Below are 72,089 nucleotides of genomic sequence, written 5' to 3' on the forward strand. Positions count from 1 at the left end.
GTAACACATACTACAAAGGAGATGCTTTACCCTTCAGTTATCAACCACGATACTCAGGCAGCTCAAAGATTCTGGAGCAGAAATCTTCAAGTATTGACAAAAAAGAGGGAGAGCTCTTTGGGAGATGAAGTTTGCTGATTTTTCTCAGTGTTCTTCAAATTGAGGGGAAAAAAAGGGAGAAACTACAGGCTACTCAGAGAACAGAGGATTCCAGAAAAGTTCTTGATCTTAATGCAGAAAACAAGCTCCCATTAGTCCAAAGAAGCCAATTCACTTCATTCTATCATTGCATCTATTTTTTGATTAAACAAAAATAAAGCTCAGAATTCCACAAGGCACTGCACACACTATGTAAACAGGTATGCCTCACTCTAGCCCCAGCCTCTGTCTGCTGAAGACTATCACAGCAGAAATCAGGCTCTTGTGGCTTTCACAGATTACCTCTTTCTGAGGCTGAAACGTATAAAGAGCCACATGACACCCAATGATGTCATCTCTAAAGCAGGTCACAGTTGCCGCTGTATGTAGATGAAGTTCTTCTAGTGAAGTGTTTGGCATAGTGATTTTCTTGAAAATCTACTTGCATTAAATAGTGTGGTCTTCTATCAATATACTTAACCCTATCAATACAGTGCCATGAAGAGAAAATCAATTTATTCCTCACAGGTAAAGAAGGGGTTTCCCCTCACGGAGCTCTAAAGGGAACTAGAGGAACTGTAGAGACAGACAGAAACTTCTAAAACGTCTCTCAGAATTTTTAGCATTTAAAAAAATCATTATTTTTTAATGCCAATCTATGAAGATTGCAAAATAAAAATTAAGGCAACTGTCTTCAACTCCAGACAACATTTTATTTGATGTAATTTAAGAATGTTTCATAGACAAAAAATTTTACTAACACCTATCTCTGAAAGGATTTGAGTATGTTTTCAAATGTTGGTAGGAAATTTCTTTTACTCATTATTTCTAGATGTTTTTCAGCTCTGAATACAATAACAAAAGTTTAACTATACTATAGGTAATTTTTACATGTAACTAGTAATAAATAGTATACAAAGATATTTTAAAGAATGTATAATAATGAGAATTATCCATTTCCGTTCTGTGTAGTGTATTTTTCTCTTTCTTAACATGTAGTCACACACCATAACTTGGGATTTTCAGTCATAGTTGACTTTCTTGTCAGCTAATAGTTAAATCATCTAATCTCTCTTCATACAAACTAAAAATCCTCATAGTCAAAGTGAAGATTAAATTGAAACTCATCTAATCAGTGCCTATCGACTGTACCCTCTTTTAATAAAAACCAAACTGGATCAAACAACAGAAACCTTCCTTGGTGAGCACAGTACTTATATTTTTGAGAAAGAAAAGAACTATAAATTCTAGGAAAACAGAATTATCAACACAATCAGTGCCACTGGGAAAATTCTATTAAAACAATAATGGGTGTTTTGGTATCAGACCCAGGGAAAATTTGCTTAAGCACCTCCTCAAGGCACATGATTTACAATACAAAAATATCGAGATGCAAATTAGAAAAAATATTGATCACCTGGGTGATCATGTCTGTTTCTTAAATAAAGTGGAATTTGTTTGCAATTTCTATAACTCACAGTTTTCTATTCTTTACGATAATAAGGATTACCTAAGACATTAAAAAAAAATACAGAATTCCCAGATATTCTAATTCAAAAGATCTACTATGGTTCTGGAATCTGTGTTTTTTTTTTTAAAGCTTTCAAAGTAATTCTTATGCAGAAAACACTGCAATAATGAATATATTACAAAGTATACAATCATATAAAAATCAAGATAAGTACAAAAATATATATGATATTTATCATAATAAAAGGCCAAATTGTTGCTACATGAAGCGTGCAATGTTGGAGGTTCCCTTCTTCCTGTCTCCTCAGATTTCCATGAGGAAGAAACTTCCTAAATGCTCCCAGACTCTGATTTCCACCCTTTAATCCACTCCAGGAAGGTAGAAGGAGTTATCTTAACTGCAGGATTAGGCAAAGGCACTGGCAACCCAACATCATTCTCCCTCCATTTTTTAATGGGCTCCACCTCCCTGCACAAGATCTGTGGGTGAGGCTGGCAGTATCTCGTGCTTCCTGTGATTGATAAGACTCCTTAAATCCAAAGCTTAGTAGTAGAAAGCTCAATGGCTACAAGTTCGAATTCCACCCTCAAATCCAGCTTTGACAGGAAATAAAGCTGAGATTTTTATATCCCTCTGCCTAAATCTCTGGCCTTTCAAAATAAGTTTCCAAATCAAGAACAGAAAAGGAGTTATTTACTGATTCCCTAAAACCCCATCTTCCAACACTGTTATGTCGTTGACTAGACTTGGTCTTTTTGTTTAAACCCTGCTAGCCAGTTAATGTAACAAGTTTTATATGTGAACTAACTTAGTAAAATTTGCATAATACAGCTCTATAATAGAGACCTATAAAAAGGAGATGTCATGTGTAAAAATTTCATTAGAAACTTTCAAAATGCACTGTTCAATTCATTTTAATTTTATAATTGAGCCACTTAGAAGCTCCAGCTCTTGGCACTTTTCTTCAACAGCTACTAACTCTAGAATAGTATTCCCCAAAGTGTTCCATGGATCAGTAGTCCAATAAGATGTGACTCTTAATTAGTTTCCTGGTCAAAGAAGTTTAGGAAACATGAAAACAGTGATCCCCATCTTGCAAATTCAAAATGTGTATTAGCTTAGTAAGGCTCTAAGAAGTCCTGAAGTAAATAAATTAGCTTATTTCACCCTTCCCCCAATTAACATCTATCAATACCCTATGAGACTAGTATTCCAGGTTCCACATTTTGGGAACTTCTGCTCTAGAAGATGTTTCAGCAGTCAGATTTTTGTTACTAATAATACCTAAACATCTATATAATTAATCAATGAAATGTTATCGAGGATGTCCTCTAAGTTGGCAGTACATCTGTTACAAGAATTGCCAACCATGACTGGGGAATTATGTAAATTCTGCAAGGGCAGAGGTTGTGTGTATTTGGGTGATCATTTTATCTGCAGGGCTTGACAAAGGGCCAGCACACAGCAGGCACTCAGTATTTGCTGAATGAGTGAACAAATGATGTTGACCTAATCCAAGGATGGGAATAACTCCCCTCCCCACCCAAGAAGTCTTATTTACAAAAAGAACATCCTAAAGAGTCTTAGGCCAATGAGCTTTCCAGGAAAAAAAAGGAATACAGTAGTAGATCTCACTCCAGTTCCACCACATCCAATTTCTCCTTGGATCCTAAAGCATCTTTCATACTCATTCGAAGAGTGAAACGCTGATTTGTAATGATGAAACTAGATTTTATAACAGAAGGTGCAACTGGGTCTAAACTAGGGATTCAACACTTTATCTCACCTAAGCTGTAGAATAAGGACAGGATCTAGGTGAGGACAAATGCTGAGACTGGACTTAAGGAAAACTGCAAAGTGAGCAAATTCTTTTTCAACCCTCTTTGCGTAAAGTGAGGTACTTAGTGCCTAGATTTTTGCATCTGAATTCCTAGGTTAATGACTTTGAGACTGCTTAGGAGGATTTATTATATTACTGTGGATGAATGAGTTAGTTATCAAATAGGGAATTGTCAATTTTGTATATAATTTTAAACTCAGGAGATGTTCAATGTTAGCAGTCGCTAAAAAAAATTTTTTTTAATCCTCAAACCTAAACAACATGCTCATTTTTAAACCTATCAAGAAAAATGTCCTCAAATCATTAAGTCAAAAGGATGATTTGGAAAAAGGAATCAATATTATCAACCAACATTCAAATATGTAAAGAGGAGAGCGCTTGTGGTATAAAGATATTATTTTTTGCTGGAGAGGGTGGAGAAGAGGGAAAATGTAATTTTCCTACACTGTTGGTGGGAATGTAAATTGGTGCAACCACTAAGGAAAACAGTATGGAGGTTCCTCAAAAAACTAAAAATAGAGTTGCCATATGATTCTGCAATTCCACTCCTGGGCATATATCCGGAGAACACTGTAATTCGAAAAGATACATGCACCCCAATGTTCATAGCAGCACTATTAACAATAGCCAAGACATGGAAACAAACTAAATGTCCATCTAAAGATAACTGGATAAAGAAGATGTGGTACGATATACAATGGACTATTCCTCAGCCATAAAAAAAGAATGAAATAATGCCATTTGCAGCAACATGGATGGACCTAGAGATTATCATACTAAGTTTAGTAAGTCCGAAAGAGAAAGATAAATACCATATTATATCACTTATATGTGGAATCTAAAAGATGACACGAACTTATCTACGAAACAGAAACAGACTCACAAACATAAAGAGCAGACTTGTGGCTGCCAAGGGAGACGGGGTGGGAGAGAGATGGACTGGGAGTTTGGGATTAGCAGATGCAAACTATTATATATAGAATGGATAAACAGCAAGGTCCTACTGTATAGCACAGGGAACTATATTCAATATCCTGTGATAAGCCATAATGGAAAAGAATATGAAAAGGAATATATACATGTATAACTGAATAACTTTGCTGTACAGTAGAAATTAACACAACATTGTAAACCAACTATACTTCAATAAAATCAATTTTTCAAAAAACAGGATATTATTTTGTACAATTCCATTTTATTCAAACTGTAATATATGGTTATGTATTATATAATTTCTAAAACTTTGGAAAAGAAAACATTTGTTCTCTAAGACCCTGGTTTGAAGAAAAGAGAAATGTATTTACCTCCATGTAAATACCAAGAAGTCTTCTCTTTTTACATATGATTACTATATTCTCTGAACCAAAATTTGGGACAAATAGATTGGCAAAAAAATTGTGCAATTTCAGGGTCTGAAAGGCTAGATGTTAGATAGAGCTTGGGTGCTGAAACATTAGAACTCATGGGACCTAAATTTATAACAGCTGGGCATAATACTGTAACTTGTCCCTGACCTGGAAAATCTAGGTTATTAAATTATTAAGTAGTACAAGGCTTACATTCTCTATAATTTTGCAGCTCTCAGGATTGTACTGGGGGGTGGTCCCAGGAAATCCTCTTTTAGGGCTTGAGTTTCCTCCCAAAACATGTACGACTTTGGAAGAAGACTTTCTCCCTTTAACCACTAAATTTTTCCCAATGTATTTAAAGCCTGGAGGTTGTAAATCTCAAAAAGGGCAATAGAACTTGAGGATAATTAAGCATGTTGAATATAGGCGCACCTGCTGTGTCTGGCAGGAAGGAACGGTCCTGGCTTTTGGTGGTGTACTTGGGGAGGTGTGGTAGGTCACCTGGCTGCCCGCTGTTGGCTACCCAGCTACTCTCACTAAAAGCCAGGACTACTCCAGCAACTCCATAAATATGAGGGCTCCATGGCTTCTCTCCAGGACAATTGGCGTAACAGGGTCTTGAGCTGGCCCAGACCACCGCTCCTGAACCTGCCCAAGAATTATAAGAATTACAGAAACAGCTCAAGGATTACAAGAACTGTAATTCTTCCTGACCAGGAGTGAAACAAGGCTTTGCACTGACCGGCCTGAGAGGTGTAACTCTGTTCTCCCCGACATGCTGGAGATGGGATGGATCCTCCCATCTCTTTTTCCTCAGGTCTGAAGTGAGGAGAATAATCTAGGCTTTCTTCTACTATGTATGTGGGTGTGGTCTCTCAGAAGAGGCTGACTCATTTAGAGGCAAAAGTACTTGCACCTGACTTAACCTTTCGACCTTGAAAATTAGTTTTTAAAGGAGCAACACTAAAATAAATGCTTAATTTATTACTTTTGTAAGTACAGCTCCAATCTCAGAACATACACATGTATACATATATACTCCGAACATATGTATACATTTATATATATATATATATATATATATATATACACACACACATATATTCTAGGACACAATTTGATCCTCATAGATTCATTCGGTGAATCAGAAAAAGGCTCTGTGCATCCCTGGCCTCCTCAGCGCAAATCCAGGTAAAATTTTCACCTCTGCTCTTCACAAGTTTTCCAGTGTTTTGAACACATGGAGTGTTTTCAAGAGCAGATTCAGAATCGACTAACATTTACTGAGAGACTTCGGGGTCCCAGGCTCTGTGCTGTTTTACGTATGTAGTGCCATTTAATCTTCACAGCAATAACAATCCACCTCTGAGGTGGGTATTATTTTCAGTTTGCAGATGAAGAAGGGCCTCTCAAGGGATACATCTTAGACTCACAAAAAGTGACAGGTTTTAAGTCAGGTCCTCTTACCAAGCCAGGGCCTCATTCCATGAGCCACGCTGCCCCCTACAGGCCAGACCATAATAGTATGGGAACCAACGGGAAAAGTGGGCGTGGCAAGGAAAGAAGGCCCAGGCATGTGGAATCAATTCAAACCAAGGACTAAGAATGTCCCCAAACAATCCAGAGATTTTTCTGGATTTATCTGCAGGGATATGCTAATGATTTTTTAAAAAGTATAAACCTAATGGTTTACAACAGACCATGCTATACTTTCTTTCCATGACATCTTATTAAACCAATTACAGGTTTCTTGAAGCTGGGAACTAAAACAGTAAGTATGTGGTCACATGAAATTGATTAATAAAAAACACAAAGCATTTTCCAGTGTTGTCCTCTATTCAATAACTAATATTTTTATGGTTAAAAAAAGTTATTCTTTGCTTCTCACTTTGATACCCATAAGCTCCATTTCTTAATAACAGTTGCTATTCAAAATTGCTATTTCTAAAACAAATTTTTCCGTTACCACATGACACACTGTGGTATAAGCGCACTTGATATGCAAATTGCTAACAAAACTTAATATTATCTTCCCTCCTGTTGCTCTTTAATTTGGCATTGAGCAGCTGAGGTTTGAGGTTTTAATCAAAGAGCACTGAATGAGGCAATTTATAAAATCAAATGAGGATTCTTTTTTCAATTATTCCATTCACTGTTTATACCTACTAAATTGTAAAATAGTCTTAGAAATGCATCAATACATTGGTTATCTCTTTCACTGCTTGACCATATCTAAATGCAAGCTTACTTTCAAGTGGTACAATATAGTAGAATAGTGACCCATACAGGCTCCGGCCCAAACAGTAACCCAGGGCAAGTTCTCTTTAACTCTCATTTTCATCATCTGTAAAATGGAGATAATAATAGTACCTCCTTCATATGGTCATAGAGAGGATTAAACGAAATAATCCATGGAAAACATTAGCGAAGTGCCTGCCACATAACAAGTGCTCAGCTCTTATTAAGATGAATTTGAGAGCTCATACTGAAACATTACTGTTGCTATTTATTTCACGGCAAAAATATTCTAAGAACTACATTAACTATTATGCTTGGCCAAAAGAGAACAGAAGCATGCACAAACATCATTCTCATCTCAGCACAGGGACTCCCCCAGATCAGGTTGCTGGCTTCTCATGCAGCACATGCCTGGGGCAGACAGCTAGGACGAGCAGTAATTGCAGTTATTATAGGCATGGGGGCGGGTGGAGCAGCTGGCAAGGCCCACGGGTTACGCAAGGGCAGACTGGCCTCCAACTGAGGCTGTGTCAGAGGTTAGTAGAGGGTTAGGACGAGACAGGCAGCTGATCAGATTCGAGAAGACAGACAATGGTTTAGGGCAGCAACCATGATAGATCAAGCCCAGAGAAAGAGGGCTGAGGTTCAACAAGCTGGAGGGGATCTAGTAGAAGTCAGGGGCCTGGAGAATTGCCCAGGGATACACCTTACTGAGAGCATTTGACTTGAACTGAAGGCTTTTAACCCTGAATTTCCAAAGGACTTTCTGATTATTAGAGGAAGCTCATCTCTTTATGACAGGCTTAGCCAAGGTGAGCTGGGGGTCATCCTTATCCCCTCCATAAACTTGAGGTCTGCTCATCTACTCATCACTGGGTCTGGCAGGCCAGTCAGGGTAGAGCAGAGTCACTCTCCTTTCATGGGGCTGCGACCAATGAAAGATGTAAGAATGAATCTTCTTGAAAGGCCTCAGCAAAGGGATAATCATGGGAGATAAAAACAACCTTAGCTAGTTACACCAGCTCCAAACAACTAAGCATTAAGTTTTAAACAATTATGGCTTGGGTATTTTACCTGCCGGACAAATGAGAGGCTTGGGAATGTCCCAACATCTTGTACTTTCATATTTTATTTTGTACATTTAGTGTCACACCACTGCCATCATCAATACCAAAGTTGTTCTTATAATTAATAACCTTATTAGAATTCTGGGCAGGGTCTGCTTGCTTCCTGAAGCTAATTCCAGTAATGTTTTTTGAAATCCTGTTTTGATTCTCACTGTTTGTAGGCGATCAGGAGTGAGCCAGACTTCCACACATGGAATAGGCTCATTTTTGTCCCACGAGCACAGAGATAAAGCATGATGACGTGGTGGTGGAGCAGGGTGCCACTCCCAGTTCAGTCTGACACACCTTATGGGAAACCAGATTGCTGGGGACACTTGAGCGAGGAAATCTCCTCCATCAAGAAACCTCAGGGAACCTGGAGGCTAGGCTAAATTAAATAAGGTAAAACTGTTAGCAAAGCTGTGCAATGATAAACATAAACGTGATGACCCATGAGGGGGAAGAACATGCATTTATGCACAAAAACACCTGAGGTGCTAGAATCATAGCCGTGTGGCAGCATAAATATAAAGCAAAGATAGATTCTTCCAGAATTTCAATAAGCCAAAAGGAATAACCGCCCTAAAGCAACACTGAAACGGTTAGATATCACTAGACAGTTGATATTGTCCAGAATTAGGGCTGAGAAAGTACAAAGGCAGTAGTAAACCCAAACCTTCAACTCACGGGCACAGTGATTTCTGATACTCAATTTCCATCATTCAAATCCAGTCTTCAGAGTCATTTAATTTGTACCTTCTACTGACATTCACAGCGAGGGCATCCTAGACACTCAATTTTCACATTCTTTTTCACTCACAAATCACAAGTTAAATACAAACTTTACTAAACTCAGACATTTTCCAAAGTGGTTCGTGAGCGCCCTCTAGTGATAGTGAGGCCAGTTAAGACAACTCATTGCCCCCCAAAATTGTCTCTATAAAGTGCAGATTCACTAAGGATTCAATTTCTGCTGTCAGCTAAAAATACATCTTCTGCCGTTGTTATTGGCACAGCCATAAGCTGAACTTACTGCTCTCTCTTTAGAATCCACAACTAGGTAAAGCCATGAATTAAAGAATATGCAACACAATCATCTGAAAACATTTCAAAGTAACCTTTGCTTGATCCCAATGTGAACGCATTATTTTGGCTGTTGGGAAGCCTTTTTCACAACCGAATAAACGTGATTACAAAGTAGTCAAGGAAGATTTTTTTTTTTAAATAATATACTTGTATAGTTCATTTCTCTTCCTAACTTCTTTCAGTGCTCCAGTGACAATGGCAACCGATGACAATGGCTAAATCCACACAAATCTGCATTACAATTCCCTGATCATTTATTTCCTAACACATTTGGTGTTTTTTTTTTTTTTTTTTTGAAAAGTAAAGGCTTCCATCAGATTCTTTCATTCCTCAGCCCTGTACTCCAGAGTTCTTAAACTGGTGGACCTGGGACAATTGTGGTCTGCACATATGGTCTATTTACATTTAAAATTTCTTACTGGTTGCCAAAATTTAAAAATCTGGATTTCTGGCATCTTATGAAGAAAGAAAATGACCTTTGGCAACATCTTTTCTGCTTCCCCACCTGGCAACATACTTGCAGGAGCCGAGAGGGGCTACGCCTTTAGGTGATGCCTTGGTTCAGTGAGCCAGTCACAACTCAACCCCCATCAGTCACATGGGTTACTTACCTGGCCCCAAAAGCCTTTGAGATGCAACCCCTGAATTCGTGACCCCTTTCAATTCTTCCTGTGAAGGTTCTCTTTAAAATCCTTATAATCAAGCTAAAAATCCTTATAACCAAGCTAATCTTCTATCCTGTTCTCACCACAAAACGCTACTGACACAGACTAAAAGGAACACGCTATTATAAAGAAAAGTAAAAAGATATTCTCCGTAATCGAGGACTGCCAACACGCAAACTAGCAGTTTAGGTTGATTTCAAACGCAATCGATTCCCTCAGACTTGATTAAGTTCACTGTGCATTTATGAATCATGTCTTTGTTTTGAGAGGACAAAACCCTCACCATGGGCTCATGCATAGCAGACAAGCAACTTGTAGGTCTATCACAAACCACCTGCTCACATCCCAAGATTTCTTTCTTGGAACCAAAGCCCTGAAGACCAGGTGACTGGCCAACCAAGTCATGAAAAGGAGACATGCACTCACAGGTGTGCTGCTGTCCGAGAAGGTGTTCATGCTGACGGAGGTACTCAGCTTGTCTGAGGACACGGAAGGTGGGGATGGGCTCCTCTTCTCCAGGGGGTCCTGCCGCTGCAGGTACTCGCGCCACACTCGCTGAATGCTGCCAAAAAACAAACAAACAAAAAAGAGCGCACACACCGTCACTCCCCAGCCACACACTCGGCAAAGCACAAGGAGTCTGAAGGAATTGGCTATGGGGACAGGGAAACTGACACACCTAGAACGTGACAAGGGAAATCAGAAGACCTGGACTGTCTATGCTACTGGTTCGACTTTTACAGACTTGCCTGAGCTCAGTCTCCAAGAATCAACTTAGTCAGAAAAAGTCATCCATCAAAGTGAAACTAGTTTGCACACGTAAATGTACATGCTTTGATTTATGGGACACAAAATCTTTCAACTTCTCATCCTTTTTTCAAATGAGAATAATAAATAAGCTGACGTATCACTTATTCATTCACTCAATACATAATTGTTGAAGGACCATTCTGTGCCAGGGTCAGCACTTTTGCTCTGGACAGAGGCTACAGGGCCGCTCTAGGGGGTGCCATTCACAAAGACCTCAAGGTGAGGGGCGTTCTGTGATGTTAGACAGTGTAGTCTGTGTGGCCAAATGCAGTGGCCCTCTCCGGGCACGCGTCAGGTAAAAGCCCTACGGTCATGGATTTTACATACTGTGGAAGGAAACTGGTGTTGTATGATAAATAAACAAAGAAATGGACAGAGAAGACAAAATATTTGAAAGTATTATGTACTATTCAGAAAATTAAAGTAACCCTCGATTAGGTGGCTTCTTGAGATTTCACCCAAGGAAGCTCTTCATTTCCTGTGATTATTATCCCAAAAGTGTCATCTTCTGATTTGGATAATAGAAACCTCTTCTTTGTGAAAGCTAAGTGATTTCTTTTTCCATTTGAACTAGCTTATAATCTTTAAGATTAAGATCTAGATTTCCACATGTAATCAGGGAACAGGATTCGATTTTCTCCTGGGGGTTAGCCCGACATGAAGACCAACTGTCAGTATTCAGCTTTCTAGAATAGTTTTAAATGGTTTCACTGATTCTATCACCATCTCTTTTTTGACTTCTGGAAGCATCTGATCTTCTATAATTCTTCCACATACAACCAAAGTCACTAAAGGTGTTTCTGTATAAACAAACTGATTTATTATCATTTGGCTAGAACGGTTCAAAGACCATCAGTTCTCAACAGTCAGAGGATATAAAGAACACGTTAATGCTACCACATTATTGAATTTGTATGTGTTCCCTAATTTATTAAGGCTCTGTGAGTTATAATGCTCAAGGAAAAGTCCAGAAGCTACAGTGAAACAACCTTGGGATCAGAGGCCAATCTCCCTGAAACTATGAACCTTCAGCTTCTGGGGCCCTTACTGAAAGGCCAGAAGCTTCTTGCCTTGGGTCATATGTGGTCACTATTTTCTTATGCAATGTCTGCTCAAAATGCACCCTTATTCATTTATTTTCCTTTGGTTTAAAGATTTTAAACAGAATCTCAGAGAGGGTCCTGTAAGATTATGTGCCTGAATTTGGTAATCCCGTTGTTTCTTCTGGGATCCATTTTATTAAGGGAGTATCACATTTTGGCCAGCTGATTTCCACACCATCCAAAGTGCTTGAAGCGTTGAGCAACTCCCAGAGCCCTGCTGACAAGTTCTGCCACTTTACAGCACCTAAAGCCTGTAAACCTGCGCATAAGGGCTTAAAAACGTGTGACATTTTTAAAGTAATTTAAAAAATAGAAAATACTGACAACCCATAAGACACCCACAAGTTTATAGGACTTCAGGTATTCCTCTTCCAACCCCCCCTTTTTAAATTCCTTGATTATTCAGAAAATATAGAAAGAAAATGAAGTAGGCATTTGAGACATTACAATTTAGCTTGTTGAACACCAGGGGGCAGCGTGACACCTTTAAAAAACAACGATGCTGGGCAAAACCCAGGTGAGGTCTGCAAAGAATTTAAAGCATCCCCTTCCCCATCCTAGTTCTATGGAATCTGGAAAGTGACATATCAGTTTTCCTTAAGTCAGAGATTAAAAAGACAATATTCTTTCCTTCCAAGTAGATGGATATCCTCTTCTTGTTTTAATTGACAAGAAAATGTGATAATATTAAATACGTTTAAAATGTGTATTAAAATCATCTAAGCCCACTCGCTGCCTTAATACAGAAGCTATTTTAATTTTTGGATATTTACCTTACTATCCTTGTCTACATATATGAAAACAATTTTACTTAGTTGAAAGCATACTACATTTCATTTTTTTTTTAAATATTGGGATCAAAAAAGAGAGGCCAGTCGTGTCATACAAGGCTATTACTCTAAATTGCTACATTGTTTATTTTAATGGTGGAGCCATGCTACTCTCTGAATCATAGAAAAGTGTTTACATTACACAGGAACTCCCCTTTGATGACACTGATGTGATGTTCATAGGTTAAATTAGTCTAATATTAGCTCTCGGAATACCATCTCTAAATGCTATTTTACTGTACTAGGGAACTGAAACAAAACGTAGAAGCATTTGTCCTTCGGTCAAAGGGAATCATTTCTCATCTTCTCATCCTAGCTTTACCACAATTCCTACTCACCAGCCTCCCTTACGGCTGCAGAGTAAACCCTGAGCACCAACTACCTTGACATTTTTACTTCTGAAACTAAGCAGTGCCATCAATATAATGCTTTTAAAAGCTGGTCGCAGTAAGGGAGCACATTTTGTGTGTTCCTGCATTTTGAATTATAAATAAGGTATAGAAGTTTACTTCAAAAGAGATGATAGGGGCGCTTCCGGGAAGATGGCGGAGGAGCAGGACGTGGAGATCGCCTTCCTCCCCACAGATACACCAGAAACACATCTACACGTGGAACAACTCCTACAGAACACCTACTGAACGCTGGCAGAAGACCTCAGACCTCCCTAAAGGCAAGAAACCCCTCATGTACCTGGGTAGGGCAAAAGAAAAAACAGAGACAAAAGGTTAGAGGCAGGACCCGCACCAGTGGGAGGGAGCGGTGAAGGAGGAAAGATCTCCACATACTAGGAAGCCCCTTCGCGGGCGGAGACTGCGGGTGGCTGAGGGGGAAAGCTTCGGAGCCGCGGAGGAGAGCGCAGCCACAGGGGTGCGGAGGGCAAAGCGGAGAGATTCCCTCACAGAGGATCGGTGCCGACCGGCACTCACCGGCTCGAGAGGCTTTTCTGCTCCCCCGCCGGGGCGGGCGGGGCTGGGAGTTGAGGTTCGGGCTTCGGTCGGAGCGCCGGGAGAGGACTGGGGTTGGCGGCGTGAACACAGCCTGCAGGGCGGTGGTGCGCCACGGCTGGCCGGGAGGGAGTCCGGGGAAGAGTCTGGACCTGCCGAAGAGGCAAGAGACTTTTTCTTCCCTCTTTGTTTCCTGGTGCGCGAGGAGAGGAGATTAAGCGCGCTGTTTAAAGGAGCTCCAGAGACGGGTGCGAGCCGCGGCTAAAAGCGCGGACCCCAGAGACGGGCATGAGACGCTAACGCTGCTGCTGCCGCCACCAAGAAGCCTGTGTGCGAGCACAGGTCACTGTCCACACCCCCATTCCGGAGAGCCTGTGCAGCCCGCCACGGCCAGGGTCCCGGGATCCACAGACAACTTCCTCAGGAAAACGCACAGCGCGTCTCACGCTGTTGCAACGTCACGCCGGCCTCTGCCGCTGCAGGCCCGCCCCGCACTCCGTGCCCCTCCCTCCCCCGTGCCTGAGTGAGCCAGAGCCCCCGAATCAGCTGCTCCTTTAACCCCATCCTGTCTGAGCGAAGAACAGACGCCCTCCTGCGACCTACACGCAGAGGCGGGGCCAAAAACAAAGCTGAGCCCCTGGGAGCTGTGAGAACAAAGAAGAGAAAGGGAAATCTCTCCCAGCAGCCTCAGGAGCAGTGGATTAAAGCTCCACAATCAACTTGATGTACCTGCATCTGTGGAATACCTGAATAGACAACGAATCATCCCAAATTGAGGAGCCGTGTGGATGAAAGCCTCTTCGTGCTGCAGACAGGAGTCAGTGCTGTGCCTCTGAGGTGGGAGAGCCAACTTCAGGACACTGGTCCACTAGAGACCTCCCAGCTCCACATAATATCAAACGGCGAAAATCTCCCAGAGATCTCCATCTCAACACCAGCACGCAGCTTCACTCAACGACCAGCAAGCTACAGTGCTGGACATGCTATGCCAAACAACTAGCAAGACAGGAACACAACCCCACCCATTAGCATAGAGGCTGCCTAAAATCATAAGTCCACAGACACCCCAAAACACACCACCAGATGTGGACCTGCCCACCAGAAAGACAAGATCCACCCTCATCCACTTGAACACAGGCACTAGTCCCCTCCACCAGGAAGCCCACAGAACCCACTGTACCAACCTTAGCCACTGGGGACAGACACCAAAAACAACGGGAACTACGAACCTGCAGCCCGCAAAAAGGAGACCCCAAACACAGTAATATAAGCAACATGAGAAGACAGAAAAACACACAGCAGATGAAGGAGCAAGAGAAAAACCCACAAGACCTAACAAATGGAGAGGAAATAGGCAGTCTACCTGAAAAAGAATTCAGAATAATGATAGTAAAGATGAGCCAAAATCTTGGAAACAGAATAGACAAAATGCAAGAAACATTTAACAAGGACCTAGAAGAACTAAAGATGAAACAAACAATGATGGACAACACAATAAATGAAATGAAAAATACTCTAGATGGGATCAATAGCAGAATAACTGAGGCAGAAGAACAGATAAGTGACCTGGAAGATAAAATAGTGCAAATAACTACTGCAGAGCAGAATACAGAAAAAAGAATGAAAAAACTGAGGACAGTCTCAGAGACCTCTGGGACAACATTAAATGCACCAACATTCGAATTATAGGGGTTCCAGAGGAAGAAGAGAAAAAGAAAGGGACTGAGAAAATATTTGAAGAGATTATAGTTGAAAACTTCCCTAATATGGGAAAGGAAATAGTTAATCAAGTCCAGGAAGAACAGAGAGTCCCATACAGGATAAATCCAAGGAGAAATACGCCAAGACACATATTAATCAAACTGTCAAAACTTAAATACAAAGAAAACATATTAAAAGCAGCAAGGGAAAAACAGCAAATAACACACAAGGGAATCCCCGTAAGGTTAACAGCTGATCTTTCAGCAGAAACTCCGCAAGCCAGAAGGGACTGGCAGGACATATTTAAAGTGATGAAGGAGAAAAACCTGCAACCAAGATTACTCTACCCAGCAAGGATCTCATTCAGATTTGATGGAGAAATTAAAACCTTTACAGACAAGCAAAAGCTGAGAGAGTTCAGCACCACCAGACCAGCTCTACAACAACTGCTAAAGGAACTTCTCTAGGCAATAAACACAAGAGAAGGAAAAGACCTACAATAACAAACCCAAAACAATTAAGAAAATGGGAATAGGAACATACATATCGATAATTACCTTAAATGTAAATGGACTAAATGCTCCCACCAAAAGACACAGATTGGCTGAAAGGATACAAAAACAAGACCCATATATTTGCTGTCTACAAGAGACCCACTTCAGACCTAGAGCCACATACAGACTGAAAGTGAGGGGATGGAAAAAGATATTCCATGCAAATGGAAACCAAAACAAAGCTGGAGTAGCAATTCTCATATCAGACAAAATCGACTTTAAAATAAAGACTATTAGAAGAGACAAAGAAGGACACTACATAATGATCAAGGGATCGATCCAAGAAGAAGATATAACAATTGTAAATATTTATGCACCCAACATAGGAGCACCTCAATAAATAAGGCAAATACTAACAGCCATAAAAGGGGAAATCGACAGTAACACATTCATAGTAGGGGATTTTAACACCCCACTTTCACCAATGGACAGATCATCCAAAATGAAAATAAATAAGGAAACACAAGCTTTAAATGATACATTAAACAAGATGGACTTAATTGATATTTATAGGACATTCCATCCAAAAACAACAGAATACACATTCTTCTCAAGTGCTCATGGAACATTCTCCAGGATAGATCATATCTTGGGTCACAAATCAAGCCTTGGTAAAATTTAAGAAAATTGAAATTGTACCAAGTATCTTTTCCAACCACAACGCTATGAGACTAGATATCAATTATAGGAAAAGATCTGTAAAAAAATACAAACACATGGAGGCTAAACAATACACTATTTAATAACGAAGTGATCACTGAAGAAATCAAAGAGGAAATTAAAAAATACCTAGAAACAAATGACAATGGAGACACGACAACCCAAAATCTATGGGATGCAGCAAAAGCAGTTCTAAGAGGGAAGTTTATAGCAATACAATCCGACCTTAAGAAACAGGAAACATCTCGAATAAACAACCTACACTTGCACCTAAAGCAATTAGAGAAAGAAGAACAAAAAACCCCAGAGTTAGCAGAACGAAAGAAATCATAAACATCAGATCAGAAATAAATGAAAAAGAAATGAAGGAAATGACAGCAAAGATCAATAAAACTAAAAGCTGGTTCTTTGAGAAGATAAACAAAATTGATAAACCATTAGCCAGACTCATCAAGAAAAAAAGGGAGAAGACTCAAATCAATAGAATTAGAAATGAAAAAGGAGAAGTAACAACTGACAATGCAGAAATACAAAAGATCATGAGAGATTACTACAAGCAACTCTATGCCAATAAAATGGACAACCTGGAAGAAATGGACAAATTCTTAGAAATGCACAACCTGCCAAGACTGAATCAGGAAGAAATAGAAAATATGAACAGACCAATCACAAGCACTGAAATTGAAACTGTGATTTAAAATCTTCCAACAAACAAAAGCCCAAGACCAGATGGCTTCACAGGTGAATTCTATCAAACATTTAGAGAAGAGCTAACACCTATCCTTCTCAAACTCTTCCAAAATATAGCAGAGGGAGGAACACTCCCAAACTCATTCTACGAGGCCCCCATCACCTTGATACCAAAACCGGGCAAGGATGTCACAAAGAAAGAAAACTACAGGCCAATACCACTGATGAACATAGATGCAAAAATCCTCAACAAAATACTAGCAAACGGAATCCAACAGCACATTAAACGGATCATACACCATGATCAAGTGGGGTTTATTCCAGGAATGCAAGGATTCTTCAATATATGCAAATCAATCAACGTGATACACCATATTAACAAATTGAAGGAGAAAAACCATATGATCATCTCAATAGATGCAGAGAAAGCTTTTGACAAAATTCAACACCCATTTATGATAAAAACCCTGCAGATAGTAGGCATAGAAGGAACTTTCCTCAACATAATAAAGGCCATATATGACAAAGCCACAGCCAACATCGTCCTCAATGGTGAAAAACTGAAAGCATTTCCACTAAGATCAGGAACAAGACAAGGTTGACCACTCTCACCACTCTTATTCAACATAGTTTTGGAAGTTTTAGCCACAGCAATCAGAGAAGAAAAGAAAATAAAAGGAATCCAAATCGGAAAAGAAGTAAAGCTGTCACTGTTTGCAGATGACATGATACTATACATACAGAATCCTAAAGACGCTACCAGAAAACTACTAGAGCTAATCAATGAATTTGGTAAAGTAGCAGGATACAAAATTAATGCACAGAAATCTCTGGTATTCCTATACACTAATGATGAAAAATCTGAAAGTGAAATCAAGAAAACACTCCCATTTACCATTGCAACAAAAAGATTAAAATATCTAGGAATAAACCTACCTAAGGAGACAAAAGACCTGTATGCAGAAAATTACAAGACACTGATGAAAGAAATTAAAGATGATACAAATAGATGGAGAGATATACCATGTTCTTGGACTGGAAGAATCAACATTGTGAAATTGACTCTACTACCCAAAGGAATCTACAGATTCAATGCAATCCCTATCAAACTACCACTGGCATTTTTCACAGAACTAGAACAAAAAATTTCACAATTTGTATGGAAACACAAAAGACCCCGAATAGCCAAAGCAATCTTGAGAATGTAAAACGGAGCTGGAGGAATCAGGCTCCCTGACCTCAGACTATACCACAAAGCTACAGTAATCAAGACAGTATGGTACTGGCACAAAAACAGAAAGATAGATCAATGGAACAGGATAGAAAGCCCAGAGATAAACCCACGCACATATGGTCACAGGAGGCAGGAATGTACAGTGGAGAAAGGACAGCCTCTTCAATAAGTGGTGCTGGGAAAACTGGGCAGGTATATGTAAAAGTACGAGATTAGGTCACTCCCTAACACCATACACAAAAATAAGCTCAAAATGGATTAAAGACCTAAATGTAAGGCCAGAAACTATCCAACTCTTAGAGGAAAACATAGGCAGAACACTCTGTGACATAAATCACAGCAAGATCCTTTCTGACCCTCCTCCTAGAGAAATGGAAATAAAAACAAAAATAAACAAATGGGATCTAATGAAACTTAAAAGCTTTTGGACAGCAAAGGAAACCATAAACAAGACAAAAAGACAACCCTCAGAATGGGAGAAAATATTTGCAAATGAAGCAACTGACAAAGGATTAATCTCCAAAATTTACAAGCAGCTCATGCAGCTTAATAACATAAAAACAAACAACCCAATCCAAAAATGGGCAGAAGACCTAAACACACATTTCTCCAAAGAAGATATACAGATTGCCAACAAACACATGAAAGAATGCTCAACATCACTAATCATTAGAGAAATGCAAATCAAAACTACAATGAGATATCTCACACCAGTCAGAATGGCCATCATCAAAAAATCTAGAAACAATAAATGCTGGAGAGGGTGTGGAGAAAAGGGAACCCTCTTGCACTGTTGGTGGGAATGTAAATTGATACAGCCACTGTGGAGAACAGTATGGAGGTTCCTTCAAAAACTACAAATAGAACTACCATATGACCCAGCAATCCCACTACTGGGCATATACCCTGAGAAAACCATAATTCAAAAAGAGTCATGTACCAAAATGTTCACTGCAGTTCTATTTACAATAGCCCGGAGATGGAAACAACCTAAGTGTCTATCAACAGATGAATGGATAAAGAAGATGTGGCACATATATACAATGGAATATTGCTCAGCCATAAAAAGATCGAAATTGAGCTATTTGTAATGAGGTGGATAGACCTAGAGTCTGTCATACAGAGTGAAGTAAGTCAGAAAGAGAGAGACAAATACCATATGCTAACACATATATATGGAATTTAAGAAAAAAAAAACTGTCATGAAGAACCTAGGTGTAAGACAGGAATAAAGAGTGTGTCCTACTAGACCTACTAGAGAATGGACTTCAGGATATGGGGAGGGGAAAGGTTAAGGTGTGACAAAGCGAGAGAGAGGCATGGACATATATACACTACCAAACGTAAGGTAGATAGCTAGTGGGAAGCAGCCGCATAGCACAGGGAGATCAGCTCGGTGCTTTGCGACCGCCTGGCGGGGTGGGATCGGGAGGGTGGGAGGGAGGGAGACGCAAGAGGGAAGAGATATGGGAACATATGTATATGTATAACTGATTCACTTTGTTATAAAGCAGAAACTATCACACCATTGTAAAGCAATTATACTCCAATGAAGATGTTAAAAAAAAGATGATAAATACATTTTTCAATTTCCTTGCCAGGTCAGCTCCAATGTATATTCTCTTATCTCAGGGATGGCATAATCGCCTGCCTCTGCCCTTTCGTTATATATCCTCATCAGTTGTATGGTGCGGTGGCTCCCTCCTGCACTCACAACTACTTGGGACTCACAGCTTGTGCCGTTCTGGTTGTCACTGGATGTCCTCACACAGAAGAGTAGAAGAGAGGGCTCTGTGAGAGCTGGCATGCTTAGAGGAGGTTTGAGGGAGTCCTGGTTACTTTAATTAGCTTTCAAGGATGGATGGGATTTAGATTGCTAGGGAGGAAGAGGAAAGACCTCTGGACAAAGGCATGGAAGGGAGGGTACCAGGCAGGATGCAGGACGGTCCCAGAAAAGAGTGGTACCGCATGAGGGTATGAAGACAGGAAGAGGATTCTGATGTCGCCCCGGGCCAAGCTGGGGGAAGACTGAGAAGTACCTGCCCCTCGTGAGGGGGAACCCCCATCCTGGCACAGTTAGTAGTTGCCAGACCTTCAACTTTTCAAAGACAGTCAGAAATCTGGATTCTTCTGTGAAAGTTACTAGTTCTTATGTGTTACTAAATAATTGTTAAAGTTTCAAAATACATTATTACCCAAGTAAGCTGGATTTGAGGATGGGAAAAAAGGGCACCATCAAAGAGGACACAAGTCTGAGTATCTTGGGAAACAAAAGCTAATTACATATAGCTCTTTTTGTGTGTATTCTCCCACACAATCCTTACAACAAGTGGGCTATGGGAAAGGCTCTTTTATTATCATAGAGGTAGGTTTTGCCTGCCCACCATTAACTTCTCCTTCTCTTGGTTCCAGCACCCATTTTCCCTTGAGGACCCACCAACCCTCAACCAATGAGCTATGGATGGGGCAGATCCTACGCCTCCACTGTAGAGAGCAGCCCGTGTGCTGGGGCTGAACAACCGGAGGGCAGGGACTGGTTCATGGATGCTCACATGGCTCAAGCCAGGCAACGAGAGGCTACAGAGAAAGAAGCCCCCTCCTGCACCTGGAGGTTTTCAGCTGGTAGGATGTAAGCCTAGAGCTGTCCATGATCACTTTGCAACAATGCTGGGAGAGAAGCAATAATGTAGAGAGAGGAGCTTACAGAAGAAGAAGACAAGAGATGCCTGATGGCCTTGCTTGAAACACATTAGCCCCCCGGTGTTTCTGTTAGGTGTTCTAATAAAATCTCTTTTTACATACAAGTTAGTTTGAGTTGAGTTTCTGTTACTTGCAACCAACAGTCCTGGCCAAGTTCTGGGGGACAAGATGAGAACTGATATAACACTTGAACCAGTTTCCCCTGTCTCCCCATAACATTGTATTCCCTCCTCATGGTTTGGCAAAAGAGAGAAATGAAGCAGGAGCAAGATGATGGGTTTGGCTTGTCACATAGTGACTTTGAGTAGGTAAGAAGAACCTACTATTTGTTTAAGCCTCTGTTAGTTAAATTTTCTACATGCAGCTAAAATCTACCCTAACAGATTTGCCATATTTGTATTATTTGGTGTCTGCCCCGACCCTGTATCTTGATACAGACCTGCCCAAATGCCAGGAAAGGGTCACTGAAGGCACTAGGCAGGTTTTCCGCAGCATTTGCCCATATCTCTAGGCTGCTTCCCCTCCCCCCAGTTTCTGCCCAGTTTGTAAGTCCTGGCTTCAGCTCCCTACTCTGACTGTTGGTACTTCCTAAGCATCACAGAGCTATGCTCTGCTGGATCTTCCTGCAGGTTTCTTCACCAACACCTATGACCACCTGGAGTTTCAACAACACCCAACTCCCACACAGACGGAAATTTGGGCCACTCGGGTCTCGGCTCTATAATGCTCTTTTCTTTGTGAGGACTGAGAAAGCACTTCAGAAGTAAGGCACACAGAGTCGACTGAGCGTATGAGTGAGGACAGTAGCTCTGGGAGGTATTAACCACTCGAAAGCAAGAGTTATCAGATTAGCCCGGTCCAGGTGCCTCTCTTCCAATGAGTCCTATTCCTCCACTAGATTGTGAAGACCTTGAGGGCAGTGACCATGTGTATAGTGACCATCACATCTATACAGTTCTAGGAATATGGTAAGCTGGTGATCAACAGATATATTCTCCTAAGACTGTGTCCCAGAAATAGCTCAGTAAATGCTCAAAGCAGAAAAAGTTTTACCTCGTGAGGAAGTGTGGTTATAAACCAGTGTGTTTACTGAATTCTTCAGCTCTTTGACTTCGGTTTGGTACTTCCTTATATTTTCTATCTCTCTGTTGAAGTTCTCATTGTATTCATTCATTCTTCTGAGTTCAGTAAGCATATTTATGACCATTGCTCTGAACCCTTTATCAGGTAATTTACGTATCTCCATTTCACTGAGGTTTCTTCCTGAGGTTTTATCTTGTTCTTTCATTGGGAACATATTCCTCTGTTGCTTTACTTTGCTCGGTTCTCTGCGTTGGTTTCTATGCATCAGATGAAACAGCCAGCTCTCCCCGTCTTGAAGGGCTGGCCTTGTGCAGGAGACAAAGCTTATCATTCAAGCTTGCCCCAGCTCTTGCTTGTCTCTCAAACCTCTGCTTATCCAAGCAGCCCTTTTTATTTTTAATAACTCCCAGTAGGTAAGGGTGTGCCAAGACCAGTCGGTGTCACAAAGGGGAGGATCTCAGTCAGCACCTAGATCTGGACTGATTGGAAGCCAGACCCTCAGGCAGCAGCTTTCAAAAAATACAAATTTATACAGTCTTGTGGGACCACAGGCACAAGCCCTGCTGGCCTCCAGAACCAGAAGGAGATCAAGGAGGTAATAACTCCTGGGTGGCAGCCACAATGAACAGGGCACCAGAGGTAAAAACTGGGGTACCAGACACATAGGAGAGCTCCTCTCCAAGAGACGCTGAAGCTCTGAAGTACGGCAGAGGGAGAGCTTGAAGATAGTGCCCACCCTCCGAGGTCTCAGGCAAGGTTTACAGTCAGCCCTTAGATGTGTATTTAATGAGAAGCCTGCCCCTTTCACATCAAGACTGAGCTCCGGGGTCTCCTGCCTCTTGCTATGCCCTGGGAGTGGTAGATATTTAAGAACACTTTCTCCAGGGACTTCCCTGGCGGTCCAGTGGTTAGGACTTTGCCTTCCAATGCAGGGGGTGTGGGTTCGATCCCTGGTTGGGGAACTAAGATCCCACATGCCTTGCGGCCAAAAAACCAGAACATAAGACAGAAGCAGGGCTTCCCTGGTGACGCAGTGGTTGAGAGTCCGCCTGCCGATGCAGGGGACACGGGTTTGTGCCCCGGTCCGGGAAGATCCCACATGCCGCGGAGCGGCTGGACCCGTGAGCCATGGCCGCTGAGCCTGCGCATCCGGAGCCTGTGCTCCGCAACGGGAGAGGCCCCAACAGTGAGAGGCCCGCGTACAGCAAAAAAAAAAAAAACCAAACAAACAGAAGCAATATTGTAACAAATTCAATAAAGGCTTTAAAAATGGTCCACATTAAAAAAGTCTTTAAGAAAAAAAAAAAAGAACACTTTCTCCGTTGGTTATAGTCCATATCCTACCCCTCCAATGTCGAGAGTAGCCTGTGTGCTGGGGCTGCCCAGCTTTAAAATTAGCAAATGAATTTCTTTCACATAAAGTCTGGGCACTTTTTAAAGGGCTGCGTCTGTGCTGAGCCCTGGAGTGGGTGAATCTGCATGCGGGCCCTTTAAGAGATGCTCCTTAGTTCACCACAGACTCTAGGATCTCAGGGGCATAAGCCCCATTGGTCTTCAAAGCCAAACGTTTTGGGGGCTCATCTCTCAGGTTCCAGTCATGAAAGTTGGGGTGCTCAATGTGGGGTATAATTCTTTTGCTCCTCAGAGAGAAGCTCCGGGTTTTCAGTTCCCTCCCCAATGTGGGTCTTCACACCGGGGATGGGGCACATGGAGAGCTTGTGTCTCGGCCTTTCCTACCCACTTTGATGTGGTTTTCTTCTTGTTTGCCCAATGTGAAGGGGTCACTCCACCAGTTTTTCGGGGTGTTTTTGTTTTGTTTTGTTTTTTTCAGAGGGAATTGTTCCACAGGTAGCTGTAGATTCAGTGTGTCTGTGGGAAGAAATGGTTCAGGATCTTTTTATGTTGCCATCTTGAACCGGAACCTCCCAGAAACTAAATGTGTTTACAGTGATATAGATTCTTGCTCAGTTTCACTTCTCAATAGCTGTGGCCTTGGGAAAAATACTAAAACGTAGTGGCCTACATTTTGCTCATGCACAAAATGGGAACAATAACTTCTTTGTAATTCTTGCAAGGAGTCAAGGATACGGTGTTTAAGTCACTTAGCCCCAAACTTGCCAAATAGAGGTCCTAGATAAATCATTATAATTACTTAAGAAAATCAAACACTTTCAAATATTTTTAAGTAATACGTGCAAATCATATACATTGATATGATATGTTGGATTCCTGAGGATCTTTACTGGCAATATTTTATTAGCCCAATTTGATGTAAAAATATGTTTAGAAAAGGTACAACTGCATGGAAAAGACACACTGGACTGAATGTTTTTCTTGGATTTTCTCATTGAAAGCTCACTACAATCCTTTAAGACATGGTTACCATTCTCATTTTACAGAGGAGTGAAACTAAGGCCCAGAGAGGTAAGCAGTGCTCCCAAGGTCACACAGCAGGTAAGGAACAGAGCTGGTATTTGAACCTCGGGTGATCTAACTCCAAAGTCTGTGTTCTCAACCACTCTTCTCTCATATCTTCATTTAATTAAACTTTTGACTAAAGTTGATAGGCATTACTCTCAAACAAATGTAATTAAACAAGCTTTTTTTTTTTTTTTGCAGTACACGGGCCTCTCACCGCTGCGGCCTCTCCTGTTGCGGAGCACAGGCTCCGGACGCGCAGGCTCAGCGGCCATGGCTCATGGGCCCAGCCGCTCCGCAGCATGTGGGATCTTCCCGGACCGGGGCACGAACCCGTGTCCCCTGCATCAGCAGGCGGACTCCCAACCACTGCGCCACCAGGGAAGCCCTAAACAAGCTTTTATTGAGAAATATCTTCGACATTATTTTGGGAATTGTCCTCCTTCTCAAGAGTGTATCTGTCTTTGTCTCTCTCTCTCCCCCTTATCAATCTAAATGTTATTTCATCACTAAATAAAATATATTAATAAAAAATACAGAGAGGAATTGAACATATTTAATGAGCAGACTTTTAAAAGATGATTCATATTCAATAGATCTCTATGTTGTTCCATCACAAAATAAATATATTGTTGAAACATAAAGAGGGGATTGCAAACAATTAATGAACAATTTTTAAATGATGGCTTGTATTCAGAAGATGAGTTCTAGATCTCACTGCAACATGCAAGGAGTGACCCCAACGTAAAGGGCAGAGATCTGAAGGGATTTGGAGGGTCCGTTTCCTTCCTTGGCAGTCAGGCCTCCCTGCTAAAACCTGCACTCCTTTGCTGTGTACAGTCATTCCCAGACCCTCCGGCAGTCTTGGCCCTTAAGAGTACTTTTGTCTTCAGTCTTAGGGTTGCGCTGAGAGCCCTTGTCGTGGTGCTTTCACTATTACTTTTGCTTTCACTAAATTTTCCAACTTAAGAAGGTTGCCTTTGATTGATCTTCGGAAAACTTGCCTTTCACCTCCCCAAAGTGACTTTTTATTAATAGCTGTGCAATCCTGATTGCTTTCACCCTTTTGATGCAGTTCTTTGATCCTCCAAGTCTAAAACTCAAAACTACCTCTTAACAGTGGCATTCATGAACCAGGGAATGCACTCTTCCTGACAATTCCTCTAAGTTCCACCCCTCGACACACATGTTCTTTCCCCACAGGCCTCTAATTCCTTCCACGGATACTTTGCACTGCCACATACAGGTTTAGGCTTTCCTACCAGATTATTTCCTTTTTATGTTGTCCTGAGTGTGAGGGAACAATTGAGCCCCTTTCCTGCCCCATCCAACCCCAACCCGGGTTCCCACTACTGCAGGTACACTGTGGAGGTAGCCCACATCTGGGAACAGTTCTCACCTTGCCTTATCTTTTACGTTCAGAGATTGGCCTGCCAAGGTACATCCCACCTCAGGGCTTGCAGGGGCTGGACTGTCCAGAAAACCTTCACTGGAACCTACTGCTCTCTCCTCATTAGGGAGGGGACTGGAGAGTTTCCAGGAAAGCAGATGTTATGGTACAGTAACTCCTGCTTCTTCCTAACCCCCTTCTACTGGGGAAAGGTAGATGTCCAGCTGGATCCCACCCAGAGAAGACAGAAGACCCTAAGAGAAATCCTGTGGAGTTCGACAGTGACTCTGGAACATGGGACGAGACCCATCTTTCCTAGCCAATGCTCTCCAGGTCTAAAGGTCCCTTGGGAAGCAGGAATGGGGGGTATGCCAAGATCCTCCCCGTTGAGGATGCCAAGGTCAGCCTGGGGGAGACAGCCAGCAACGCAAGGGACACAACGAGGGGTGCAGCTCAGGGGAGACCCAGTGACCTTTTCCACAGGGTCCCAACCCTTAGAGCTATTTCTAAGGAAGGAACTGCCTGGGGGTGCAAGTGCTCACCGTCCGAGGGAAACCTGGGGCAGCCTTGGTGTTTAGCACTCAGAGGGTGTGAGAGGTGACAGCAGAAGGGGTGGAGAAGAGAAAGAAAGGGAGACGATGGGGAGAGTGGAAAGAGGAGAGGGGGAGAGGGAAGGGAGGGGAGCCGGCTGCACAGCTGTAGGGAAGGTCTAATGTGTGTGGAGGGGAGATGTTCAAACTGTCATAGAGTTAAGAATTTAATAACCAGATTAGACAAGATTCACTGAACTGGACTAAATTCTCCGATGGGACTCAAATTCCATTATTGGGCAAGATTAAGTCTTCTCTCCCTCATCCCTCTCCAGTGAGTGGAAATGGGGTTCGGAGTTATTACAAGAGATAAAACCATTCTGTTTGCACCTCACTGAGCTGAGACGCCTCCATTACACCAGCTACACATAACATTCCCAGACTCTCTGAGCTGCTGGACTTCAGGCACAGAGATTTTTCTTCTTTGCTGGTTCCGCCTCCTGGCACCTGCCCCTCGGTCTCTACAGACTGGAGAAGACAGAAAACTAAAAAAGACCAGGGAGGTTTCTTAACTTCATTTCAGCATTCAAATTAATCACTCTAATTTTTCACACAACCAACTTTCCTTTCCAGTGCTTTTTCAGTTAAGAGGATGTTATCTTAATGAGAACATTGCTAAGGAGAAGGCAACGTATGTTTGGAAACTAACATCTTGTGAAGTGAGGCTGACACACTGCTCACATAAAACGATTTGGTAGCCTGATTCGTTATTCATTTAGTAAGTGTGACACACAGCTACCTAGCAGGGGACCCAACTGGTTCAGAAGCCACGTTTGAACTTTACCTTGAGAGACAACCCTATGTTCGCTCAGAGGCAAGCACTTTACTGATAACCAATGTTAACGTAGATTTACAGGGGTGTGTATTAATATTCACGTTTATCCAGCAGGATATTGCATATCTGTGTAATTTCTGTTTCAATTCCTAAATCTAGAAATGGCTTACTTCTTCAAAGTTGTACACCTCAAGGCTCTTGTCTTCAAGGTGACTTCTTTTCTAAAAGATTCCTCTTTGGGCTTTTTGTAAATGATCAGTGATCCTGGCCAAGGTCAGATATGTTTAAATTCTCCAGAAACATGCTTCTCAGAGTGTTAAGCTCTGTGTGTGTGTGTGTGTGTGTGTGTGTGTGTGTGTGTGTGTGTGTGTGTGAGAGAGAGAGAGAGAGAGAGAGAGATATTATATACACCCTCACTGGTTATGCTTATAATGTACCCCTGAAGGAAAATCTGAATGGGAAAGGATCACAGAGAGCAAACATGAATAGTTTAAAATTGCTTCTAAAGTGATTATGATGGGCCCCTTTTCTATTTACTAATGGTTTTAGAAGGTTGTTATTTTGTTCTAGAATACAGCCTGTCTCATTTTGGATCTCATTAGTTTTCTTTTTGTTAATACTGAGGTGTATTTTTATGTGATAGTCATTTTTTGTGGGGGAAGGGGACTCTCATTTGGCCAAGAAAGAATAAGAAAGAAAAGGATAAGAAATTAGAAAGAAAGGGAAAAGCTATTTTCCCAAAATAACTGGACAAGAGCTGGACTGGAAACAGAAAAAAGGAAGAGTGTTGAAAGGATGCGTGTGTGTGTGTGTGTTTGTGTGTGTAAAAGACATGTTCTGAGGTAGAAATAACCAAGTTGTTCCAAGATGGAATAAACCAAGTTACCAAGAAGAAAAGCGGTGGAAAATGCTGGTGGAAGCTGAAGAATGTTACTCTGCCTGAAAGGGAGAAACCAAGAACTGAGGAAGTGATGCCAGTCAAATAATTCCCTACATTATCCAGTGGATGGTGCCGGGTGCCCAAAACAGCTTTGTTGCTACTTACAACAGGGAAGAAATAATATGTAACATATAAATGTGAATTCAATGTGTAATTCTTATACCCCCAAATTCCAGAATAGTTCAGAGATTAATAAAGCAAGAACTGTAAAACAAAAACTTTAATGTAAACTTTGAAATAACTTACATTTTCACCTTTGATTCCAAGAGCTGTAGATTGAGGTGATACTTTTCAATATTATTCTCCACATCCATGGCCAGTTGGTGACTACAAACAGAAATAATGCCTCAATATAGCTGAATCCATGAAGTTACCATTTATATCAATAAAGCTGCCAATTTAGATTTAATTGAAAAAGCAAATATACATGCAATTTTGTTCATTTTATTAACAGAGTCCTAAAAGTTCCTATTGATGGATGGTGGATAAATAGCCATACCATAGAAAGAAATTGTTGTTTTGCCTTTTAACATTGCTTTTCTTTTGATTTCTACCATTTAGCCCAACATTCATATCTAAGGCATGTAAATCATTTACTTTAAGCAAAGAGGGAAGCAGAATATTAGACCATTTCAGGGGAATAAAAACCGTAAGTAGAGTGTTACAAATCCCATTGTATTGTCCAACCAGTAAGTTGTAGAGAGAACCTCATTCATTCCCAATGGTGTCACTACCATTGAACCTTTCTTCCTTTCATTCTGGAAGTGTTTTCGGAGCTCCCGCTATGAGCAAAGCATCAGTCTGCCCTGGAGAAAGACGGAGGACTGTGAATGTATGGTCACTGCTCCTATGAGCCTATAAGACAATCACTGGGTGCTACAATGGTCAAGGAAGACTTCATGGTGACTATGGCAGTTGTGCTCGGTTTTGAAGAATGGACAGAAATTAGTAAGTTGAGATATAAAAGGTAATACATATGAAGATGATATTAAAACAAAGGAGTAGAATCCCAAGAAAACAAAAACACTAATTTGAAAAGATACATGCACCCCAATGTTCATAGCAGCATTATTTACCATAGCCAAGATATGGAAGCAACCTAAGCGTCCACCAACAGATGAATGGATAAAGCAGTTGTGGTATATACACACACACACACACACACACACACACACACACACTAGAATATTACTCAGCCATAAAAAAGAATGAAATTTTGTCCTTTGCAACAACATGGATGGACCTTGATGGTATTATGCTTAGTGAAATAAGCCAGACAGAAAAAGACAAATACTGTATGTTATCACTTATGAGTGGAATCTAAAACCTAAACCAAATGAATGAATATATCAAAACAGAAACAGACTCACAGATATAGAGAACAAACTAGTGGTTACCAGTGGGAAGAGGGAAGGAGAGGGGGGCAAGATAGGGGTAGAGGATTAAGGGGTACACACTACTGTGTATAAAGTAAATAAGCTACAAGAATATATTGTACAGCACAAGGAATATAGCCAATATTTTACAGTAACTTTAAATGAAATATAATCTATAAAAGTTTTAAATCACTATGTTGCACACCTGAAACTAATATAATATTGTAAATCAACTATACATCAATGTAAAAAAAAACTTAAGTCACTGATACCAAAAATGAAACCTAGGCAGGCCCAGGCAGGACTAAACCCCACTGAGGTCCCATTCTGAAGATGCAAGAAAAGGGAGAGGAGTGTAGGAAGCTATTTACTGGGTCTGCCCACTCAGGATAAGGGGACCTTGGACACAACTATCGGTTGGGTCCAGTTAAATCTGGTCTCTTTCTGCACCACCTAAAGGGTTTTGTTCACCTGTGACTTTATTGAGACAGCAAAATGATTCACTGAAAGTGACTATACCCACATTATTGGGGTCTCTGATGGCAATTTGTATCCATGACCGTGAGCATCAAACTAAACTAGTGACTGTATTCTTTTATTGCAATGATGGTTTGAAGTGCCATTGTTAAATGATTATAAAAGTGACCTATGTTCTTCAGAAAAAAAAAGAGTGGAGGTGAAATGTTCAGGTTATTTGGGGACAATAAAGAGAAATTTTGTGGAAGAGGAAGATACAAGGAGGAGCATAAAAGGAAATGGGTTTGTACAAGCAGAAAAGTCATAGTCATTGGCCACACAATGTGTACAAAACACTGTCGTGACATTTTAATATTAGCTCATTTAATTCTCACAGTAGCCTTTATCAATCAAGAATTATTTTCCCCAGTGTAGAGCTGAGAAATCTGAAGCTCAAAGAGGTTATGTTCAACTCAGCAGAAACCGCATTAAAACTCAAGTCTCACCACTACAAAGTACCGCTTGGAGGATTTAATATCAGTCTTTTATTAAATTTCTACTGACTGTGGTTTTCATAGATAAAGTGTTTGACAACCCAATCCAATACACATGCATGTGGTAAGGGTGTGTGTGTGTGTGTTTAAAACTGAAACAAAAGTTTCAAGAAATATTATTTCTCCAACTACATGTAAGGCACTCTGATATTATTTAAATATATTTCAGATTTTTTAAAAGGCCAGGGGTGACCCATCAAATTGGTTTAACAAACAATCAGTGGATTGTGATCTACAGTTTGAAAAACGTTGCTGCAGGGAAACAAAGCATGTGAAGCAGGAAAATGTGATGAATGGGATGTTTTAGAATGGTTTGTGGTGGGTGTGAGCAAGGAGAATGAAGGAAATTATTTAGGTGGGTATTCAAATTAGCCAGGTAATGAAGACCAGGATTATAATTATAGTAAAGAAAAGAAAAAGATAAGAAAAAATTGTGCTAGAGACATCATTAAGATAATGAATGATGTATCCTCTCTTGAGAAAGGAATAAGCGATGGGGAAAACATGGTAGATCAGATATATTCACACGTGGCCACTAGGTGGTGCCATCAGCCCAAGACAGCTTTGTGGTTGCCTAGGTGGGATGCTGAGGGGCAAGGAAAAAAACACTCTTGCCTGGTCTGTGCTGTTGGTATTCAGGTTTACCATTATTAATTTAACCTTATTCACTCATTTACAGATATATTAAAGGTCTCCTCTATGCCAGGAATGATGCAAAACATGGGGGACACAATGATGAAAACACTAGACATGTTTCCTGTTCTGATGTTCCTACAATCTAGGAGAAGATGCATATTGAATGAGTAACTAAAAATGTGATGGATGTTATTAAAGGGGAAACACGGAGAGACCTAATCCAGTGTCGGTAGGCTGGAAAGTCTCATTTTTATAATTCTATGGTCTTGTGGGAACAACAGCCTTATAAAAAGGATATTTTAAAATACTGTTAAGTTAAACTCCTTACAAACAAACTAGCAAATTGGGCAACAGAGGTATATGTGAGGTGCTGTGGGGCCTGTTGATATATGCAGCAACCAAAGACAAGGCTCGAGTCTTCACAAAAAGAAATTTTTAAAATAGTATTAGCAATTTTATTACTGTGGGGTTATAATTCATATATCCTCAACAAGCTATATACTACAAATACCAGTAGGTTTAAATTAGATAGCTTTAGCTCATTCTGTCAATAATTGCTTGTGGGTCATAAAGCAATTATACATCAGAAGAATGTGTGATTTACAATCATGCATTTCCTACTCTGGTACCCGGCCTGATTCAACATTTACAAAAAATATTGAGAGCAGTCAGCCTAAGGTCTTACTTAAGTTAATAAATGATTCTCAAAAACAATAGAGTTATAAGCAGCCTCCTAATTAATGGTCTTAGTAATTGCTCTTCTCTGTTTATGGGCACATGCCAAGCTTCACTGAGAGACAGACAGACAGACAGAGACAAATGCATCCAGTTGGCCCTGCAGATGGTGTCAGGTAGAATGGAGTTGCAGCTCCCCCTCCCTTCCCACCAACTGTCTACCACAAAACCCTGTTGAGCATTCAGAATAAATGTAACATTCCAAGGGGGAATAACGGATCAACTGCTATGACACCACTATCACTTAACTTATGGTCATTTCAAGTAGCTGAGATGATTCACATTAACACCTAAGTCAGCTACAGCTATGATCAAATGCCTAACCAGCTCACTCTCAGAGTACACCAATTTTTCAATCAAATTTGACAGCTTTCAAGGACACAGCCCTGCCCTGAAGCAGACCAGGAAAATCTTCAGAATTCCAGGCAAATGGGTAGAATTCTTAGGACTGGTAGCCACAGTTAGGACAAGCATGAAAGGGAAGCTTGCCCCAGAGGCCTGGGTGTTTTGAGGGAAGACTCTGAATCCCATCCCTGGAATTCCTCAACCATGACTGGGAAAATTAAGCATACAAAGCAGACTGGCCATTTCCAGAAGCTTTCAGCTTTCTCAGGCTTCTAGAGAATGAGAGGGAAAGAACCAAGGAAGGGGGAGGGGACCATTAATCTTCACATATCTTCCTGAGAGCATAGAGCTGGGAAAGATAACATGTTGGTGTTAGCGAGGGGTTTAATATAGAGTTGTGGTCCATTAGCAGGGAAAAAACTTCTGGAGTTCACTTCCCACATTAAAATCGATAATGAAAAAACAGCATAACCAGATTTAATAAATAAATGAGCTGAGCTGAACATCACAGAGGAAGTGTGTCCTCAGAGAATTAAGCTCAAAGAGATTACTGAATAACTAAAAAAAAATCTAAAATGCATGTAGACCACGGGCTCTCAACCCCAGATCCTCATTAGAATCACACAAAGGAAGCTTTTAAGAAATACTGGTTCTAGGATCTCACCCCCAGAGATTCATAGTTGATTTGTCTGGGGTGGGGCTTATGCATTTTTATTAAACTTCCTGGTGATTCAAGGTGTAGCCAGAATGAAGAACCACTGATCTAACATCATTACAACACTGATCTCCACAGAAGAAAAATCTTCTTCCTAGTTTCAGCCAAAACATCTTCAGTTATTATTGTTTACAAATAACTAGTGATGGTGGTGATGAGGGGGCAGGATAATCAAACAATTTTATTATTTATTCATATTAATGAATATGAATACCCTGGCATAACAAGAGTAAATTAAATCCATAGATAAGCCAGAAACTTCATTTGATCAAATGAACGGTTCTTCAAGTAGTAACATGGCCAATTCTTAGAATCATGGAGATGGGATGAACCTGAGAGGCCTTCTGGTTCAAACAGCCCCCAAGAGAAGGAGCCAGTATTGAAGGCACCATTCTATTGATACAGAGCAGGACCCTGTGGGGCTCCTGGGCCCAAAAGCCTTTCTGGGTGCCCCATTTCTTGATTACAGGAAATAGGCTTCATTCAGCCTCCAAGACCTTCCCCAAGTTCCAACCAGCAGGTTCCAACAGTTGCTAATTAGGGAAGGGAGGGGATGCGGAGACTAAGGAGGAAGAGTCAAGAAATGATAGTGCAGCCTTAGGGCAGGGTCCTCGTTCCCCATCAAGGGATACACATAACAGTATCTCTCAGCTGTTCTGAAGATACTGAAACCCCACCAGGTGGGAGAAGTTAACAGTATGCTGCCCACAAGCCCATACGTAGACCCAAGACCTTCTGGTTGGAACCAGAGGGTTGATGATGCTGACTCCCACTTACCTCACCACCAACCAATCAGAAGAAAGTCCACAAGCTGATCACACCCTCTCTGAACCATCACTGTAAAACTTCTCACAACCAACTCCAGGTTGGGACACAGTTTTGAGGGCGTTAGCCCACTGTGGCCCCCTTTGCCTGGCAAAGCAATAAAGCTATTCTTTTCTACTTCACCCAAAACTTTGTCTCTGAGAACTAATTTGGTGTTGGGGTACAGAGCCGGATTCGGCATCACTATCATGTGTGTCACATTTCACGCACTCAGTAAGGCTGTCAAGCCAGTATGGTTAGCTTCATTTTTAAAGATGGGGAAATGGGCTCAGGATGGTTAAGTAATTTGTCCAGACTCACAAAGCCAGGCAAAAGCAGAAAGAGCAATCAAATCCAGGCTTTTCCATTTTCAGGAATGTTTTCAACAGCATCTCAGATGGATGGTCATGTACACTCTTCTTAGGCACTTCCAGTGTCTATCAGCTCACTCCTTAACAAAGAAGTCCACCCTGTTGGGCAGGCTGAATCTTTACTAAATTCATTATTTTCTCTGAGTCATAAAGCTGTTTCTCCATAACAAGAGAAACATAGCAGAAACGTTCTGTTTCTCCGGAACAAGAAGAGCAATGTAGCCCCTCTCTCATAGGAAAATTCCTTCAGATGTTTAAGAATAGCTGTATGTTCCCTCTAAGATTTCTTTTCTTCAAGCTACACATCCTCAGCTCTTTGTAGTAGTTTCACGTGGTTCCAGAACCCTCCGTTTTAACCCTCCGGTGCTCTTGGGGACGTCAATGTGATTTCTAAATGTGGTGCCCAGAGTCAAATGTGGTGACATTCACATGGACTTGACCATGGGACTTAGCGGTTACAAGCAGGGGCTCTGGTGGCATTGAACCTGAGTTTCATTCTCCTTCTCACCACTCTTGGCTGAGTGTACTTAGACAAGTGCTGAAGGCACTCTGAGCCTCTTTCCTCATCAGTAAAATGGAAATAATAATGCCTATATCAAAAGGCCATAATCAGAATTCACTGAGGAAACATCTGTAAACATTCACTAGTACAGAGTAATGATAGCTCATTTTTTAATGATAGTTCATTTTTTCTTCTTTTAACTTGACAATGTATACCTATTAATCAAACTAGTATCGTGGTAATATCTTTAGAAGCCATGTAAAATCACAGTCTCATGTTAATGTCAGAAAAAACCTCTAAGCATTCACCCACATGGAAATCAGAATACATCTTGCACATGCTCTAATTGTACAATTTTCCTACAAACCTAAATGGAAGACTTTATCTCTGCTCAGTTTCATCTCTTTCTTTCTTGCTTTTAATTCCAGCTCAGTTTTGTTCCATTCTGCAGTATTATTTTGAATGTTCATTCTATTAGTCTTACCCTTGTGTTTTTACAAATTTTATGACTGCCTTCTAGACACATCACTGATTAAAAGCCAAAGACAGGGCAGGGTTAAGTTTCAAGCCCTCAGACATACCATCAGAGACATCTCCAGGCATCATATTACTCTGTTAGTCAGTACAGCTTGTGTATTGTAGCTCAACTAGCCATAAATCTATTTAACTATATCTCAAATGTGCCACATTTCTAGGTCCTAACAAAAATGATATCCTAAGATTCATTTACTTATTTATTGTTGCCTTGTCGAATAGCTTTCTTTAATGCAAGCTTTTCAACTTCAACTTTAATTTCCTTTAGTATTTTTACTTACTTTTCAAGTAAATATTTTCCATCGTTAACTTGTTTTAAAGGATTCTGCAATCTTTTTAATTCTTCCTGTGAAAAAGAAAAGAAATGTCTTACAAATTGACTCCATGTACTTATAGGTAGTAATATTTCAGGACAACTGTTAACAAAATTGAGATAATCACCATGAGGAGTTCTGGACCTTGCAATAGATGAGTGCTTAAACATACAATTTGATTCTTGATCAAATTAAAATATAAAACTCCTACTCAAATTTTGTGACTTTTTTTTTTTTAACCACTAAAGATCATGCTTCCTGTTATTTTTCCGGAGTAGCAATATGTTTAGATGGATCCACCCATACTCTTCCCAGATTTACTCTTGTCAACAGTATTATGTTTGCTGGTTGCTGGGTGAGGAGTTCTAAGGAACATGAGCTCGGTTTGTCCGTTTAGCAAACATCCTCTCTTGTCTCTTGGTAACTCTTGGTAACCTCAGCCCCAGTGCCCAGACACACACATACACACAAACACGTGCACACACTCCTTCCCTGAATTTCAGGCATCCATAGTCTCTGTAATCCCATTCCCTCAGCCACAGCGATTGGTTCAGGAATGCGACGGAAGTCGGCCCAGGCTCCTGGTGAGACTCTGCCTGTCTCCAGTCTTGTTGCCAGTCACAGCAGGATTTAAGGAAGGCCCACAGAGGTCTGGATCTGGGAAGACCACCGTTCCTTGAGATCACCCTGCTTTCCTTGTCGCCACCAACTGCTGAAGTGCCAAGAGGAAGCCCCGATTAGCACTAATTACTCATTTGTCCCTAAAAGACCATCAAGACTAGTCTCAACATGTTTCTAACCCACCAGACATCCAAGTCTCCGAGGTTACCCATTTTCTTTAACTTCATACTACACCGTGTAACCTCGAATTTGACCGGTCCCCCACCTCTCCCCGGTCCCTCCAATCTTTCCACTGGGCCCTTTGGAACTCAGGGTCTGTCATCAGCAAAATCCTCTATCTCCTCAGTTGCTTTGAACATTCCCTTAATTATCTTATTCTAGCTGAACGCTTGCTCTTCCGGGGACAGCTAAGTTTTTGTTACAGCAAGAAGATCAAAGAACTGTTTAGGAAAGACTTTTAGGATATGGAGAAGTCTGCTGATGACAAACTAGGCCGATCCCTGAGCACCCTGTCTCCCCTGCAGTCGTCTTTAGAGGTGGCCGTTTCTTCCCCACGTGCTACATGTGACACACTCTGGAGGAGGGGTGGGGCCCTTCTTGCCCCTCTCTGCTGCTCCCAGATCCTCTTCACTCCTATAAAACCTCAGCTCCTCTGGAAACATGCCAGCAGCCTGTCCCAGGCCTCAGTCCTCTTCTCTTGCCATCGATCCTCACTCCTCAGGAGGTCTTATCCAGTCCACAGCTTTAAATTTATATTTGCACCTGACCTCTCCTCTAAACTCCATTCTTACACAACCACCACTTGGGAGCTATGTGTGCACGTCCGACAGGCATCTCACATTCAAACCAAAGTCTTGATTGCCCTGTCTGGACGCTCCCACTCCAATCTCCTGCTTCACCACTTCTTCCTCATTTTAACGAATGACTATTCACCTAGTCATTTAACAAAATTACTATTCACCTAGATATATAGTGATATGAGTCCTGAAACCTAGAAGTCAGCCTCCACTCCTCCCTTCTCTCACAATCCACAGTCAATCAATCAGCTAATCATGTTGGTCCCAACTTCAAAATATATCTGGAAATTGACCACTACTTCTCAGTCTGGGCTAAGGCAACTGTGATAGTCTCCTGTCTCCCTGTTTTCCCTGTTAGCCCACTTCAGTCACTTCTCCTTAAATCAGCCAGCATGATCACTGAGTACTTGAGTTTGCTTTTTCAAGTGAGTGAAATGCACACATCGTAAGTGTACAGTACAATGAGTTTTGACAAATGCACACACTGGTAGAATTACCACCCAAAACAAAATACAGAACATTTATTTCACTCCAGAAAGCTTCTCTGTGTCCCTCTCCCAAAGGCACTCCTGTTCTGATTTTTATCACCATAGATTAATGTTGCCTGTACTAGAATTTCACATAAATTTGTCTATTCTTTTGTATCTGGCTTAATTCCCTCAGCATTATATTTTGACAATAGTTACTCAACCAGTGTTAATTGCTTAAACTTCATTTCAGTATTTGGAGAAGAATTTTGTTTCCTTCCTCTGAATTTTAGAGCATAAGAATTCTGAAGTGTGAGGAACCCTGAAGCTGCAATAGAACTATTTACTGCTCTGAGAAGTGTTAACTGGAGAGAAAGATAACACAGCAAAGAGGATGGAAGCAAAGAAACAGAGCAAAGGAGCCAGAGCCCTAGTGACACTGTGAACCTCTGGGTCAAACTAGAGCTTGAGACCAGCATACTGATGGACTTTTCAGTTTCATGAGCCAGTAGAGTCTCTCACTGGCTAGGCACTTTTGGTTGAGATTTCTGTTTTTTACAATTGAAAGAATCTAACTCAGAAGTGACACTGTGAGCCATAACCTAGGGCTACTAAATATAGAATCCTAACTAGATGAGCTATAGAACTACAGACGTTCAGAACTAGACAGGTGTTGTCATCGTTAGATTGGTTAGTTGGTTTGGTTTTGTTTGGGCAGTGTCTCTTTAAAAGATGTTTTACTGAGAAGACTAATGGATGAAGCAGGTCATGGTCTTCAGTTCCTTATTTTATTTATTTATCTATTTATTTATTTATTTATGCCACACCACGTGCCTTGCAGAATCTTAGTTCCCTGACCAGGGATTGAATCCGTGCCCCCTACAGTGGAACCAAGGAGCCCTAACCACTGGACCACCAGGGAATTCCCAGTTCCTTTTTATTAAAGGCAGCTGCTTTTATATACAACACTGGGATAAAATAGACCTCATATGAAGACCATTTCTGCACCTTCTGTAAAACTGCTATATAAGACACTGTACATTTTGCTACAGGCTCTCTTACATAAAAAGAATGAAATTTTAGGATTTCATCCCAGAGGATATTTTCCCCTTTTGATAAAATAGTGCACTTCTTTTCATCAACAATAACAACTCATAAGTCTCATAGGGGTGGTTTATTTTGCCTTGGCTGCCAGAAGCTTAAGCTAAATTAAATATTCAGTTGCCAGAACTATTCTCTCCAGGCTGTTAGTATAATTATTTCCTCCTCTTTCAATACATGAGATTTAAACCTCTTTATTTAACTCTCTTACATGTGTGCTTTTCACAGTAAGTGGAAGCAAGTACTATATAGGCAGTTACATATGGTAATTGGGTATGAAGACAGAGATGATTAATAGGTGGATAGATAGATATAGACAGAAAGAGAGACAGAGACAGAGAGACAGAACATCCTTTTCACTCTTACACATGGCATTTTATTTTCAAGGTAAAACTTACCCTTCAACCCTATAAACCCTGGTTCCTAAGAATAAGTCTCCACCTCTATCCTCTATTTTTCCTCCAACCCTCCATTCTTCCCACCTAATCCTTCAGCATATCCCATCCCACCTCCAGTGACATAGCAACAAATCCAGGTCAGAGGAAAGGTCAGGCTTAAAGCCACTTTTATACAGAAAGGAAATAGGGTGGATAAGAATCCTTAGTCATTCTTGAAAACCAGAGATGGATTTTTAGGTCGTGAACTTTTTCTTTTTACCCCCTGCATCATGACTAGGAAGGAGACAGAACTGTGCTAGTCCCAGCACCTTCTCTTGTGTGTGTGTGCCTGTGGTGTGTTTTTTTCTTTTCTTTTTCCCTGGGCACCTGGGGGCAGGAAGGAACAGGCTTTTGCACTTTGTGCCAGCCACTCTCTCTTCCTCGGGTCCTTTCATTGCAGGGAGCTTTGGGGAGGGGGAGGGAGGGCTTCGATGCAGTACTTCATTCAATCTGACTATCCACGTTCTAGGAAATCATATTAAACATAAGGTCAATGACTAACAAGAGCTTTCTGAACAGCTGCTCTGCTGACAATTTAGAGGACTGATTTCATCATTTGCTTATTTAAGCTAACTATACAAAAACACTTCAATTCAATTGGCCCGTAGTTCCAAACTGTGTCCTTGTTTTCTGGGAGATGAATAAGGAAGTTGGCTTGCTCCACAGACCTTTGCTCATAGCTTCACTCCTTGAGAAAGTTTTATTTTAACTTACCAGTAAAAACATATACACATTGGTCTTTCCCATCACTGGTTTCTCCCACTAGCCTTCGTTGCCTCTGATTTCATATCTAAACATGCCATTTCCCTACTAGAAATGAACGTGGCTCCCCAGTGCTTTCAGATGGATTCCAGGATCTCAGCCAAGGGCCCCTTGTCTCTCGGGGTCCCACCTTATGAGCCCCGCCCCGTACACTCCCTCTCCAAGTCTGCTCTTGTGAAACTTAACCCAACAATGAATTCACATGCTCTCTCACTGGACATTGGGTTCCCAGCTCTTCTACTGGCCCACTCTCATTCTTCCTTCAGGAATCCCCCTACCTTTCCCCTCCTCCATAGAGCCTTTCCTAACTCCACAGGAGGGTCTGGTACCTCACCTTTTTCCTCAGCATCCTGCAGTGATTCCTATTTTAACATTGCCTCTTGACCTGTCCCACCCCACCACTGAGCTCTTTGAGATCAGGGATCGTGATTTATTTACCTTGAGGTGTTTATTCCCCAAATGAGGCATTTAGGTGGTGCCTAATTAATATATGTTGAATAAATGAATTGAATGCATTGATCTGACTGAGATGAAAAGAAACCTTAGTGGCTTAACGGCCCCCCAGGTCCCAAGATGTTGTATGTCTTCTGGTGATTTTTCTCTGCCCCTCCAGATATACTCTCTCTTTTTTTATCATTCTGTAGCTTTCTTATTTAGCATTCTACTTTTTTCAGTTTTATTGAGGTATAACTGACAATTACAAATTGTATATATTTAAGGTATATATTTGAGATATGTATACATTGTAAAATAATCACCACGATCAAGCTAATTAACGTATCTGTCCCCTCACATACTTACCATTTTCTTTTCTTTCTTTTTTGGGGGGACGGGGGTGGTGAGAACACCTAAGATCCACCCTCTTGGCACATTTCAGTTTCACACTGCAGTGTTGTTAACTACAGTACCTGTTGTGTATTAGGTCTCTAGAAGCTACTCATCTTGCATAACTGAAACTTGGTACCCCTTGACCAGCATCTCCCCATCTCCACTCTACTTATCTCCGCTCTCCCCTGTGCTCTGGGAGGGTCAAAATTAGACTTTATCAAGCAGGGCCCTTTGTTCTGTGGCTTAGGACAGGGTTTGAGCAGTGGGAGGCACTGGCACGCGATCAGAGGGGAGCAGAAGAGAAAAGCTGGGGTATTTATTCCCTGTGCTCCCCTCTTACTGGAGTACAGGTTGGCGTCACTGAAGGTCACAGCTCCCATGGGGTGGTAGCCTCTCTCACATGGTCGTTCTCGCCACGTTCCCATAACTACTCTGTTTTCTCGCCCCCCCCAAGACATTTCTTTCCCTTTCTTCCCTTCCCTTCCTTCCCCTTCTCTTTTTTTATGTTTTTCATTTTTGTTTTAAAGTCTTTATTGAATTTGTTACAATATTGCCTCTGTTTTATGTTTTGGTTTTTTGGCTCCAAGGCATGTGGGATCTTAGCTCCCCGACCAGGGATGGAACCCGCACCCCCTGCATTGGAAGGCGAAGTCTTAACCACTGGACCACCAGGGAAGTCCACCTTCTCTCCTCTTGCCGTTCCAGCTATTGATAGTCCCAGATGTTTCACCATCCCCTGTGGTTCTCCCTACACCCTGCCCATATCTAAGTCACTTCATTCAACTCTTCCCATCACCCTTTTAAGTGGGTCGTCTGTCTTCTCCCTGGACTCTGCCTCAGATGCCTCAAGGATCTTATGTTTTCTTTGGTTCGCCCTATCTTTTCCATTCCTTTTCTATAATCCAACAAATTCAATCAATACTATTAATTAATCACATTAACTAACAGAAGAACATGTCTCTTTGATGGTTGACCCCTACCAGAGAAGTTGTCCCAACTCAAGGGCCTAACTCAATTTTCTGGCTCAGTTTGATTCACCAGATAAGGGTATACTTTCTACCATGCTCATTTTAACTTCTGTCTTGACACGTGGGCTAAGCCCCTCTGCAAAGTGCAAGTTGAACTGTTCACATACAACCCGGACATAGAGCATTCCATATTCTTTAATCTCATTTCTCCAAATGAAATCTGTGTTATGAGTGGCTGTGAAATGTAGGCTGTACTACTGTGGGAATAACTGATCGACTACTTGCCAAACAAAGTCCGTGCTCCCCACTGTCATCAGAGTCGTTCTGAAGTCATCACTTAGGTGTCAGCTGTTAGCCTGGATGGTGGATCCTGGATTTTGTTCTTCTGTGTCTGGCTTCCCCATCCCACCTTAATCCTGCAGGGCTTTCTCCTGTCACAAGCAGGAGAATACGCCTAAGAGGCTAGACAAGCTCATCTCTGTGGCCACTTGGTCAGCCCCTTAACCTGACCAATAATAAAACACTCTTCTCTTTTTCTTCTGTCCCCGCCACTTTTACCGTCTAAACAAGCAGGGTATATTCTTTGGACAAGTTTAAAATCAGAAATCCACTCAAAATTGCTTTTTCTCTAAAGTGTACTTGTGTCTAAGTGGCAACCTTTTAACTTTTCTGACTTACGCCTTGGCCATTTTATTCTCAGCATATCCTAGAGTATTTAAGGTAACTTAAAACATGTGGAAACAATCTACGATTTACTTCATTGTGTAGCTATGGGTGACAGAAACTGTACCACTTACACACATCATTTTTGATTTGGGAATAATTTCATTATTAACCTAAGGGTAACTATTTAACAAAAGTTAAAAGCCAAAATTACTTTTGACTATTCAATCATTCAATTAAACAACATCAGGCTTCCTCAATCCCCTCCACCACCACCTCTTTGCACTTTTTTAAATGGAAATGTAATAAGGGCACTAAAAAAGGGGTTACTAATGTTTGCATAATTTGGAAAAGTAGAAGACGTAAAATCTATACTAATTTTAGCCCTGCATCATTAAACATGAAATACTGATTATTGCTCTTTGCAACAGAATTTATGAAGCTAGCTAGGCTGCTGTGTCCACATAAAGTGATTCTGATGCTTTGCCCTCGGACCTCAGTGGCTGCAAATGATGCTCTTGGTGACAGCTGGGAGGCTGGCATTCTGATCCACAGCGTTAAGAGATACATTTCCCAGATTAGACCAGGAATGACCCAGCTGCACAGCCCAACTTCAGAAAATTAAATTGGACGGAGTCCAAACCTCTGTTGAAATAACTGTGTGAATTACAATGCTTCCATGGGCCTTGTTATAATGTAAATGTGCTTTACAATTTACTGCACTTCCCTCCTTCCCCTGCTGTGAATACGGGCATTAATAGTCATCTCATATATTTAAAGGCAAAAAGACATCAAAAATAAAAATGCAAGGTTCATGCTTTCTCCCTTTAGAAAGCAGAGACTAAACTCCTTTCTTTTTTCTTTGCCATTTTTTTTTTTTTTGCAAAAAGAGCATAGGTTTTGTTTATGTATTATGCATTAATGTTTTTTATGGCTGACAGACCTGTAAATTTCACACAGGGAAGTTACCTTGCAGCTGAACATGAATTTCTTTGGGAGGAGAAAAATGGCTAATAGAACATCAACAGCTCATTTAAAGGATTCATTCAGGTAAGTTATGGGCACATGAGGCATATATGAGGTAGTAGACTTCAGAAGAGATATTGATTTGCCTGTTTCTAGCACTTTAAGAACATTCTGACTGTCCGATGAGATGCAGAGGGGCTATGGTTTTATGGTGACAACCACTTAGTGAGGTGATCCTGGCCTCAGTATGCAAGGCCTCAGTAGCATTATTCATTGCTTCATACACAGTGAAACTTACAAACATACAATATGATGATAGGAATCCTTGCGGTTGCTCATTCTTTATTCTTGTTTGACCAACCAGGCTATGTTCCTAGGCATTAGGACATAAAAGCCTTTGACTGCCAACTCTGAGCATGCCAATCACCTGAGCTCATTTGAACAGATGCCAAAAAGAAACATCTTAAGTAAAAACCCAGTTATGACGGTTTAAGTCATTGGTCACCTTGAATCTGAGGTGCCTTCAGCCCCTAAGATTCTCCTGGAATGATGGGTGGGAGGGTATCCACCTGGAAGGGTATACCTACAACAAGATCACCCACGTCAGCCCTGTGCCCTAATCTGAATAAGCACCTACAACTCCATCCAGCTGCACAAGACAGCCCTAGTGGATCCAGGATTGTCAGACAGGGTGAGCCAGCCCAATGTTAGGTTGGAAAGCATCCTTTAGGCTTAAATGTCCCCTCTCTCCTTTTCCTAAAGTTGTGCATGATATTCTCAAGAGCTTTTCCTAGTTTTAGATCACAGACATTGTGAAGTTACCGTTACAGAATGAAGACCCAGTTCATTGCAAAAAGACTAACCACTTCTACTAAGTCTAGGATATGAGGAATTAAAACACTATTAGTAGTCATTTTAAATTGATTACTCAAAGTTAATTCAGCTTAGTTTCAGCAGGACAACAATGAAAACTCGACTGAGACAGAAATACTAACCACTAGGATATAGATATTTTTGCATCTTATATATTTCTACATTTTGAAAAAAAAAATCTAGATACCATGCTTGAAGCAGAAAACTCAAATACATGTAAGCACACAAGCCAGCAAAGAAACACCTCTCAGAATGCACACAGAATAGCAAAGGTGGATGAGTGAGTCCATACACCAAGTCCAGGTTTCCTGTGCCAAGGACAAAAACAAAGTGCAGGCAATCAGAACAATATGTAACTCCCAAATCATTTATACTTGATTCTGGAATGCATTTCACTGTAGTGTAGCAAATGCTGTCCAGATTAGATTTATGGCTTAGTCCCACTGGAAAATGAGTTTGCGTTTCTTAGGTACTCACCAAGTGATATTGTGAAGAAGAAACCCAAATGCATGCTGGGAGGAGCTCTCCTAACATGCTCTGCAGCACCTGCCCATCCATTCCTTTCTATTCCCTCCACTACCACCATGTTCAGGACCTTGTTGACTCTCACCAGTTAGTGAGTTGCATTGGGTTGCCTAATTGCTTTTCTCTAAGTACATTTCTAATCCTTTAACTCTCCTGATCATAAACCCTACTGCCAGCCTAAACAAAAGTCATCTTTAGGATTAAAAATACTGTTAATCTCTCAACCCCAGTATTGCTCCTTCGATACCTTCTGAAATCCTTTCAAGTTCATTGCAAATGCAATTCTGTATATTTTAATATTTCCTTCCACAGCTAATTGTGTATCATTTCTTTGAACTACTGTTATTACTACTAACATTTATTGAATTTTATTAGGTGCCAGGCACTTTGCATAAATTATCTTTGTAAAATTATGACTTCAGCCCATAAAAATAGCAAAAGATGCAATTATTATTCCCATTACCTGGATAAGAAAACAGACTCCCAGAGATTAAGTAACTCGACCAAGGTCTTAAAGGAGAAACGGCATGCAAACCAAAGCAGTCTGATTCCAGAATCTATCCTCTCCAATCCTTCCCCATGAATGACATGGAATAGCATGAGCAACAGTGGTATCTCACCAATGGTGCCTGTAAAGCAGAAGCCGTAGTGGTCTGCAAAGTACTCAGACCTCTTACCTGAACCAGACATGCCATCTACCCACTGTGTGACCTTAGACAACTGACTCACTCTTCGCATCTCGCTTTCATCATTTGTAAAATGATGACAAAGTCTACTACACAATGTTTTGTGAGGATCAATTAAAATAACATATTTTAAAGTGTTTTGCGTACGATAAAGTGCCAGCCACCCATAAAGAAATTGCTTAAGTGCCTGTCTTCCTAAGGACAGCAATTATTGTCTCTCTTGTCATTCCCGTGGTGCCCCTCTCTGCTCCATTCCAGCTGTGCGCTCTTGGGCCGGGTGACCCCCCCCACCGAGCCTCAGTCTCATCATCTTTAAAATGGGAACACTAATTGTACCAAATTCCAAGGATTGCTATGAGGATTGATGATTAAAATTCATGTAAATCATTTGGTCTTGCACTAGGCACAGAGTAGGTGCTCAATGTTTGTAATTTTCATGGTTTTTATTGATGTATCTCTCTAGCCCCTCCAAACATGGGTCTGTACCTTGACACCTTCTCCTGGCCCACTCTAAACCCATTTCCCATTAGTCACCCAGTACTGCCATTTTGACTTCCTAATTGTGTCCACGTCATACCCTCTCTGTTTCCACTGTCCTTGGTTGAGGATTTATCACCTGCTGGAAGGAACAATCTAAAATGCTAAGCCTGTCCTTAGGGCAGTCAACTGCTTGAAACCCTTCTTGCCTCCCCTCAACTATAGGTAGAGCCTAAGCCCCTGGGTCCAGCAGGACCTCATATCAGGTTCTGTGTGACCTGCCCTATCTGCCCCTCCAACCCCTTTCCCTGATTGTCCTACCCCCCACTCCACTTAATCCTCTTGGAACATCGAGAAGTCATTAAAACCCCAATTTAAGATCAGGGGCTCAAAAACTTGGAATGAGTCAGTCCATGCATGAGTTGAAATAAAACAATGATAAAGATAATCTTTAAAAACAGAAACAAAAGAGTAATAATGCATTATAGTGTATATGTTATCATCAAATAATGCAACATCACCTCAATTATCTGGAGATTGGTATCTCGGGAAACTCTATACTACATTGGAACATGTCTCCTGGATATTAGGTGCTCTGAGTTCCAAACACCCCTCACATAGTCTCTAAGCCCACCCATTTTACATGTAAAGTCTTCATTTAGAGTTTTCTTTAGAAAACAATTCTCAAGCAAACATAATTTTATTGTTTCCTAACTTGCAGCAAACAAAATAATTCAAAAGAATGAGATTATCAGAAGCTGGGAGGTGAGGTGTTCTCAGACTAAATGTGGGAGAAAGAAACAGAAAAACTAAAAAGTAGATCCTGGGCTTCCCTGGTGGCGCAGTGGTTGGGAGTCCGCCTGCCGATGCAGGGGACGTGGGTTCGTGCCCCGGTCCGGGGAGATCCCACATGCTGCGGAGCGGCTGGGCCCGTGAGCCATGGCCGCTGAGCCTGCGCGTCCGGAGCCTGTGCTCCGCAACGAGAGAGGCCACAGCAGTGAGGGGCCCGCGTAGCTCAAAAAAAAAAAAACAACAACAAAAAAAGTAGATCCTGATCCATATTTCACTGAACACATAAAGGAAGATTCTTACTGCCTGGAATGTTGCCTTTTCTTGAAAACTTCCTGCAGGTTCTCCCCTTTTGAATTAAATCTTGCTTCTCTGAGATCTTGTATGTGTTTATGCTGGGTATAGCCCTTATGTCATCTATATAAGTTGTATTTTATTTTCCTTAATATAGCCTAAGTGTTTAAGGGTAGAATTTATTTTTTTCATTAAGTTTAAGTATCTTTCAAACTTGTAAACCCTACTTCTGAACCCGGCAAACTGGGATGTGCCAGCAACAGGCCAGGGGTACATGGAGCCTAAGTCTAGGGCACAATTTCCCAGGATATCACTTTTACTCCATGGATAGCAAATGCATGATTTTAAAACGAACTCCAAGGTTTGCATTAATTTTATTTTTTTAAAGATTTTTACTTTTATTTATTTATATATTTTATTTTTTGGCTGCGCTGCACGGCATGCGGGATCTTCGTTCCCTGACCAGGGATCGAACCCGTGCCCCCTGCAGTGGAAACATGGAGTCTTAACCACTAGACCGCCAGGGAAGTCCCTGCATTAATTTTAAAATTAAAACAGAAGGCCTAAAAAAAGGTTTAGGTTTCCATATGGCTACTTCTTCCCACACCCCCTAACAATAACATACATGTTCACTATTTTCTGCTTTCAATAGTTCTGGGTGAGAATTTGCTAAGCACTACCCTAGTCAGGAAGGAAAGTGAATATCATGTATTTTTAAAGTTAAGATTGCTGGGAAGTGTGCAATAGTCTGATTTCTGTCAACACTGGATAAAATAAAAAACATTTTGTACTTGTAAGGGTAACACTGTTCTTTTCGATGCCATAGGACTTTATTTCTAGTTCTCTTAATGGCATTCATTGGCTGTGGGGGGGAAGTGGAATCCATCTATGTCTGTCCACTTGAGATGAAATGAAACAGACATCACTATACTTAGGGAAGGGAAAACTCACCCCTACACCTGATTGCCCACCAGATCCAGTGGATGCTGAGCTTTCTGAGCTGAGATTATGATCTCATGGGTACATCAATATGACAAATTTAGCACCCAGCATAATTCTGGGCACACAGCAATAACTTGAGTGTTAAGAGGAATATTCAGTAAATATTCATTAAAAGACGCAGACACAGAGAATGGACTTGAGGACACGGGGAAGGGGAAGGGTAAGCTGGGACGAGGTGAGAGAGTGGCATGGACATATATACACTACCAAATGTAAAATAGATGGCTAGTGGGAAGCAGCCGCATAGCACAGGGAGATCACCTCGGTGCTTTGTGACCACCTAGAGGGGTTGGGTAGGGCGGGTGGGAGGGAGACACAAGAGGGCGGGGTATGGGGATATATGTATATGTATAGCTGCTTCACTTTGTTATACAGCAGAAACTAACACACCATTGTAAAGCAATTATACTCCAATACAGATGTTAAAAGAAAAAAGAAGAAAGAGATACTTAGGGGTTAAATGGAGGCCACAACACTGAAAGCATATGAAAACAGAACTTGAGAACGAACCTGAAGAAGAGGCGCCCCAAGTCAGCTAGCTTTCCTTTCGTCATTTATTCATAGTTTCACTCATTATTTAATAAAAATATAATCATAAGTGTTAGGCACTATGCTAGGCATGAGGATACAATGGGGGCTGGGGAGAAAACAAGCAGATAAAGCCCCGTCCCCTGCCCCTTGAAAGGCCCAAAATAACCAGGGGAGGAAAGATGAGTTTTAAGTAGTCAAGGAGTTGTCTAAGACTGTTTTTATTCAAAAACTGTTTTAAACATTTTGACATTCAGGACAGAATGTAGATCAGTCAAATAAGCCTGACTCTTTTGTGTGTGATGATAGAGCCTGAACGATGGTATCCTAAGAGGGCCAAGAAAAGGCGATGAGTGGGTCGTCCATGTGCTCATGGTGGGGCACTTGCCCCTACTGGCCGACGAGAATGGTGTGCCTGCGTGCAGAATGTGCAAAGGGTGACGGACATGGCACCAAAGTGCTAAGGTACAGATGAGGGGCTTATTCCATAAGAATGACATTGATTGAGGGGGATAGAGACAAGGCAGGCAGACAGACAGGAGAACAGAAGACAGTGTGTCCAAATCTGCTTTGTCATGTGATGAGCCATGACACCATTACAAGTAAGAATGCCTAGTTACTCCTTGCATCTTATAACCTACTAACAATTGAGCCTAGTAACACCAAAGGCAGATCATGCAGAAGAATAAAGCTTCCTTCTGTAGGTTATCCATTCTAAATCAAGTGTTAATTTTCTTGCATAGAGAAACCCATGTGGAAGGGCAAATATCACAGAAAGACAAGTAAACAGAGCATCACTTTTCAAAACTAAAAGAAATTCCCAATGAGATGACTTTATTCTGTTCATACATGAAAATTCCTCATTATATTTAAACCATTACATTTCATGATTTTAGTGATTGCCCAGATTGCTTCATAACAAGTAGGTGAACAACTTGATAAGGAGTAATTTATTCTAATCTGAGGTAGGTCATAATTGATATTTTTCCTTCAAACAGCTATAGCAGAATGTTCGGAAAGAACCCCAACATCCCAAAGAGGAAATTAAACTTCAGCTGAGCTGTCTGTTATTAAAACTACTATTCCATCTTTTAGACATGTAATCTCTATGTACTCAAGACATAGTGACACTGTCATCTAAAAACCAAGAGGAAATACACAGGGGCAAAAATGAGTGGTTTTCTAAAGGTGAAAGATGAGGAAGAAGAGAGGAGAGAGAATAAGAACTTATTGGAACAAAAAAGAAAAAATAAATAAAAAGAAAAGAAAAAATACAAATAAATGATTGGAACACATATGGAATGCGTCGGGATTGCTAAACCCATGAGTGGTATTAACTCCCCTGTGCAGCTCACTGAAGCTCCCATCCCCAGCCTGGTGACCAGGCTGCTCACCTCTCTTCTCCCTCTTCACGTTAACTTGCCTTAACTGACTATCACTCAGCTCTCCCTATTCAACATGAAATCGTCACTCTCAATATCTGTAAAATCTTCAAACTGAGGATTTCATCCTAAATTCTCCAATGACTGTGTTCCTGGACTTCATACACACCTGCTCTGTAACTTCCAAAGCTCTTCTGAAAATGCATTCCTTCTTTGATAAAACATTTACACCATACTCTTTGGGTAACTGTTTCTCCTTTGCCATGTGGAAGTCTGGCAGAATCTTCTCTGAGGAATGCTCCCAGCCAGAATCTTTGAGGAAAACCTGACGCACACAATAGGCTCCACCCAGTTCGAATGGGTTTAGAGTCCGCTCTGGACTTGGTCATCCTCTGCAATCAAGCAGCTTTTAAGTGCTAAGGTGGGGAGACAGCCAAGGAACCCACAATGTCACGTTTAAAGGCCATTATCATACACCCTAGCATTTACCCAAAATGCAAGGTGAGCAGGGCAAATGCATTCTGGGACCTTCCCTTTAAGGAAAAGTGCTGCTTTTCCACCCCCAACCCTGATTCTGCACACAAAATAATAAAGATGCTCACTCTGTAAGAAGGTCTCAAAAATATCAGTGTAAGTGGTTATAACTTTAATAGGCCTTGGAATCCAATTAGCTACAATTTTGTGGTGGCTTAATAATTTATGATAATTGCAAATTCATTAGATTATAATGCACCACACCAAAATTATGGATTTCCTGATATCTTTAAAAACATGCATTCTCAAAGTGAAGCATCGTATTGTCTATGTTCATTGCTACCAAAATAGTCTAATTTTAACAATTCAGAATGCATCCCATTACTTAAACCTAGATCATTTGGAGTTTTTCCCTGTTAATGCAAAGACATAAACCCAAGAACGTTATGCCAGTTCATTAAGACTTCCGATTTCAGTAGCTGTCTAGTATTAGCTGAAAGCAATCTACTGTGTGTGCTTAAATGGTCCCTGTTCACCTCCTCCCCTGCTCCACAAACAAAAGCACGTCCAGAGAATGTACACATACATGTACATACACACCACACACACAACACTTTCACAAAAAATATAGAATTTGGTGAATTATTATTACGTAAATTACTATCACCATCTCCTAAGTCAAGAAATAGAACTTCTGCAGACGGGTCAGAAGCCCCTTCCCGTGCCCATCCTGATTACAACTCCCTCCCAAACTCCCTCCAGAACCACTTTTACCACAGCTTGTACAGGAACCACCTCCTTACATTTCGCTAGAGTTTTCTCACCCAATTGTGCATTTTTTTTTTTTTTTTTTTTTTTGAGGTACGCGGGCCTCTCACTGTTGCGGCCTCTCCCGCCACGGAACACAGGCTCCGGACGCACAGGCCCAGCGGCCATGGCTCACGGGCCCAGCTGCTCCGCGGCACAAACCCGCGTCCCCTGCATCGGCAGGCGGACTCCCAACCACTGCGCCACCAGAGAAGCCCCAACTGTGCATTCTTAACTACTATTGTCTAAGCCTGTCCATTTTTAAAACTTTTTTGAGAAATAATTATAGATTCTTAGGAAGTTGCAAAAAATGTGCAGGGTGGTTCCATGCGCCCTTCACTCTTTTTTAAAAATATTTATTTATTTATTTATTTTTGGTTGTGTTGGGTCTTCGTTGCAGCACGCAATTTTCTCATTGTGGTGGCTTCTCTTGTTGCAGAGCATGGGCTCTAGGTACGCAGGCTTCAGTAGCTGTGGCTCGCGGGCTCTAGAGTGCAGGCTCAGGAGTTGTGGTGCATGGGCTTAGCTGCTCTGCGGCATGTGGGATGTTCCCTGCCCAGGGCTCGAACCCGTGTCCCCTGCATTGGCAGGCGGATTCTTAACCACCAATGCCACCAGGGAAGTCCCAAGCCCTTCACTCTTTTCCCTCCAATATTAGCATCTTGAATAACTATTGTACACTATGAGCACCATGAAATTGACATTGATACAATTCACAGAGCTTATTTGAATTTAATCAATTATATATTCACTCATTTGTGTGTGCATAAGTTTATAGCGCTATGCAATATTTACCATGTATGTAGCTTTGTGCAACAAGCACCACAATCAAGATACAGAACTGCTATATCACCTCAAAGCTCTCTTATGCTACCCCTTTATAGCCACAACGACCTCTTCCTCTCCCAAAGCCTACCTCTGCCAACTAGTAATCTGTTTTCCATTTCCATAATTCCTTCCAAGAATCCTCCCAAATGGATCCAAAAATCATGTAACTTTTTGAGAGTATTTATCACAATTTCCTTGAGGTCTACTCACGTTGCTGTGTGTATTAATAGTATCGTTCCTTCTTATTGCTGAGTAGTATTCCACAGTACGGATGTATCACAGTTTGTTTAAACAGTCACTCACTGAAGAACAATTAGGTTGTTTCCAATTTCTGGCTATTATGATGAATAAAGCTGTTATGTACATTCATGTTTATTTGTATAAACATAACTTTTTATTTCTCTGGGATAAATGTCAAAGAATGTAATTTCTGGGTCATATGGTTGTGCATTTTTAATTTTAGAAGAAATTGTTGAACTGCTGTCTAGAGTGACTGTACCGTTTTACATTCCCACCAGTGGTACAGGAGTTAGCCTATTTCTCTGTATCCTTGCCAATATTTTATTTTTCCCATTTAACAAAAAACTGATATGTACTTGAATTTTTTCTTTGTTAATTTACAGATTCCCCCTCCATCTCTTTCTTTTTCTAAAAATATGTTTGTTGAAAAACCCAGGCAAGTTGAACTGTAGAGTTTCCTAGTCTGGATTTTACTGAATTATATGTTCATGATGCATTTGTGCATGCAGCTGGATCCAGAGGCTTGATCATATTTTAGTTTGATCCCTTTGGCAAAGAGTTAGGTGGTGGTGTGCCCTTTCATCAGGAGGCTCATAAGGGTCTGATGGTCTCTATATCTCCGACAAGAGCAACCACTGAAGCTCAGTGCTTAGCCTACATCCATTAATTTGGGGGAGTGAGTTGCAAAATGATTGTGTGTTAATTATATAATTTTACTGTATTTATTATATGAAATAATTTTATAAAGAAAATTTCCTTTATTTACTATTTGCTTACCCACTAGTAAACTGATATAGAAGAGGCAGGATAAATCTTGATTATTTTCCTTTAGCAGTTTTCAAGATGAAGTGGTTCTCTGTCATCCTGCAAATGTGGCCAATTATTTTTTTAACATCACTAGGAATTCATGAATGTAAACAAATTTGATGGGTTTTTTCCTTATTATTAAATACTAGGTATTTTAATGCTTATTGTTTTTATTATTATTAAAACTCAAATTATTCCATTTTGGAGCAGTGGGAACCCCTTCAAATTGGCTCCTGAGTCTTTTTGATACGGCCCTTATAGTCTCTGATAGCTTCCTGGCTATTTGCTCTCACAAAATAATCCAGACTTATACATTTCCTGCCACAAACCAGGAATCAGTCAATTCTTCAAGAAGCCCTGGTTTCTTATAGTAGGAAATGATATTTCAATATCATCATATGGGCAGCAGGAATGCTCATTATCACTGCACTGGTCATGATTTTAAGAACTTTTCAGTAGACAGAGCTAGGATATATAATAAAATACCTCATGCGCTCATACTGAGATCTCCAATTCAATTTCAGGACTGCAGAGTTTTAACTTAACCTCTTTTATAAATGTCTGTAACTCCATCTCCCACACCAAAGCCTGGTTCTCAAGGACACAGGAGGTTATAGAATTAGAATACTGCATAATTACTCATTCTATAATTACATTATACACATAAGAACTTAACACATGTAACATTACTAATACTGCTACCACCCATTATGATTATCAAAAACAGTTAAATTTTTTACATGTTATCCTCATTTTTTTATCCATCTCTTTCTTTTAATAGTTTTATTATATCTACATTGTTGCATACAGCCATTGTATACTATATTCTCTCTTTTTTCATCCTTATTTTTACCTTAATTTTTCAGTAAGTATATGTTTAATGCATACCACCACTCCATCAGCTCATGTCTCTCTAATCAGTTTGGTTGTCTGAAGATTTTTCTCTAGTAAATTCCTCTTAGGAAAAAAATTCCCTAAGTTCTTATATGTCTATAAGAGTTTGTACAGAAGAATTTCAGAACATGCCACCTCAAAATGTGCTGCTTTTTTATATTGATTATTTTGAGCCGAAGTCACTTGAAAAATACCAAAAGTAGGGAGAGGCTTTCTCTGAACTCCCCTTATCTGCCTAAAGACAAATACTCCAAAAGGAACCCAATTGTCCCAAATCCCATCTCTGGGAATTTTATCAACCTGGGAAGACTGACTCATTACAGGAGAGAAGACGAGATGTCCACACCACATTCAAACTTTGTCACAAACTATCATCTCGCCCACCTGTTCTTCTAAAGGCCCATTCATCTTCCCTAAAACTCATTTGCTCTCCAGTAAGTTGCCTACATCTCCCCTCCCCTTCCCCTATTATGATGGTATATAAACTCTTAAAACTCACTGCCTTTTTGAGTATTTGCTTATTTTTTCCTGTGATGCCCCTGTGCATGTAATATTAAAATTTAATAAATTCTTATTTATTGTATTAGTTACTTTTCTCCTGTTAATCTACCTGTTGTCAGTTTATTTCAAGCCCCAGTTATTAAACTTGTAGGGTAGAGGGAAGTCTTTCCTCCCCTACAGTTCCCTTTATATTTGGAAGATTTCTTTCAAGTATGTAAAATCTTTGGCATACATTTTCTTTACTTGAGCCTCTTAAATATGTTACTCCATTTTCTTTGGACCTAATGAAAAATATAATGATAACCTAAATTTTTTCCCTTGTAAATCATATGTTCTTCTTGCCTAGATATCCAATGGCTATTTTTCTTTTTCCTTTTAGTTAAAAAAGTTTACTAGAATATGTCTTGGTATTTCTCATTATAGAGTGCTAACTTCAGGTACACAGGGTCCTCTTTCAACATATAGTTTCAAATTATTTGTATTTCAGGGAAGTTTTCCTGATGAATTATAATTTTATTGTTTGGTTCCCTTGCTTGATTTTCTTCTTTAGGGATTGAGTATGTTGGATCTTTCTTGAATGTCTTAAGTATCTGTCATATTCTCTCAAATCTTTCTTTCTCCTCCATTTCTTTTTGATTTTAAGCATTTCTCTCTTTTCCACCTTTTCTTTCTCTTAAGGCACTATCTGTGTGCTTATTCACTCGTGTGTCTTCTAGTTTCATATTCCATTCATGAAACAACAATAAAGAAATTATTTCTTTATTTTTAATTCTTTCTTGGGCTCTGTCACCTCCCTGGCAGAGAGGCTGGCTCTAGTGGATGGGGTAGAAACTTCTGTTAAAAGCTACTTTGTTCTGGCTTAAGGGACTGAGACAGCAGGGCTTTTGCCATTTGGAAGAATCTGGACCAAGTAGAAAGCTGACAGGCATTCTATATTCATATCTCCATGAAGTCTGGGAGCAGAACATTATGTGCCTTTTAAAGCCCTAGTGTTTGTCTCTATTTAGAAAAAATTGCTGTAATTTATAATGACTTCACTCTCTGTAGAAAAACTCTCAGGTACAATCACCTTCAGGCTTTTTCCTTCAGAATTCTAGGGCTGCGACTCAGACCATTTTAAGAACAACTTTTCAGAAAAGCATTACGTAACCCTTGAAGGTCTCTTGTTAAGCATCTGTGGTACTGGGGAAAGGGGCCTGGAAATTATGGAGCATCTATTCCACATCAGGGACCTTACATTTATGATATAACTAAATTCTCCCACAAAAGCCTATGAGACTATTTCAATCATCATCATTTTAAAGAGGAAGAAACTAATACTCTGAAAGGTTAAGTACTTGTCTAAGATTACACAGAAGAGTAGGCATTTGAATTCAGGCCTGTTCTAACTCCAAGACCATAAATAATGTTACTTTCTGTTTGAAATTTGAAAAAAAACAAAAACCAGGTGGTGGTGTTGTTTCTGACTTCCTAATTTACCTGCTCTCTGCTGTCTTATTCTAAATTACCTTTCAAATGTTGGCAACCTGTTATTCTCTCTGTAACAGATTTTTTCTTCATATCATTAGGTTTCACGAATTCTGAAAGAACCTGAAGGGTAGCACAATATGCTACCCCAAAATATGCCACTTCGGCATTTTGATTATTGAGCTGAAAGTTGACAAGCAGCAGATACAAGAAAAGCTCTCTGACCTTTCCTGCTTGCCTTAAAGCGAGACATACATTTGTAACGGTACCGCCCCTCCCCTCTCCACCAGGAAGGACAGAAGCTAATGCCCAGAGACAATTCAAGACCCTTATCAGCCCAGAGACCACCAGAGGAATCTACAGTACACATCTAGCTGAAACTAACACTCATCTACCATTAGTTCCCTCGTACATTTACTACTGTCACACCGTTTGCTGCCCTAGAAACTCAAGGTTCTTTTCCTCCATCTTGTCTCTTCTCTAAAAATTTATTGTTCTTTTGTTAAGATGCTCTGAAGCCCAAGTAACCCTTTGAGTTACTCATCACTGACTGCTCCCATGTGTATACGCAATGCACATGTTAATCAACTTGTTTGTTTTTCTCTTGTTAATCTGTCTTTTGTCAGTCTAATATACAAGGCCCAAGCCTGAGAATCTAAGATGATCAGAGGGAAAATATTTTTTTTCCCTCCCCTACAAACCAAACATGTAAATGACAACTGGTGGGGAAGGAGTCTGGTACAGAAATGGAAGCTTTAGTTCAGGACACAGAAGAACTTGGGCAAGTCATCAGAACTATCAGCTTCGTTTTCCAATGGTGAAGATGAAAATAACAGCCACTATAGTCAGCAGCCAGGATATGCAGCCCCCAAATCTTAATGTTCTAAAACCACAGAGTTAGGGTTTTTGCCCATGTTCCATGTTCATCACAGATCTACTGTTGGGCCGCTGTGTCTCTGTTGTGCTGAGGTTGGGACCCAAGCCAATGGAGCAGCCACCATCCAACACCATCTGAAGTGTTTCCAGTCCCCATGACTAGAGAGAAGACAGTGTATTTGTTTTCTGGGGCAGCCAAGGCAAAATACTGTAGATTGGATGGTACAACCAACAAAAATTTATTTTCTCAAGTTCAAGATCAAGGTCCCAACAGGGTTGGTTTCTCCTGAGGCTTCTCCTCTTGCTGTGTCCTCACATGTACTTTTCTCTGTGTGTACACTTCCCTGGTGTTTCTTTCTCTTTTTATAAGGACACCAGTCCTATCGGAATTAGGGCTCCCACTCTAATGACCTCATTTAACCTTAATTACCTCTTTAAAGGTCCTAGCTCCAAACACAGTCACCTTGGGAGCTAGGATTTCAACACAGGAATTTTTTTGGGGGGGTGGTGGTGGCAGTGGTGCAAAATTCAGACCAAAACAGAGACCATGGAGAGCTGTGCATTGACCTCAGTCCCATAACCTTACTCTCATTTTTAACCTGTTGCAGAGGCTGCCTTTTAAAGTCTGACAATGTGAGAGTGCAAAAGGAAATATCAGGGAGCACATGACATGGAAATCTGAGATATAGGAAGAATGGAAACAGATCTGTTGTAGACTCACTGCTTGTCCATTAGGTTTTGTTCATGCCTCAACAGAGAAAAAATTCAAAAAACATAAAGGGCAAAGAGAAGCCTGTCAAACTTCCCCAGGGACACTGCTGAGTGCAGAAGAAAGCATCCCATTTAACTAGGCTTTCTCTTTCACTCATCCAGGGCCTCATCCAGTGGGACTGAAACGGGAGAATATTTCAGACTTGGACGTGAAGTGGAAGTTATAAAGAAGTCTTTTTAGCTTAGACCAGAAGTCACTTCTCAAATATAGAAATGTAAGTCAGTTTACATGTATATCCTAATGAGACCAGCCCTCCCATATCATTATGACAGGGATACAAGTCAATACAGGTAGAAGAAAAATATTAAAGTCTCTAGCAAAGGAGAGAACCTTAATGTTGTATTGGAAAAACATTGTGATCCTTTTAAAAGATCTGGAATTGGCTCTTTTTCAAATAACCTTTAAAAAATTATTTATTTATTTTGGCTGCACTGGGTCTTAGTTGTGGCACGCAGGATCTTCATTGTGGCAGGCGGGATCCTTAGTTGTGGCATGTGGACTTCTTAGTTGCGGCATGTGAACTCTTTAGTTGCAGCATGCATGCGGGATCTAGTTCCCCGACCAGGGATCGAACCCAGGCCCCCTGCATTGGGAGTGCATAGTCTTACCCACTGGACCACCATGGAAGTCCTCAAATAACCTTTTTGCAGTCTGCCAATTGATGACTACAAATTTACCTTTACCTCCTCTGCTAAGCATGAGATGGTCTTGTCTCTCTTGCATGTCAAGAGGTGGTCCTCTTTTCTGACCATGGGTCACTGCTCAGAGGGGGGTCCTAGTCTATTCTCATGTATAGGAGGCCAGTAAGTCTGATATGTATGGAACTGAGATACGGTAGGTCCAAGCTTCTGATTGAGGAAGACTTCCATCTGTCCTTCCTGTAACACAATTCTTATAAATATCAGTTTCTTTTTAAATTCTAAGTTTGAGGAAAAATAATCTGAGTCTTTGGTTTTATTTTCTATAATGTCCTTAACCAGACATAACATATGAGGGTGTCCTTCGGCTGCACATGTTTTTCTTAGATTACTAACAGTTGTAGTAGACAGAATGATGCCCCCCACCCCAAATGATGTTCCTGGTACCTGTGAATATGTTCCCTTACATGGCAAAAGGGACAGTACAGATGTGATTAAAAGGATCTTGAGATGGGGAGATTATCTTAGATTGTCCAGGTGGACTAATGCAATAACACGGGTCCTTACAGGAGGCAGGCAGGAGAGTCAGAGTAAGAGAGAGAGATGCTATGCTGCTGGCATTGAAGACAGAGGAAGGGGCCAGGAGCCAAGGGATACAGGCGATTTCTAGAAGGTGGGGACACACTCTCCTCTAGAGTCTCCAGAAGGAAGGCAGGCTTCCAGACACTTGATTTTAGCCCAGTGAAACCCACTTATTTCTTGAGACAGGAAGGGGGCAGGGCACGACCTTTCAAAGAATGACATAGCCATTGAGGACACGACATAAACTGGTTAGAACCAACTAGGTCCAAGATGGCAGACGATTCGACTTCCAGTGGACCTTGAGCCTCGTTATGTGCTCATTGTAATTCATTAGCATATGCTAAATGACACACCCAAAGGTGCCAGGGCCAACCATAAAAGGCCAAAAAGTGGGCAGTGACCCAATTCCTAGAAATCTCCACCCCCTCCCCCAAACAGATGGAATACTCCTCCCACTCATTAGCCTAAGAAATTACCCAGCCCATAAAAACTAAATACCCCATATTTGGGGGCCACTCTCACTTTCTGAGATGCACCTCATTCTGTCTATGGAGTGTGCATCTTTCTAAATAAACCTGCTTTCACTTTACTATGGCTCGCTGTTGAATTCTTTCCTGCATGAAGCCAAGGACTCTCACTTGGCAGCCTGTCCCAGGGACTCGCTCAAGACCTGGGACATGACCCTCCTCTCATGCCTCATTTTTCCTGAAACATTCTGCCCATCAGGTCTGTAAGATAATAAATTTGTGTTGTTTTAAGCTACTAAGTTTATAATTATTCATTACAGCAGAAATACAAAACTAATAAAAAGGTTCAATACATACAGCCCCTGAATAGGTTTCGAAATAGAGAATTATGTCTGCTTTTTATTTACCCCACTGACAATATAAACAATTCTGAGACTTATGAACTCTCAAATTCTTTTCCCCATGCTAGGTCACCTAGGGAGTTTTAAATGGTCCGGTTAAGCTACAGGTAGATTCTGACACTACTTCTTGCCCTCTCTTCTTATACAAAAGACAAAGACGAGAGATTCAAAAAGCTTTGTGACACAGTACTGCATATTTGCGTTTCTGACTTGACTGCTGGGCCCATCCCAAACATGTCATTGACTGACTTGTCATAATCTTGCCTCTTTCTTGTGTGTTTAAACTTCTGATAATATGTTATCTCTCTCTCCCTCTCACCTCCTGTTTTTCTCCCCCTCCCTCTCTCTCTCTCTCTCTCTCTCTCTCTCTCTCTCACACACACACACACACACACACACACACACAATTTCTCTTTCAGGAAAATGAGATTAGTACTATCTCAATAATTCAGCATAACCATTTAGAGCACACCTAAGTGGGAGCCATATTCACCGTGCCCCTAGGCATCTATAACTCTGTACTTGTGCAGCTATACTTGTTTATTCAGCATATTCATTAAGAACTCAGAATCCAGATTACCTGGGTTCAAATCCCAGCCACTCTTCTTGCTAGCTGTGTGAACTTGAATATTCACAGTATTATCTTCACAGCAGTAGTCAAAAAAGTTAATTAACTTTTTGCTTCATCATGTTTAAAATGGGAATAATGGCAATAACTACCATATAGGGTTGTTTATGAGACTTACGTGGATAGATTACATAAAGTACTTAGAACAGCAACTACTACCAATGCTGCAATAGTAAAGAGAACACAGCCCTTGTCGTCAAGTTTTCTAGTAGGAGATTCAGGTAAGAAAACAGGGCAATGTGATTCAGGGTGAATGCTTCAGTGGACAGGCTCTGGGAACACGTAGGGGGATGCAGAACCTAGGGTGAAAGGGCAGTTAAGAAAAGCTACTTAAGGAAAGTAATCCCTCAGCTGAGACCTGAAAAGCAGAAGGAGTTGGCCAGGTAAATGGAGGAATTAAGGGAAGAGGCTGTGTTGTGGAAAAGGCATAAAAAACAAAAGGACAAGAGTGCTCTGGGCAGTGGGAATTAAGCAGAAGGGTGTTTCCTGCAGGGGGGACAGGATGCGTATGGGAAGGAGAGTATCTTGGATTAAAAGTAACTCTCGCTCGATTTACTGGGACGCCGCAAGTTGAATCCTTCTTTTAGTATAATACGCAAATTCAAGGTCATTGTTCCTACATAATAGAGATTGAGTGAGAATTCATGCTCCTGCTTCTTACATGACAGAAATTATACATCTCACAAAGTTTTAGGCCACCAGGATGAAATCCAGCCAACCATGTCATAAATGCTCAGCAAACACAAAAGATATCATTTTATTTTTCTAAAGAAAAATGTCTTGACAGACCACCTTGAAATCTAGATGACAACTCAGTCATCCGATAATAAGAAAAGCACAATTCAGTGTTATTTATAAGAGTTCTACTGAGCAAAATTTCTAGAGGTTTTCAACACTGGTTGGACATTAGAATTACCTAGGGAACTTTTGAAAATTACCTATCCCAGGTCTCATCTCAAACCAATTAAAACAATATCTATGGATGGAACCAGTTCACTGGCATGTTTTGAAGCCTTCCTAGGTGATGGTAATATGCAGCCAGGGATGAAAATTACTGGCTTAGCACTCTCTGTAAGATTTTAAAGAGTTTTGAAATATCCCAAACTTCTCTATTAGGTGATCTATTCCAGTTTAGATTACTATTTCTAACTAAATTTGTTGGGCAAAAAAGGGAGAGATAATCAAGTTCTTAAATTGGTAAAATGGGAACTATTATTTCAATGATTAAAATGATTTTGCTGTTTGGATTGTCTATTTACCTTCACATATACTCACAGTCAAGTTAGTGACTTCTATTTTTTCAAGTCACTTTATTTTGTTTTTAAAGATAACTTCAGGGGTTGTTTTGATAACACCCCTCTGACATTTTATTGTATTGCCTAACTGAATGCACCATTAATGGGAAATGGACTGTGTACATTTATGCGCTCATTTATTTTGAAGAAAAAATATTCATGTATGTCAGTCAAGAAACAAGTCACAGGCTGCAGAAAAAATGTCCTGCTGAACAGAAAATTAGGCAATGGCAGGAAACAAAGGGCACCATAATGGAAATCTTTCAAGCTTGAATTAGGTTACTGACTAATGAGGATCCTGCAGGGAACAGTGACAAGGGGGCTGGATGTTTATTAAAGAACTATTCATGCAAATTACCTGACTGATGGTGTTGCTGGCAAGGCCCCTAAGATCCCCCTGATAAGGCAGGACCTAAAGGGCAGCAGCCATTAAGCAATTCGGATGCAGAAGCATCTGAAAAGAAGGTAATTAAGAACTTTTCTTTACATGTATTCCAGGAGGAGAACTAGCATTATTTATCAAAAGGAAGATACTTTGGCAAATATGCCTTAAGAAATTAGACCTGGTTGACAGACAACTTAAAAAAAAGGATCTTTTATTTGATGTTCACCTGGAACAATGTGATACATTGCTGACACAGGACACCAAGTGATGAAGGTGCCCTGAATGCCTGGACTTATGGAGAGAGCAAGTGGGGTGGAGGACACAATCTTCTCAGTTCCTTTTCTGAGTCATATATATTACAGAAATATAAATATTAATATATTTTTTCTTTCTTTCTTTCTCTCTCAAAATTTCTCCCTCTTTAAGGGAGGGGAGAAAATCCTTCAGTTTCTATACGAAACACATTTTTCATTCCATCTGTAGTTAGTGAGTCGTTTCCAAGTAACGTAAGATGTTCTAGGCCTTAGATGTGTAACAATAACTTGAACCCAACCCCTATTCCTGGGGAAACTAGAAACAAACACAAAACAAATAATTACAGCATACTGTAGGGAAAAATTGTGCTTCGGTGGAAAACTATGCATTATCTAAATCCAGCACATCCTCTGGGTCACCTGTTCTAGCTGTTCGTTGCCTTTTAGCTATTTCACAACTCTGCAAAATTGTAGATAACAGATAACAATGCAAAATAATCCTTGCCTGCAGACAGGCAAACTCTCCTGTCCAGGAGAGTTTAATTGACCTCTCTCTGCACTATAGAAGTTAGATTTACCTCCATTTGCATTATCATTTTTCAAAATTCCTGATCTATAATGGGTCTGTGTTTCAACTTCTTGAGTCGGTGTAACATCTTTGCTGGTCTTGTCATTAATGAGTTAAATAAAATCTTTAACATGTTCATTTGTAGATTGATATGAGGGTCATTTTAACTTGTTTTGAAATTAACTTTTAACAGTTGACTTCCCTTCAGTGTGACAGGCTGAGAAGGGGTAGCAATACCCCCTCCAACTCCAAACACATGGACTTGCTGGATAAACTTTCAAAAAAAATTGTAGATTCATAGCCAAGCTCAAAACTAAGAAACGAAAAGCTCCAGCTGCTAGAAACAGAGAAGGAAACAAAAGCCATAGCGATAAGCCAGAGTTTAAATCATGCTGCTCACAGAGAAACTGGGTTAGTGCCTACCTCACAGGTAGGTTTTTATGTTTGTGAATGCCCAGTGCCTGCTGATAAGGTGGAAAGGGTCTCTTCTATAGGGCTGGGAGCCAGAAAGAAGTTATGGTGTATGTGAATGAGTAAAGGGAGATCACTGCCAGCCCTTGGCCACATGGAGAAATTGAGACATCATTGACAGATGGGGACCTAAAGCCGGTGCTATGCAGCTGAGAGGCCTGAATTTGAAACACGCATTTGGTTAGAAACATCAAGCCAAGAAACTAAGCTAAGAATCATGCAGAACCAGTGAATCCTGTGAAGACCCTAAGATCTTGGAATAGTTCAAGCAAGATATGTTAGGGTTGAACTAGGTTAATGGTGGTGAGGATCTAGGGAAGGTGGGATGCAGCTAAGAGATTTCTAGGAGGCCAAACAGCTAGCACTAGCCCGGGAGCAAATCAAAGAAAGAGAGAGAGTTGCCTATAATAATTCCCAAGATTTTTACTCCATTAACAGGTGTCATTAATAAGAATGGACAAAGAGAAAAAGTGAAAAAACAGGCTGGGGTGGGGACAGAGGTGATGATAGGTCCAGTTTTGTGTTTTGGTCATGCTGAGTTTAAGGTCTAGGTGGATATGCCCAGAAGGCAGGTCTGCAACTGAAGGAACGGTCAAGGATAAAGACAGACATTTGGGAATCTGCAGGTAGTAATAGGAAGGATGGGATTCCCCAGGAAAAGTGTGTCAAGTGAGAATTAAAGAACAAAGATGGCTCTCAGGAACATGAACACTTAAAGAATGAGTTGAAGAGACGCCCACAGAATAGATGGAAGATCCCCAGCCAGTAAAACAGGAGGAGGAAATGGGATCACAGAAGCCAAGTTAGGAGTTTCCAATAAAAGGCTGAAAAGGATCAAGAAGATTAGACAGGAAAACTGGTTTCCACAGGTGGGAGGCTTTTTGTGGCAACAGCGAGGTTTATGTGTCTGGTCTAATGGTGTACTGTGGGCTAATGCCAGCTTTCAGTGGTTGAAGATTAAATTCTTTCCAGAGCCCTCTGCCACTAAAGTAGGCACAGTTTCTCCCTAAGAAACTACTAACTCCCTGAGAAATCCCTTTCAAAGACTGAGATTTGCAGAGGTGAATTGCCAGCATTCATTTGATCCAGTCAATAAATATTTATCGAACAACTACTATTATGAAGAATTCTGCTAGGCAGTGGGATGTAAAAATGTATAAGACCTAATATTTGGTGGAAGGAGTTTAAACTGAGTTGGAAAATAAAATAAATGCTTACAGCACAGGACTGGCTGTGTACAGGGTCTTATGGGAGGTTCCCTGTGACAGCCTGGAAGTGGAGTTAGGAAGTACTTTCAAGAGGAACTGATTCCATGAGCTGAGTTTTAAATAATAATAGCTAACATTCACGTAGTGCTTCTCAGGGGCCAGGTTCCAGTACTAAACATTTAAGTCATTTCACTGTCCCCAAAACCCCACAGGGTAAGTACTATCAATACCCACATTTTACAGATGAGAAAGAGGTACAGAGGCTGACTTACCTAGGATCACACAGCTAGAAAGTGATAATGCTGGTTCTCTGCTTCCAAAGTTAATGCTTAAAACCACCATACTACACTGCCTTTTAAAGGACAGCTCAGAATTTGTTCAGTGGAAGAGATGGGAATGGTTGTTCTTAATCCAAGAAAGAGCATGCACTAAGACAAAGAAACATGGAGGAACATGCACAGTTATGCTGGGTTTCACTCACAACTACCCTGGGGAAGACATTCTTTCCTGGCTTATATCATCCCAGTCTTACCTGCTAACTAATTCAGATTATGCTTTTTATTTTAAATCTAATTTATTCTCTCCACAGTCAGACACTCTTCTACTGAACCCCAGCTGCCTTTACCCATGCAGTCCACCATAAGAACTTCTCTGCTTACTTCAGCTCTCTCCACTGTCTTCCCTTCCATGCTGCCTGGTTTCACTACAGCTCCGACAATTTTCAAATCACACTCTAAAACCTCTCTTCTGTCTAGATTGTGTGTCACCACTCTAGCATTCCTTCTAAAACTGTTTAGCAAAGAAATAGAAACTTGATGATCCACACCAGTGCTTTCCTTCTAAACTCATTTGCCTACTCAACCAACGAAAAGAGTTGCGACTTATTGCCATTTAAATGGATTCGTAATCTCCCTTCACTATTCCCTGGCTATTCGACATTTATAACTCACAATTGACAGTAAAGTTGTTGATTGCCCCTCTTACCAATAGACGACCCTTAATGTCCATTTATTTCGAACTACCAACAATATTTTCGATTCTAAACTTTTTTCTGTGTGGGCACAACTTGCCCCTCACCTAAAGGATGACCAATGGGACACACTGGCGAGTGGGAGGGAGGAGCTCCATTAACTATGATGCTGGGCAACAGGCTTATACTGGAGGTGCCCTAGGAAAACCAGGACATATGGTCACCCTAATTATCTACATAGCCTCCTTCTTTGCTTTAAAATTTTTCATAAATACTGTTCAAATTGGCCAGGGTAATTGTAAGCAAAGGGTTTAAATTTGGAGGAGTGAACTTAAAAGCCACCATTCCTCAAATTCTGCATCTGCCCTTTCTCATCCACACAATGGCATAACTCATACATTTGACACCCAGGGTGGATTTTTTAATGCCTCACCCAATATAATAAAATTTGTTTTCAGAAAAAAATTTCGCTAATCAGCAAAAATAATAGTTTCTTGCTCTGTACTTTTTAAACAATTAACAATTTTAAAATAATTCAATTTTAAAGATATTTAAATTCAGTAAAATACTTCACGTATGAAACAAAATTTGTATTTACCCCACAAAAATGGTACATCTTGTAATATGCACTCCACTCTGTCTCACTGTTTTAAACTCAGTCACAAATAAAATTTCAAAGTATATGCACAGAGTGACAATTAAAGTAACTCCAGTTATTTCTTGGTTTTTAGAATCCATGCGTCATCATTGCTTTTTATGAATCTACTACTTACAGGAATATGTAGCTCCAGGCGCTGAAGACATGAACTGTTCTAAAGTAACCTCAAACAATTCCCAACCCTATACACTGACTCTCAAAACAAGCACGTGTTGTTGAGTCTGCCCATCAAGCCATCAAGGGTCAACTGCATAACGTGAATTAACTCTATGTAGATACAATGTTTATTAAAGGCCAAGTAATAAAAATGTGCTCATGTGAAACTTACGTATATAGTATTAAAACTCATCGGCATTTCAGCAATTGTTTAAAACATAACTAATGAAAGATTTGTGGGGAGGAGCATTTTGTCACTGACAAAATCATTTCTAATTGTTGGCCTATGGTGATAATAAAAAGCAGACTGACTTTTAGTGTTTTTTATTACTTTTTTAAGTTCCCTGCAGACTATGCGCCCCTTACTGTCTGCACGACGACACTCACAGGCCCACTCCTGGGCAGGCACAGCTTCTACAAGGCCATGGTCTCTCCAGCTCACTCAACCACTCCTTCCTCTGAGCTCTGGCCTCCCTTCTCCTTAGCTTTGTCCATTTATTTTGGTGTGCCTTGTGTCCATCTTTACAGGTGTCCATCTTTATAGGTAAGATAACTCATGATGTAATAGCATAACCCTTTTGTTTTTTTTTTTAATGTTTAGGCATTGTGCTGACAACTAGAATATAAACTTCCCGGGGGGGAGGTAGATTTATTCTCTCATCATCAGAGTGGGAATTCACTAGTCTTCACTTGTGTGATGTTTTATCATCACTGCCAAGACATCCCCCCTCCAACTTTTATAGTACAAATTCAGGTTAGCATGGAGCAGTTTCATCCAAGCCCATCCCTGGCTAAAGCAAAGATAGTTCATTAGTTTCCGAGGGCTGCCATAATGAATTATCACAAACTTGGTGGCTTAAAACAACAGAAACTTATTCTTTCACAGTCCTGGAGACCAGAAGGCCAATGTCAAGGTATCGGCAGGATCACACTCCCTCCCAAGGCTCTAGAGGAGAATTCTTCCTTGTCTCTTCCAACTTCTGATGGCTCTAGGCATTCCTTGGTTTCTGTCTGCATAACTCTGTAACCAAGCAGGACCCTATGGGGCCTCCCCGGGACAGACCCCTCCGCCGTATCCTCTGCTTTGGCTCCTCTCTGAAGTACCTAGATAATAGTATCTGATGCACATTTCCTGTGCTGTTTTACAGATACTAAAACCCCCACCAAATGGAAGAAATTAACTACTTGATGACCATGAGCACATAGCCCTGAGACCTACTGGTGTCTAAGGACTGAAAATGTTAACGCCTGTAACTCCGCCCTGTTACCTTACCATCAACCAATCAGAGAGTTGTGCAAAAGCGGATCACATACCCTGGGACTCCCCTCCCTCACCTTGCTGGCAGGGCAACTAAGCCCATGTGCCACAACTACTGAGCCTGTGCTCTAGAGCCCGTGAGCCACAACTACTGAAGCCCGGGCTCCTAGAGCCCGTGCTCTGCAACAAAGAGAAGCCACCACAGTGAGAAGCCTGCACACCCCAACAAAGAGGAGCCCCTGCTTGCTGCAACTAGAGAAAGCCCACATGCAGCAATGAAGACCCAACGCAGCCAAAAATAAATAAATAAATAAATAAATAAAGTTAATCCAGTGGGCTTAATTTGTCTAAAAAAAAAAAAGAAAGAAAAAAAAATGCTTTGCTGAAACCCATCGTAGAGTTCGGACTTTTTGTGCACTAGCTGTCCCGGCCTCCGTGTCTGGCACCTACAAAAAATGCTGCACTTTCCTTCATCACAACCCCGTGTAGGTAGATTGGTTTTGCTGCGTGTGGACCCAAGTTTGGTTTGGTAACAACTCCAATCTTCCAGTCTTCATGAGACAGGAGATAGTTGGGCCCCAGACTGGGAAGCTGGAGTTTATCTCCTGTTACTTCGAGATAAAGATAATGGCAGGAGCAGAGCTCTGCTTCAGTAAAAGATAAGGAGGCCACATTTTTCTTGGGATTGAGGAGACCTCTCAGACCACACATGTGCAGAAAAAATCCTCAGGGGTCAGGGAAGGGCAGGGGTGCCAGCTCATAATGTGTCCTGCCAACCTCCCAGGAACCCTCATTCCGGAATCCATCCTGGCTAAACGGTGCACACACACATTGGGAAGGTCCCTGAATCAGACCAGATATGGACAATAAGCAAGATGATTGCCCAGAGGGAACCTAGAAAACCACCCCCATATAAGCAATTGAAGCCACCCCAATAGCTCAACTCTCTCTCTCTCTCTGAGCCCACTCGTGTGTCCTTTTCACATGTACTCTGCTTCTAATAAACACTTTATCCACTTCACTACCCTCCATCTCTTTGCTGAATTCTTTCCTCAAAGAAGACAAGGATCAAGGTCCTGTTCCAAGGCTGCTAGCCCTCATGGTCTAGTGGTTAGGATTCGGCACACTCACGACCGTGGCCCAGGTTTGATTCCCTGCCAGGGAACTAAGATCCTGCTTCAAGCTGCCGTACCCCGCAGGCCCCTGAGATCATTCACATGGTCTCCTCTCTGTGTTCTTTCTCCTATCTACTTTATAAGGACCTCTGCCATTGGCTTTAGGGACCTCCCTAATCCAGAATAATCTCACATTAAAAGATTCAGATTCTTAATTACATCCGTAAAGACTCTTTTTCCAAATAAGGTCACATTCTCAGGTTCCTAGAGTTAGGACATGAACATATCTTTTGTGGACCACTACACAGCCCACTATAGACAGGGACAGTGTTGGGTTAATCCAGGAAACTTCCAGAAATAAGTTGGAGGAGAGAGAATTCCCCTTTGCAAAGTGAGGACTGTTAGGAATTGAGTAGTTTCCAGCCCACTGGTCAACAATTCTGCCTTGGGGACAAGTTCTTTGGAAGGAGGCTAAGGAATATCAGAGACCCAAGAGGCAGAGAAAAAGAGGCTTAGGTTTGCGCCGGACCTCTCCACAGAGGAAAGCAGTGGGAGCCAAGAGTATCGCAAAGAATACAGAGGGTGGGAGAAAGAATGTGGATGGGACAGTTCGTGGCCCCTAAAGGCTCATGAGCTGGGGCAGCTGACTGCTGACGGGTCCTTTTTATAATGGAGAAAAGTGGAAAGTGTCAGTAGGACTAGCTGGGTGGGGTGAGGTGAGAGCAAAGGCTGGGCATGGCACAGTTGCTCTAGGGATAGCTTTTCCTGGAGGAAGAGTCTGATAGTCTTTCTATCATCTGTGAGGGGTTCCTGGAAGCACTAATAAAGAGCCCTTTCACGCTAAAAGGTCTCTGGACCTGATGGTGCATGAAGACTTTCCTCCCTTCTAAGTTGCTCCACTCTCACACTAGCAAATGCACATTCATTATCTTGTCACAACTCTGCTAAAGGGTAAGTTTTAAAATAATGGTGCTCTGCACCACAGCCCTAATTGCCTCTGAGCTACTGTATGTTTGCCTCCTTAGCATGTGTACAAATGAAGTCAGAAGATCTGGCTGCATTTGTTTTTCTGCTTGTTCAGCTAGGGATGCATACTGGAAAATTCAGGGCAATTTCCAAGTGTCCCAAAGGTTCAGAATGAAGTTTGTTATTACCCCTCCCAACACCAACCAGATGGAGCTAGGTTTCTGATAACAGCCACAAATTTTCCCAGAAAGATAGATCTTTTCAAAAACAACTTCCTAGCCTTGTTCGCTATATTCCCCAAATGCTAAACTTCCCTTCTTATCAGCTTTCGATGAATGATCAGAAATCTTATTTACAACTTCTGTGAGTGAAAATAGGACTCCTTTAGGCCTGCTTACCCCCATGACACCAGAGCAGCAATAGCTCTGAAACCCATCAGTGCAACGGTCAAGTGATTTTCAAAATCATCTCTTTATTTTGTTTTTTCAAAATAATATACTGGACATTTATTTTTCTCTTTGATCATTTTATGGTATCTTAAATTTCCCCATAGCTCTTCATTTTGAAATTGCCATCACTTTTAACTTTCATATTTTACTGATAAGAAAAAAATATTGATGGAAAATAAAACAATAAAGCCTTTATCAACAGTTTATCATGACTATACACAGTTGAATTTAGTAACCACTTGGATTTTGAAGTAAAGTTCTGAAACATGAAGAAAATCATAGACTATTAACTATTAAATTAACCGTTTAGGTCTATGGCATGAAAGCAAAAAGGAGTTGCCAAGGTAGGGCATGTAAATAGACGGAATGTATAAATGTCCTTCTTCTAGTATTGCATGTGAAACAAAGGCTGCTGGGCTCAGAGGCTCTGTACAGTAATTCTAGAGTTTAGTCAAAGTCTATTATGATGTTGACCATTGACTAATATCTTGGGATCTTAGAAGAGAGCAAGATAGAGAAACCAAATTACTAGGGTTCAGGAACTAAAAGTGGAGTCAGCAAATATAGATGTCTCAAGAAATTTGCAAGTGATAAAACCCTATGGAACTTAGGACAAGGCGCATAACCTTTGTGTATTTAAACTACTTATAGCTAAACTAGAAAATTTATTCAGTAAATATTAATTTTCCTCCTTCTGGTACTTTACAAGATTAATGGAAGGTCAAATAAAAAGTTCCATTGGGGTTCTTTGGTTGCTAGCAACAGAAATTGACAGGCTAACTCAGGGGAAAAGGAAAAATTTATCAAAAGAATATGGGGTAACTCACAGAATTTGAGAAAAGATGAAGAACTAGGTCTCAGGAAAGGGCAGGAACGAAGGCAGAGTGAGAGGATGCAGGTAGCAGAATCTAATGGTCCACCTGTTCCACCATTCACAGGGATGAATTATGCTATCCACTTTCAGTCTCGTATTACTCAGCTAAGATTCCTGTTCTAGGGAGGGAGCACCTGACTGACTGGCCGGGATCACACAACAACCCCTTGGCAAGAACAGGGTGGGCATCTTGACTGACAGTTCCAACAAGATTGTTAGTCCCAAATGGGGAAGATATTGTTCTTCAAAATTGGGGTATTGGGCTTCCCTGGTGGCGCAGTGGTTGAGAGTCCGCCTGCCGATGCAGGGGATGCAGGTTCGTGCCCCGGTCCGGGAGGATCCCGCATAACGCGGAGCGGCTGGGTCCGTGGGCCATGGCCGCTGGGCCTGCGCGTCCAGAGCCTGTGCTCTGCAACATGAGAGGCCACAGCAGTTAAGAGGCCTGCGTACCACAAAAAAAAAACCCAAAAAAACAAAATTGGGGTATTGTTACTTAAAGAAAGGGAAACAGCTATTAGGTACATGAAAACAAGGGATCCTACGATGGTATGCAATACTGTTTGGTAAACTACACAGCACCACATAAATGCCCATTGCAGTCATTATAACTCTTCAGTGGAGAAAATTAGAAAAAAAAAAAAAGGAAATGTAAGAAATGGCTTAGTTTAAAAATGGAAGGTACCAAAATACAGAAAATGGTGGCTAGAGGGGAGCTGGTGGGTGTGCGCATGTTCCACTGAAGCAGGAGAAAGTGAAACTGAGAACAGGAGTGACTGAGGATCGAGAATCCAGAGGAGTGGGTGGGAGGTGGCATTTCCAGGATGGAGGGACTGGCACAGGCGAACGCTCCCATTTCTGAGTCGGGAAGGAGGGAATATAGAAGATAAAGGAAACAAGGGAAATCTGTGACAGAGAGAAGCTGAGGCACTGCCCATCCCATTTATTTTCTTAATGCTTCTAACAAAGGGAAGGTGGTACCCAGCGTTCTGGGGGTGGGGGGCTACAGAGAACACTGGGGAAAGAAAAGCTGAAACATTTTACAATTTGGAAGCAGAAACATTAAAGTTGCCTGAATTCATATACTGTAAAGAAACATGTCATCCTAATTCTTGGATGCCACTTGGAGTGTTCACATGAGGGAAACCTATCCACACTGCTAGCTGCCTTCTCTACATGAGGCTGTGTAGTGAAGAATTTAACCTTACTGAAAGAGAGGTCTGGCCTGTGCCCTCAGCTCCTGTGAGATAATCTTTGTTC

General features: G+C 41.0%; 1 protein-coding gene across 1 annotated transcript; it reads right to left on the reverse strand.

Moving 5' to 3' along the window:
• Positions 1-10,116: 10,116 nt before the first annotated feature.
• On the reverse strand, positions 10,117-36,505 carry IQCJ (IQ motif containing J). Its single transcript, XM_089909921.1, has 4 exons — positions 36,462-36,505; positions 35,625-35,759; positions 28,562-28,642; positions 10,117-10,455 (listed from the first exon to the last, which is right to left on the reverse strand). Exons 1-4 carry the CDS (start codon positions 36,503-36,505, stop codon positions 10,173-10,175), a joined length of 543 nt encoding a protein of 180 aa, XP_089766047.1. The 3' UTR covers positions 10,117-10,172.
• Between the last annotated feature and the right edge of the window lie 35,584 nt (positions 36,506-72,089).

The sequence above is a fragment of the Delphinapterus leucas genome, chromosome 4, assembly GCF_059928025.1.
Source record: "Delphinapterus leucas isolate spDelLeu-1000000601 "Yukka" chromosome 4, BTC_Dleu_Yukka2, whole genome shotgun sequence".
NCBI classification, from domain to species: domain Eukaryota; kingdom Metazoa; phylum Chordata; class Mammalia; order Artiodactyla; family Monodontidae; genus Delphinapterus; species Delphinapterus leucas.

Excerpts from the sequence above, each read along its gene's own strand:
- IQCJ (XM_089909921.1), bottom strand. The coding sequence starts at position 36,505 with ATGAAGTTAAAGAAAATGGGTAACCTCGGAGACTTGGATGTCTG. Across the intron at positions 35,760-36,461 it reads CTCGGAGACTTGGATGTCTG|TTGTCCTGAAATATTACTAC; the intron begins GTGGGTTAGAAA and ends TTTTGTTAACAG. Across the intron at positions 10,456-28,561 it reads TTGGAATCAAAGGTGAAAAT|CATTCAGCGAGTGTGGCGCG; the intron begins GTAAGTTATTTC and ends GTTTTTTGGCAG.